At 43.9% G+C, this 71,382-nt stretch overlaps 4 protein-coding genes and 1 non-coding gene across 12 annotated transcripts; 3 read left to right on the top strand and 2 right to left on the bottom strand.

The window, feature by feature from the left end:
- Positions 1–5,964: 5,964 nt before the first annotated feature.
- On the bottom strand, positions 5,965–8,935 carry LOC139372594 (UPF0500 protein C1orf216 homolog). Of its 2 annotated transcripts, none has more exons than XM_071112342.1 (2): positions 8,841–8,935; positions 5,965–7,734 (listed from the first exon to the last, which is right to left on the bottom strand). In XM_071112342.1, the coding sequence occupies exon 2, from the start codon at positions 7,629–7,631 to the stop codon at positions 6,534–6,536; it is 1,098 nt and encodes a 365-aa protein (XP_070968443.1). In that variant the 5' UTR covers positions 7,632–7,734; positions 8,841–8,935; the 3' UTR covers positions 5,965–6,533. The 2 variants fall into 2 exon arrangements, with proteins under 2 accessions (XP_070968443.1, XP_070968442.1); XM_071112341.1 differs by lacking the exon at positions 8,841–8,935 and adding an exon at positions 8,689–8,834.
- A 4,110-nt stretch (positions 8,936–13,045) lies between these two features.
- Positions 13,046–29,854, bottom strand: LOC139373396 (claspin-like). The gene is made up of 23 exons (XM_071113850.1): positions 29,631–29,854; positions 28,849–28,963; positions 28,191–28,549; positions 27,933–28,079; positions 27,577–27,718; positions 27,308–27,410; positions 25,438–25,997; positions 24,986–25,162; positions 24,630–24,784; positions 24,157–24,362; positions 21,805–21,857; positions 21,398–21,588; positions 18,858–19,476; positions 18,706–18,766; positions 17,782–17,848; positions 17,611–17,702; positions 16,949–17,107; positions 16,560–16,681; positions 16,302–16,432; positions 15,019–15,145; positions 14,798–14,874; positions 14,471–14,632; positions 13,046–13,448 (listed from the first exon to the last, which is right to left on the bottom strand). Exons 1-23 carry the CDS (start codon positions 29,652–29,654, stop codon positions 13,326–13,328), a joined length of 3,972 nt encoding a protein of 1,323 aa, XP_070969951.1. The 5' UTR covers positions 29,655–29,854; the 3' UTR covers positions 13,046–13,325.
- A 791-nt stretch (positions 29,855–30,645) lies between these two features.
- Positions 30,646–67,308, top strand: LOC139373397 (protein argonaute-4). 7 transcript variants are annotated; one of them, XM_071113856.1, is made up of 17 exons: positions 30,646–30,824; positions 34,933–35,104; positions 35,530–35,650; positions 38,362–38,540; positions 44,884–45,020; positions 45,155–45,289; positions 46,366–46,453; positions 46,717–46,864; positions 47,239–47,358; positions 49,883–50,044; positions 56,878–57,026; positions 57,322–57,506; positions 57,837–57,996; positions 58,347–58,662; positions 62,393–62,527; positions 63,028–63,329; positions 63,639–67,308. In XM_071113856.1, exons 1-17 carry the CDS (start codon positions 30,806–30,808, stop codon positions 63,745–63,747), a joined length of 2,637 nt encoding a protein of 878 aa, XP_070969957.1. In that variant the 5' UTR covers positions 30,646–30,805; the 3' UTR covers positions 63,748–67,308. The 7 variants fall into 7 exon arrangements, with proteins under 7 accessions (XP_070969957.1, XP_070969954.1, XP_070969958.1 ...); XM_071113853.1 differs by having other exon boundaries at positions 45,155–45,307; XM_071113857.1 differs by having other exon boundaries at positions 34,921–35,104; positions 56,893–57,026.
- On the top strand, positions 46,953–47,031 carry LOC139373971 (small nucleolar RNA SNORD35). Its single transcript, XR_011627632.1, has one exon. It is a non-coding gene; the product is annotated as a small nucleolar RNA SNORD35 (small nucleolar RNA).
- A 2,523-nt stretch (positions 67,309–69,831) lies between the features above and the next one.
- On the top strand, positions 69,832–70,530 carry LOC139372593 (claudin-7-like). The gene has a single exon (XM_071112340.1). It carries the CDS (start codon positions 69,832–69,834, stop codon positions 70,528–70,530), a length of 699 nt encoding a protein of 232 aa, XP_070968441.1.
- The last annotated feature ends 852 nt before the right edge of the window (positions 70,531–71,382 follow it).

The raw sequence follows: 71,382 nt of genomic DNA, 5'->3' as shown, positions 1-71,382 counted from the left end.
TGGCGTGCACACGCACACTGTTTGTGGCACACATCACAATGCACACATCTTTCCACTATCCGCCTGGAAAATCTATACACCTCTCTGTCTGTCTATCCTTTATTTAGACAGCCATCAGCCAGCCTGTTCCATCTCTCAGTCTGGTTCCTGCCCAGCACATGAGAGATGGGTCAACTCCCCCATGACCACTCAGTAATGATGCTCTCACTGAACCCTTAAGCGAGATACACTCACCCTGACTGCTCTTGTTAAAGAAAAAAGATACAAGCTGTGTAATTGGCCTCTTGAATATTTAAGTTAGCCCGGGATGAAAGTTTAATGAAAAGATTATTATCTACCAGTTTATCACACTATTTCATATTTCATTTTATTCACTGGCTACTGCTACAGCACTGTCCATTTGGACAGCCGTGGAAACAGCAGAGAGACTCACGGGTTGAAGCCGCACGAGACAGCAAGTAGAATATGATGAATTGCATTAGTGAGCTGAGCAGATTTTTTCTCCTTCTATGTATCTTCACAAAACACTCAGTCAATACTTCTAACACACACACACACACACACACACACACACACACACACACACACACACACACACACACACACACACACACACACACACACACACACACACACACACACACACACTGTAAGGTTGCTGTTATTTAGTCTTATTGTTTGTATTTATAGGGGGAATTAATCCTTTTTGCCAGAAATGGTGTGAAAAGCAGACAATGTTGTGCTTTGACAGACATAGCACTTTAGCCAAACCCCAGTGGGATACGTGACAGAGTTTGGGAGGATTATGTATGGACCCAACTTGCCCTAAGGGGAGAGCTGCTGGAATGGGACATGGTTTGAACGACAGAGATTAGGGATCAAGGTGCACGGAGCAAACCATTTGAGGGAATAGCCTACACTGGTTAAAGCCCCCATTTCACCATACTAAAAAAAAACAATAAATATGCTTGTCTTTTTGTAAACACTGAAAGATAAAAACAGTCTGGAAGATGAGGCTGTGGCTGTGAGGCTCAAGCATTTTGACATGGTTGAATTTACTGAGATAAGATTCTTGATCTTCACACACAGATTTTTCTTTGTGAATTTAGACAACATTCGCATGGATTTGTGAGATAGCCTAATTGGCCGCGTAGGCTAGACTGTAACCTGTTTTATTTGATAAGTTACTGCAATATTGCAAGAACAATTTCACACTAACCAACAGACTGGCCTATGATGTGGTGGATCATGATTTAGAAATCTGGGGCTTGAATAGAAGTGTCGAGGGAATAGACAGAGTTATTGTGTTAAGACTTTGTTTAACCTTGCCTTCTTAGATTTTGGCATTCAATTATAGGTCCTGAAGAAATGCGAGGTCGGTATCAGTGGCACCGCTTATCGGTTTAATCCACAATTTCATGGCGCTGAGGCGGGATGGGTAGTGGCCCCCGCTTGCTTTTGTTGATGGGATGTCACCGTTTAGTGGTCCCTTTCGTATCTAAACCGGGAGAGGACGTCGAGGGAACCTGGGCACGAGAGACCACTTCATCTCAAGGGGGTGAAAGAGAGCAAGTTAAATGGAAGTGACAAGCTCTGAAAAAAATCCTGCCGGCAGCTGCGCGCATTCGACATAGCCAGCTCCCCTACCGTCGCCGGCCGCACGACCCCCGTGCCTGGCACACACACCTGCCGCTCCTAGAAGCGCTTTCACCGACAGCCACATAATCCATGGGCGTGTCGCGGAGGGGCTGCACTCAATGTGCTCTTGTGAAAACCCCTTATGCGTGAAAAAGCCCCCTTCCTCCATCTATTGTCCGACACAGTTTTATGGGACAACATTGGGCCTTATGAGGTTTCGGGATTTACATGGGACTTTATAGAAGGGTATAATCATTTCAATCAGAGAACGAATAAAGGTTTTAACACGCTGTTTTCATATTTATTAGCTGGTTAATGCAGCCGAGGCAGCTGAACCTTATACCCCGGACCCCACCAAAAATGCTCTCAGTCTCAGACCCCCACATTCAGAATGTCCCGGCGAACCCCCAGAGGACCCCTCAGACTTGGACACGCAGTCAGGGAAATTATCAGTGATACAGGACTTCAGAAGGCCTAATATTTCCACGGACATGTCAGCAAATTGAAATATAGGCCTATAGGCGCACTGTATCGGCCTAGGTTCATTTGTGGTCCCAATCAGGGTCATCCTTTTATGTCAGCCAACAGGTTTGTTAAATCTGATATGTTAAAATAGGCCTACAGTGACGTGCATTCAGATGATGATGCATTCGTCAGGATGAATGGTGACTTCGTTGAATTAGGCCATTTTATGTTCAACATAAAAACAAATACAGGCCTCGATGAATTATGCATTCATGAGGAAATCTGTCAATAAGGCCTCTTGTCTAAATGGCGGTTTACTTTATGGAGAATAACATTGTTATTATTATTATTATTAGGCATAGCCTACATTTCAATAGCAACTTTACAATATGCCTTTGGACTTCTGATACATTTGACCTTTATACATTTTCAACATCTTATTAAAATCAAATTAGAAATGTGTGGATTAATTCATTTTCATGTCATGCAAAGAGCACTTCCCATTCTCTACATGAGGACATATGTATCTTGTCCATCCCTGACTCTCCTTGGCATTTCTAAAGCACTCCATCAACATTTTTGTTAAGGCTCTCTGCACAATTTCTATCCTCACAGAACTGTAAAGGTTATGATGATATAGCCTAGTTGTGCTTTCTGTTGTAACGCCACAGCCCTCCAGTTGTACCGAAGGTAGTTTGAGCATTCGCTAAGCATTTCCAATTTAGGCAATTCAGGAAGTGGTTTGATATTCAGTTCATTAATTAAAATGTGCCTAGTATTTCTATGAGGATCTTTTCCAGTCATTCATTTATATATATATATGAATGACTGGAAAAGATCCTCATATATATATATATATATATATATATATATATATATATATATATATATATATATCAGTATCCACAACAGCGAATTAGAATTAAATGAATATATATATATATATATATATATATATAAACTTTGTATAATTGTACTTTATATATATCTATATATAAAGTAAAATTATACAAAGTCTGGCTGGAAATGAACCAATAATTTGTTTTATTTTCAATGGGAAACAAAGAAAAAGCCCAGCACTCAAACCACCCACACAATGTCATACTCAAGAAGGATGTATGGATCTATCTATCTATCTATCTATCTATCTATCTATCTATCTATCTATCTATCTATCTATCTATCTATCTATCTATCTATCTATCTATCTATCTATCTATCTATCTATCTATCTATCTATCTATCTATCTATCTATCTATCTATCTTCTGCTGTATGTTTGCTCTTTCTCTTTTGGCCACAGGTCTTTCTCTCCAGTTCATCATACACAGGCCGCGGGCCGCAGCCCTCTGCCCTCCCTCCCCCAATCCCCCACCACCCCCTTTCTGTCAAAGCTGATTGTTTCCACGCCAACAGAGTGCTGGGGGCTAGCACACTGTCACACTACATCAGGCAGAGGGAAGAAAGGGAGAGAAAGAAGAGAGGGACGAGAGAGTCTGCTCTATGGACTCATCCGACAGCACTGGGTAGTAGGAGCCTGTATGTCCAACTCACAAAACACAGGGGTTGAACTGAAGCTACTGTACTTCATTGGATCATACAGAAGAGTGCCCCCTTGTGTTCTTCACACGCTATTTAATTTTATTTAAAAAAGTGACCCGCTATGTGATGAATAGGCGCCCTCTGGTGGACTAAAACATATTTTCTTATTTCACTCGATTTTATAGGCCTACTCTAGGATACCAAAGATTTGTACAACTATCACTCATTGTTCTATCTGTGAGGATACTGTGTCATGGTGGGTTAAGCTTGTTGTCATTGTCATGTGAAAAAGACATGACGGAGTGATGGGGGAAAAAACACTTCAACAAAAGGCAAATCATTGAAAATCACCATCGTTATGGCACTATTACGCATAGGATGGACTAGCCTGATCTGGACGGTGATCGATCAATGCATGATTTACACAATTACAGGTGGTAGGCTAAATCAAGGCAATATCATTGATACAAAATATAATTCATGACAATGGTAAGCGTTTTAGGCAGAACTCCACTGCTATTGAAATCCACGTTACCCACGAATGCGCGCACGGAGTGGCAAAGTTGCCAGATGTCTACACAATATCCCCAAAAGTCTAAACTGTAAATTCCATACAGTCCATTTTTTTTAGTTTAATGAGCAGGTGAATTGTTGTTTCGCAAATATCTCAGAGAAACACTTGAAACCGAATTGGGTGACAGGAGCCACAGCTGTGTGCACCCCTCTCTCTCGCCCGCGATAATTTGGGAGAAAACGCCTCAAACAGCGTTGCTAACGTTATCTTCGCTCGTTTTAACCGACAAAATTAGCAGTTCTGCTCGAGGAGAGAGACGGTGCGGCATCCCGCAGCCCCCCCCGTGCGTCTGCTTCTCCCCGGGCGGGGTGCTCTTTCACCGGTGTCGCTGTTCGCGCCCAGCAGGGCCCCCGTCACACATGCCTCGTGTCCCGCCGTGCGGCGAACCTATTATACAGTGTCGCTAAAACGAAGAGATGTGTTCAGGGTGAGGGCACGGTGTTTAACGTGAGACACTACGCAGAATACCGATTTGAGTTAGAATGTGCATCCAATAAAACTTTGTTCCTTACAGAGAGAGACACAATATAAACATTTGCTTGAATTGGCCCTTTGTGGAGTTGAGGCCAATTAATGTGAAGATACTGCTCTTTTGCTTGGTAGGGCAGAATATGTAACAAGCCCGAATAAAATGACAATCGCATCTCATTTCATAGGCTATAGGAAAATGGGTAACGTTTCCCTTCGCATTTTAACTTCACTGTAAATACATAGCCTAATTACATAATGGTGATTGTATATCCTCAAAATGGGGTTTTGTTCTCCCCGTGTACTGTTTCTCTGCGCTTTTTGGAAACGGTGTTTGTACACAGGACAATAACAGAACAAACAAACGTGTTGGCTGGTTATCCCAGACGCTTCCCCGTTTGATGCCCTACATACATCCCGCTTAAAAGCCAATAAACAACAGATAAATATGTTAATTCTCTCACACTTTCACTGTCATGCCTGCGTCCAGGAGAGGCGATAAGCTTTAGAACATAAGCCTGAGCGCCCGGAGTTCGGAGGCATAAACGAGGATTATCACAAACTTGCCCCGGGGTTTGGCTCATACTGCGTGACTGGACCGGAGGCTGCTCACCGGGCCGGATAGGACCACCGGGCCCTGGGGCGCAAACTGACAGATTCCCCGGGGGACTGGACTCTGCAGGACCAGCTCAACTCAGACTGCAGATTAGGTGGCGAAGGCTGGTATCTCTGGGAGCACACACACAGACACACACAGTACGGCTAGACGTTCCCTGCCCGCGGCGACGAGAGACGCAGTAACCATGCCTATAAAGATTGATGCATGTTCCTCACAGGGCTATCACACCCCCAACAGAACACACTCATGATGAGGCGATACAAACGAACTTTGTGCTGTTGATAAAGAGACGATTGTAGTAAAATTATCATGGACCAGAGGCTGCAATTTATATATTTAAACAACGAATACAAAGAGGCTTTAACGGTTATATTAGTGCTTTATGAAAAGGATCAATTCCTTCATCTCAAATTGAAGATCAACATAATTCGCAAATAATTATCTCAAACGAAGGCCTATATCTTAGGTTTAGCATGTCTTCGATATAAACAATCTGACATTGCCTACTTGTTCTCATATTCTGCTAATCCACACCTTTCTGTGTACACCGACCTAACGTTGATGTTGGCTTTATACTGTGCGATGAGTGCAAATAGACTAGTAAAATCCCAACATCTTCTTCATAACTTTATACATTATTAACTCACAATACACGAATATCTCTAAAACAATTTTATTATGTCACTGGAGAAGACAAACATGATATACATATAATAAAAATAAAAAAAACAATTCGCCTCATATGTTGTATTTGGAATATTTTGGGATTATACCACAGTTACAGAGACAAATAAAACAGTACATTCTACACTTAGATAGAACATTTGAAGATACAGGCATATATTAAACTTCATATAATATGTTATATATTTCCATAGTTTGGCAGGGTTAGGGTGACAAAAGTCATCCTGGCTCTCAAGAAGAAAGGTGCCTTGGATATATTTGGATCTCAACACAGGGTAGGACCCCAACAAATCAAAAACAAACTGCATTACCAACGTATTAAAACACCACATTAGAGTAAAATCTCAGAGGATGCTTGGAGATTGTCTAGTTTCGGGAAAAGTAAAGTCTAGGACACAATAAGCACAATAACCATGGCCAAGGCAACAATGCCTTTGTATTCCCCTTCAGCGACTGGCCGGTCTCTGCTGGTGACCACTTCCTGGTGACCACTTCCTCTGCTGGTGACCACTTCCTGTTGGGGCCTCTGCGCTTCCTTCCTGCTCTACGATTGGCTGGCTGTGGCAGTTGCAGTGGTGGCAGCGCCCATGCGCAGCAGCTCCTTCCTGTGGTCGAGGATGACGTCAAAGCTGGACTGGAGGCGGTTCTGCTGCTCCTGGACACGGCCCTGCAGGCTGCGGACCCAGCGGATCAGAGCCAGCCTGCGGTACATGGTGAGCTGGGCCTGGTGCTTCTCCATCTCCTGGGCCTTGAAACGCTCGCGGTCCCTCAGGGTCCACACGGCGTCCTCCAGCTCAGGCAGCTCGCCGCAGTCCGTGTCCGAATCCGACAACGCTTCTCCGTCAAGCAGACTGTTCCCTGTTCTCAGAGGCTTGCTGCTCCTTTTCCTCTCCATTTTGTCATCCCACTTCCTGGTCAAAGAGGGGGTAAGGGGGCCTGCTGGGGCGGCAGGGGTCTCCTGGTTGCCCCCCTGGTGGTGATCAGGCTTGGGCTCCCCCACACCGATGCGGTCCCACCCTCCCATGCCAGCCCCTTCGCCTCCACTCTCCATGTTGAGAGAGGACAGGCTACCACCGGACCTGTAGCTGAACTCAAAGTCTGAGTCGCTGTTGCCCCATTCCTCTGGGTCCTCCACTTCCACCTCCTCCTCCTCCTCCGCCTCCTCTTCCACCACCACTCCCTGTTTCATGACACCTCCCCCCAGGCCTTGTTTCTCCTTCTCGTCATCGCTCATCCTCCCCATCTCCTCCTCCATCTTGCCCTCCTCCGCACCATCCGGGGGCACTCTTCCGTACCCATCGTCCCCACTCTCAATCTCAGGCAGGGACTCCAGGGGGCTCCAGCAGGGCAGGCGGGAGAGCGGGGACAGGGGCCCCGGACCGTAGTGGTTGGAGGAGGAGGGAAGGTGGGGCTGGTCGCGGCCCAATGGGCCCAGGTTACGAGGACGCACCTGGTTGCGATTCTCGTCTCCCCCCGTCATGACGTCATCGTCTTGACCCAGGAAGTTGAAGTTGCCGTCCTTCTCGCCTTGCTTCCTTTTGCCCCCCTGCTGCTGGCTGTTGTTGCTGAGGATCCTCAGTGGGGAGGAGGTGCCTCCCTGGCCTCGGTACTGGGGGTTTATGGGTCTGTCCTGGTGGAGCATTCTTCTTGCTGGGGATTCAATTCTCCGTGAATGAGATTCAAGTCTTCTTGACCGAGACTCAATTCTTGTTGAAGATTCACTTCTTGATCTTGACTGAGAGTCACTGTTTAGAAAAGCAGAGAGAGAAAAGGGAATAAGATATGGAAGTTAATTAAGGCAATTGTTTCAAGGTTAATCCTTCACTATATATCAGATAAATCTAGACTCATTTCTCTGATACAGTCCAGTACGGTGCTGCATAACTCACAAGTTTGATATTAGCCTACAAACAGTTAATCTTCTAGCCATCGCTGCCATTCCGTCTCGTTCTAATATATTAAATCGTAGCTGCTCCGTGCATCCAATTGCACTCCACTTAGGCCTATATTACCATCAAATATTTACATGTCTCCTCAGAATGGAAATTTCACTAATCCTTACTTCGGGGTACTGCCACTCATTCTCCGCTCTGTCTCATGATGCGCAGGCACGTGGTGCTGAAGGACAGCGACTAACGTTCCGGGGTTGCGACTGGCACTGACGTAAATATGGCACTGGCACTGACGTAAATATTGGCGCTCGATTGGTGAGGATCAAGTTATCAAGTAAGGTCGACATTGGGTGATGTGATATAACATATCAATATTGTGCTTTATATTCGTTTGAGGTTCGTGCAATAGCCCAACAATAAAACTCCCATCCTTCTTGTAGCCTATGTTTCGGCTAGGCTATAAAAGCTGTCAACTACAGGATGTTCTTTATGCACCATTAATTACGTCTTCTTAGACTTGTAACAGTCAGAAGTGAAATACCATAAAATTCCTTTAAATTATTTAAGCAGATACAAAATGAAGATGTGCGATTTGACAGGAACGAACGACGACGCCCGATGAAAGCATATGCTTATAGCTTATCATAACACAAATCATTAGAATAGCCTACCTACACAATGCTGTTTGAGAAAAATAGATGACAAAAAAGAAACGGTTTTATTAAATTAATATAAAAGATGAATTAATCTCCATTGTGCGTCACGTAATAGCCCAGACCTAGTTCATCAGCAGCGCTATCAGCTCACCCCATATCCTTGTTCTCCTCGCTCGTCCGCAGCGATAGCCTCGCTTCCACTTATACAAAACAACCTTTACAATTCCTTATTTCATTCGCTGATTACACAATCATTCGGATTGACAAATGTGTGAATCGATACATAAGAGGGCCTTGTCTTACCGTATGCTAGTAAAGTGCTTCGTAGAGGAAGTAGATTGGGAGCCCTCCCTATTTCCCCCTCCTCTGGTCGACCCTCCTATGTGATGTTTATCTGCGACTACCCCCCCCCCCCCTCCTCTCTCGCTCTCTCGTCCACTCTTTCTAGCACTCTGATAGAACGGACTACCCAATGACTCACTTCCGAAACTGGGCAAGGACGGTAGAACGGGAAAATGCAGAGAGGTGAGCAGAAAGTAGAGTGCAGCAGAAATTACATTGAAATGTCTCACCATATCCTTGTTTTTTTAAAGGGAAAGTACGACCAGAAAAGTATATACCACAAACGAATATTTGTTTAGGCTACTCAAATGTAACTAACCTATAACACGTTCTCATAATTTTGCCAAGGGAGACAGACTGCCATTTGTTGCATTAAACTGGTGACTGTATCTGTCGGTATTAGATTAGAGAGAACGCCTGTGTTGAGTGCGAGTGTGTTTTCGGGTAGGAGGTGTGGCACATCAGACAGACTTTGCAAGTATACTCCCTCCCCATCTCCTGTCGCTTGCGGCAGAAGAGCAGAAGAGCCCCCCCCCCCCCCCCCCCCCCCTCCCCCAACCCCCCCTTAACCCCTTTCCACTTCAACAACATCCCCATTCAAGTGCTGCACCTCCAGGCTGTCCCCTCCTCCCCATCGTTCAATAGTAGCCTAAGCACATGAAAAATACATCAAACACAGCGGCCGCCCGCGGCCTCATCACATGCAAAATCATCTCCATCTTCCAAAACCGAACACAGAACCGTGGAGCAGGACACCGATATAGAGAAACAGATAGCAACAGGGCCAGAAAATAGAAACATTGAGAGACAGAGAGAGAGAAACAGAGCATGCTTTTGCGGTGCATGTGGACCAAATGTTCACACGAAGGGTCATCCGCGAGGTCCCTCGGGGCGCTAAATAAATATTGTGCGTCGGTTATTGCGCAACCGAGGCAACTCATAAGCACCCATCTCACAACACAGGCATTGAATAAAAAGAGCATGACTTACCTAGTGAATAAGACCTTGTTATTTAAAAAATGTTTTCTTTACACAGCCCCGAGTAATGACCCACTTCCCTCAGTTCTGCTTCATCTCCAGCAACACCAGTCCTTACTGTGACAGTGGCCAAGGGGAATGACCCATGGCTATACCGTCAGCTCACAACACCACAATGCATAGCGGCAGATACAGTACAGAAAACCAGAGTAGAGTAGACCTACAGTTCTCTCTTCTCGAACAGAGATCGTTCAATTAGCCAAGACAAAGTAAATCAAATAACCCCCCCCCCCCCCCACACATTTAGATTTTCCACCCCTTGGGAAGCATCACGGAGAGTGAAAGATCTCATGTTTCTGGTGAATTATTCTAGCCTCCTATAGTTGGGAGTAAAATAAAAACTTTTCCTTTAGATTTTGCGGTTGGTCAGGCCCCACATTTTTAAAAAATATAGATAATATTTCCCCATCTTTCAAACGAGGGGGACTTGGTTTGGGAGTTGGGATAATGTTATGACTGAATAAATAAAACCCAGGATTACATCTCCGCCTAAAGCTAAGAGGGTATACATGGGGTTCATTCCAGCCCCTATGCCTGCTCCTAATGTTGTGTAATGAGCCTTCCTGCAGCCCCTAACCCCGAGACCTGCTGCTAAATCACCATGGACTAATGAGATGGAGAGATAAAAGCGGTCATTAAAAGTACTCCTAACGAGTTCCTATTATTAGCCACTTATCATAATCATTAGATTATAAACTGCAATTATCTTTACTGGACCAAGAGTGGTCCTATCTGAGCCCAGAGGTCAACAGAGAATGGGTGGGAGTAATAAGGGGCAGTCATGATTCCGTCAAAGTCAATTTACATTCTATTGTTTGAATTCTGAAGCCAAGGTAAGACTGAGCAAAATTAAGGTGCAGAGAGCGAGAGTGACATTAGGGACACATTTAAGTATGCGATAAGTATGTTACTTATACTTTCGCACAATTCTACTGACATCGATGCAAAATTTGCACAAAACTTAGTCTGGTGGTGGGAGGGGCATTTCTCCAACTAGGGTTTCATCCGAAGCAAAGTCAGATACAGGTGCCTTCAGAATGCATTCACACCGCTTGACTTCAACATTTAGTTGTGTTAGAGCCTGACTTTAAAATGGATTAAATTGAGATTTTGTCCTCACTGGCCTACACACAACACCCAATCAGTGGTGTAAAGTACTTAAGTAAAAAAAATAATAATACAAATACAACTTCAATCGTTTTCATGGGGGATATCTGAGCTTCACCATTTATACTTTTGACTACTTTTCCTTTACTACATTCCTAAAGAAAATAATGTACTTTTTACTCCGTACATTTTCCCTGACACCCAAAAGTGCTCGTAACATTTTGAATGCTTAACAAGACAGGAAAATGGTCAAATTTACACGCTTATCAAGAGAACATCCCTGTTCTTCCCTACATCCTCTGATCCGGCGGACACACAGGTGTGGTTAACACCTTTGCTTCGTTTGTAAATGACGTCCGAGCGTTGGAGTGTGTTCCTGGATAATGATAAATATATAAAAAATTGTGCCGTCTGGTTTGCTTTAATAAATAATTTAAAAGTATTTATACCTTTACCTTTGATACTTAAGAATATTTACTAGTGTTTAGTAGTGTTTTACTGGGTGACTTTCACTTTTACTTGAGTAATTTTCTATTTTTCCTTCCTTTTTGTTATTACTTTTTTTCCTTTTTTGTAAGTAAGATTTTTATTGACGTAAGGTCTGTAAGGTCCCTCAGTCGAGCAGTGAATTTCAAACACCGATTCAACCACAAAAACCAGGGAATTTTTCCAATGACTCGCAAAGGCTATTGGTAGATGGGTAAATAAAGAAAAAAGCAGACATCGAATATCCCTTTGAGCATTGTGAAGTTATTAAGAACACTGTGGATTGTGTATCAATACACCCAGTCACTACACCCAGTATTAACTGTTTCCGGAGAGGAAGGAAACCACTCATGGATTTCACCATGAGGCAAATGGTGACTTTAAAAACATTTTGAGCTTAAATGGCTGTGATACGAGAACTGAAGATGGATCAACATTTTAGTTACTCCTCAATACTAACTGAATTGACAGTGAAAAGGAAGCCTTTTTACATCCTGTTTGCAACAAGGCACTAAAGTAATACTGCAAAATATTTTGCAAAGCAATTCAGTGTTTTATTGGATTTGCCACAAAAATATTACCAAGCACAGTAGTGGCTGCATCATGTTATGGGTATGCTTGTAATTAATCGTTAAGGACTGGGGAGTTTTTCAAGATAAAAAATAAACAGAATGGAGCTAAGCACAGGGACAATCCTAGATGAAAACCTAGTTCAGTCTGCTTTTCAGACAGAGATGGTCGCCTCGCTTCGAGTCCTAAGGAAACTATGCAGTCGTTTTGTTTTAGTCACTTTAAATAATGCCACTTTAAATTGTTTACATATCTTACATTACTCATACGTATATACTGTATTTAATATCTATTGCACCTTGCCTATGCCGCTCGGCCATCGCTCATCCATATATACATTTTCTCATTCACCCCTTTAGATTTGTGTGCATTAGGTAGTTGTTGGGGAATTGTTAGATGACTTGTTTGATATTACAGCACTGTCGGAACTAGAAGCAAAAGCATTTCGCTACACCCGCATTAACATCCACTAACCATGTGCATGTGACCAATAAAATGGGATCTTTCAGCAGGACAATAACCTAAAAGACAAGTGAATATTCCAGAGGCCAATCTACAGTTTTACTTAAATGATCAACAACCAATTTGACAGAGATCGAAAGAAATATTTGACAATCTAGGTGTGCAAATCTTAGACGTACCCCAAAAGACATCACTGTAATCGCTGCCAAATGGGATTTTAACATGTATTGACTCAGGGGTGTGAATAATTATGTAAAATTAGACTTCTGCATTTCATTTTCAATACAATTTGCAAACATTTCTAAAAACATGTTTGCACTTTGTCATTATGGGATCGTGTGTAAATGGAAGAGAGAAAATGTTATTGAATCCATTTTGAAAATAGGCTGCAGCAACAAAATGGGGAATAAGTCAAGGGGTAGGAATACTTTGAAGGCGCTGTACCTCTACCTACAAGCAACCTGCATATGAGTAGAATAGAACACACCAGGATAAAACAGATATTAGAGCATGTGGTAAAATCCGCTTTAATTTACAAACTTAAAACAAGTACATTTAAAAATCCGAAAAAAATTATAAAATCAAACCCATTCTATTTACATGATAATGTAAAAAAATGAAAAATTCAGGACACAAATTAAGTAGGACACAATCAAGTGTTGTCCAAAAGAGTCAATGGGGTCCCGGGAGAAAGTGTGAATGTTGTTGACACCAGATTTTACAAGGTAGTGCACACTCTGGATGGGTGTATGATTGGCACATCAGGCACAATTGTCAGGCACCTCAGTTCTCAAGGTAACAGAAAATACTTCTTTGGGGTCCTTTGGCTGCTGGTGCGTTGTTTTCTCGACATGGCCGCTTAGCAGCCGGGGCCAAAACCTTGATTTGTCCCCTCTTCTTCATCATCTGCGAAATAAAGAGATATTCAGAGTTAAATATCGGAAATGACTCCTGTTGCTAAAATAATGGACCAGAACTTGTCAGAGATATACAGAGCTTGTCAACAAACTCTCCACCACGTTAGAAGCAAACACCCCATGACGATAATATTCAGATTTCGGGATTCTTCATTTCTTACTGGAATGTAATTATTTGGGAGATTTTGGCGCCAGCGTGGAGTCCCATTAAAAATTATACATGTCCAGCTGTGTTTGTGGACGTCTGTATGACTCGGAGCAGTACTACAGCTATTTAAAAACATCAATTACGCCTCAGTTTAAAACAGAACTCCCCAAAAGTCTTAACCTGGTTAGCATGACCCGGCATCATTTTATTGTAATTAAAATGTCATCATGACGAATACAAATTTGAGCCAATTTTAAAAAGACAATGTCAATGCCCTGAGATAAAATACAATTTCACGTTGACGCTGCGTCTTCCCTGATCGGTTTAGAGATTATACATGCAATAATATAGATATTCCACACAGATCCAGTTTGGATTATGTCATGTTGTACACATTTTCAGCTAAAAACCCAGTTGCAGTATATGTAAACATAGTAAAAAAATAAAAAAAAAGGTATGGATAAGAGCGAGCAATGGTTCAAGTCAAACAAAGACTGCACTAACACAGTTTTTACCAGGGAAACATTGACAGCTTGGGCTTTTGGCACCACCCTATGGTCAGACATCGCTACTACACTACATTTCTATGTCCCATGATTAGAATTACAAGTACAGTAATGACCAAACCGTCACAAGTTCTAGAGAAGAAACTCTTAAAATGTGTAATGGATGTTTTTATTCTACAGAAGGAAAAAAAAACTGTTGGGAATGGAGTGAGGCTTTCAAGAAAAACAAAACATGTTTACTGAAACACTACACACGGTTGTAGCCACAATACTGACCAACTATCATCCAACTGTGTGCATTAGGCCCACAGGGTTACATATACCACCATTATATTTTCTCTCTATGGTTGGACCTGCCTGTTTTTTGGGGGCTTCTGCAGCCGAGGCCTCTTTCTCTGGCGATAGGCTTTGGAAGACGAACCCTCGGGTGTTGCGGGGGGCTAGCGGGTTCCCCTCGGAGATACAGGCCAGCTTCTGCAGGACCGAGCGGGGCTGGCTGAGCAACGAGCCCCTCTTCACCTGAGGTGGGGTTCAAAGGTTAAATGGAGGTGAAACGGTCATAGAGGCAGTCATCTAGTAAAGATTCTTAGAAGGCTCTGATTACACAACAGTGAAAATCATAAGTGTCAGACTAGAGGAGAGAGGGTGACTACAAGTCCAGACTAGTATGAGGAAGGTACTGACCATGGTGGGTTGAGAAGGTCTCTGGAAGGGGTTCTGAGCTGGGAATTCTCTGTCCGCCTGGGGTGCAACAGGCAGCTCTGGAAAACAAAACAGAGAGACGGAGGGATTGAGATAAGGGGAGGGTTAAAAAAAAGTAACTTGAGGAATTCGCAGTCATCTTTCATATATATATATATATATATATATATATATTATCTCATATCTCGTGTACATCAGCTCACCTTTCTTCTGTAGTTTCTTGGCGGTCAGTTTCTTGGCCAGCTTCATGAACTGGCTGTCCTCCTCTCCAATCTTCTCCTCCTCCTCGTCCATGTCAAAGTCCTCCCCTTTCTTGGCCTTAGCATCCGACTACAACGTCAAAGGGTGTTAGACAAACATGAGACACCACACACACACACTACATAGGATACAAACCAGGGGAGTAATCATTAGTCCAAACCGTAGGAAAACGGTTCGCAACGAATATGAGTTTATTGGAGAAATTCAAGTAGGTGCCTCCCGGTTTCATTCCATTTGGTTCCTAGTGAGTTTCCCCTGACAGAATAGAATGACACACACCAAGTGTTCGACACACTATATGCTATACATACACTACATGACCAAGTTTCGGTTGGGCGATTAAGCATGGCTCGCACGGGGGCATTGTCATGCTGAAACAGGAAAGGGCATTCGCCAAACCGTTGCCACAAAGTAGGAAGCACAGAATCATCTAGAATGTCATTGTGTGCTGTAGCGTTCAGATTTTCCTTCACTGGAACTATTGGGCTTAGCCCGAAACATGAAAAACAGCCACAGACTATTATTCCTCCGCCACCAAACTGGTTGGCACTATGCATTGGGGCATAATCACGTTCTCCTGGAATCCTCCAAACCCAGATTAGTCCTGACTGCCAGATGGTGACACGTGATTCATTACTCCAGAGAAAGCGGTTCCACTGATCCAGAGTCCAATGGCGGCGAGCTTTACACCATTTTAGGCAACTCTTGACATTGCACATGGTGATATTAGGCTTGTGTGCAGCTGCTCGGCCACGGAAACCCATTTCATGAAGCTCCTGACGAACAGTTCTTGTACTGACGTTGCTTCCAGAGACAGTTTGGAACTCTGTAGTGAGTGTTAAAACTGAGGACAGACAATTTTTATGCGCTTCAGCACTCGGAGGATCCGTTCTGTGAGCTTGTGCAGCCTACCACTTCACGGCTGAGCCGTTGTTGGTCCTAGACATTTCCACTTCACAATAACAGCACTTACAGTTGACCATGGTAGCTCTAGCAGGGCAGAAATTTGACAAACTGACTTGTTGGAAAGGTGGCATCCTATGACGGTGCCTCGTTGAAAGTCACTGTACTCTTCAGTAAGGTCATTCTAATGCCAATGTTTGTCTGTGGAGATTGCATGGCGGTGTGCTCGATTTTATAGCCCGGTCAGCAACGGGTGTGGCTTTAATAGCCCGAAGCCACTAATTTGAAGGGGTGTCCACATACTTTTGTACATGAAGTGTACCTGTTCTCGTAGCCACTGCTCCCTCTCCAGCCTCTCTTTCCTCCTCTGCAGCTCTGCCTGGTCCAGCTCTTCCTCCTCCTCCTCATCTTCCTCCCCCTCTGCCCCCATTCCGTCCATGTCAAAGCCATCGTCTAAAGAGAGAAAAGCACCACAAAAACAGAGACAGCATTGGGTTAAAACACGACTGTTGAATAAAGCTTGTGGAACAGAAAAGCAGGAGATCTGTCGAAGGAGGACGCCAACTCAGGACACACCCACCTATGTTCTTCCAGCGGAAGCGGCGAGCTCGGCCCGGGCCGTCTGAGTGCAGGTCCCCGTCGGCTAGGTAACGCTCTTGGTACAGCCGCAGTCGCCGCTTGTCGTCGTCAAGGACCTGTTTCCTGGAGACGAGCGGGTTACACTAAGCTTTAGGGTAACATTTTTTTCCCACATAGACGCCATATGATCGGTTGCTTTTTCCCATAAAAATGAACAAATTAAACTTCTCTACTACCAAACATTACCTATGAAGATAAAGCACATTGTGCTTTGTTAAGGTAACCCAATAGTTATAGTATTGAGTATAGAAGTTCTTAAGATTATTTTTTTGTTCCGAGGTATTTAGAATGCTATTTTTTGAGGGTGGGGGTATTTGCGTCAGTACTTACATGTGGATCTTGTTGACCTGGTCCTGCAGCTCTTCATCAGACGGCAGCTCGTCCAGCAGCTCCTCATCCTCATATTCATTCTCACCGTCATCCTCATCCTCACTGCCCACATCACTACCTGAGAGCTCAGCCTCAGAGTCCACAAACTCTGCCATGCGCCTGCAGAGAGCGGAAAACACAACCAGACGACGTGAATACAAAGTGGGCTTGAACTATCCTTCTGTGTGGAAACCGCACAGAAGGAAACTGATACATAAAAAGGGGTTTACAGTTTGTGGAATTGAGTTCCTTTTCAAAAACAGGACATTCGACAGACACTCATCCTAAGACCTAAAGTTAGATTGACAGACTAAGGTATAGGTGAATGTAGAGGCACTATGTTGTCTTAAATACTAGAAAAATAATCAATCCCATATCCTCTTTGCCGAAGCAAAACATGCCTTCTGTGCTATGCTGTCTTTGAGCTCATCTTTTAATAGGCTCTACCGTCAAGGAAACCCAACAGACGTCTTAACTTAAACCTCTATCTTTATAGTGCTACTGATATTTATTATAACGGCATTGTCAGGAAAAAGCCAGCACCAAACGCATTTCACTGTACTTGTGCATGTGACAAACTTGAGCTGTGTAAGTTCATCTTTCAGGAACAGTTCTCTACGTACATTTTCCTCCTTCCTTGCCGGGGTGCAAACACAGCCTCCCTCTCCTCCTCCTCTACCTCGTTCTCTTCATCCTCGTCGCCATCATGGTCTTCCTGGAAGGAAAGGAGGAAGGAGTTAAACTGATTGGGGTATACGTCATCAATGCAAAAGGTGCGATCGCGTGTGCCTTACCTGCTCACTCTGGCTCTCCACGTCTGACAAAAGTCGAAACTCACAATCCTCTTCCGCCAGTCTCGTTCTACCGAAACAGCACAGAACAGCATTTAGCCTTACAGGGACACATTTTTCAATTTCTTTGAATGTATAGCCTGAGTATATCATAGTGGTAAGTACAAGAAGTATAAAATAGTACCCCCGTTACAGAATTGAATAAACTTTGATACCGAGAAGGTAAATTAGTCATCAGATACAATATCAAATCAGTTTATTTTTTTGCCTGATTTTGTTATTTTCTCTCTCCAAAATAATTTTTTCCCCCAGGTTTTCACCCTCAAAATCCCTTTTAAAAAATAGAAAAACAAGAATGGGATGTTCTAAGTCCACAACGATGTTTAAACTACATCAGGAGAAAACTTGAGGTCTGGTAAAATCTAAGAAATGTTGAATTGTAGGTGTAGTGCACAGTTTTTAATGCATGTGCACACCAGCCAGAAAGCGTTGTTCGGTTGGCAGTGTTTATGTAGCAAAATAAATGATGGTTGGTTTAATGCAAATAATCATGATATCATTCTGCCAGGTGTATAGGCTACTTTGTAGTTAACATTTAATTGAGAAGGATTTTGGAAAAGCCTTTGAATCTACCAGTAGAGTAGAAGGTTATCATTAGCATTATCGCTAACGGCTGCACAGAGCATAGACTAGACATACGAGCACCACACAACACACAGACAGTGGCATATTCCTGTGCAGGAAAATACAAATTACTACATTTTGTCTTATTAACTTGGACAAATAAATGAACTTTCTAATAAATGACAATACATTTAGTTTATTTCCTAATAAGTTCACTACATTCAATATTGTTGAATTCCATTTTAAATGTCTGGAGTCAGTGATTGTCTGCGTTTAAAAAAATATTAGGCTAGCTGTTTTTACCGGTCTTCCGCAGTTGAAGAGTGTGGGGCGTAGCTAGAGTTGGATCGCAAGGGGGAGACACCTATACGGAGAGAGATTGAGAGGAATGGAACCAAAACATTATTACACCCAATCACCCAGACATACACCCAGTACTTGGGAGACACGCTTACCTTGAGTAGTAAACTTCCCAGAGCATAGGCCGAGCAGCTGATCCATGTCATCGTCTCGGTCCATTTCCAACTCCATCTTGGCTTCCTCCCTCTTCCTCCCTTCCGCTCCCTCCTTCTCCCTTTCTGCCTGTGCGGTGGGGAACACTCCCGAACACAGCCCCAGCAGCTCATCCTCCTGGGTCGCCCCCAGCCCTCTAACTCCTCCCTCGCTCTTCCTCTCCATCACTCCCTCCGTCTGTGTGGTAGGGAAAATTCCAGAACACAGCCCTAACAATTCATCCTCCTGCGAGGCCCCAAGCCCCCCCACTCCGCCCTCTCTGGCAGTCCCGAACCCCCCAGAGCACATTCCTAACAGCTCCCCCATGTTAGCGTCCATAGCGTTCTCATCCAGGCTGGCCAGTAGGAGCTGCCTCTTGTGGGAGCGCGGGGGGCCAGTGCGGGGCCCCACGTTGAGGAAGCCGTCGGCATCCAGGAGCTGGGAGTCCTCCTCCAGAGAGAAGCGACCCTGGGACGGGGCCCCCAGGGGGCCAGAAGACTCGCCGGGGGAGGGGGGAGCGTACAGGTCCTGAGAGTCCTCCACGGGCAGCGAAAGGGAGGGCTCGGAGAGTTTCCCTGAGCTCTGTGGGATGGAGAGAGAGAGAGGGATGAGATACTGGGGATGAGTCTCAAAGGAGTCCGTCTCAACATTTATAGAAACTGCCTTTCTGAATCCTAACTTAACAATAAACATGTCTGTATGGGTTTGCGGGGGGTGCTGCTGCTGCTCATCTGAACTAAAAAATACACATTTGGACACAGAAGTTTTAGCCTAAACGTAGCCTGAAATATAGACACTGACTGTAGGGCTATTACTCTCACATGTTGCCTAATATAATGGTATTTCTTGAAGTAAAATGATACACCAAATGTTAATTAATTTAGTCTTGGGAATAGGAGCGGAGAAATATGACTTTCTTTCAGCATCTTGAGAGAACGAGAATGCACAGTTAGCACGGTCCCAGTCTTTGTCAGTGACAAAAGCTGACAGTAGGCTATTCCAACTACATAAACATATGCATCCAGGACAAACTGAAATCGAAATCAGATTCATGTTGGATCGTTTTCACAGCTTTTCGTTTCCTTGAAACCGGTGGAACCTACTTCATTTAGACATTTTGAAGGGAAACTCGTTCACCTATTTAATATTTTTTTTTTTTTAGAGTTAGGCTATTGCAGGCTTGCCCCGGTCGCTACACGTCCTTGCTCTCTGAGTAGAAATGGAAGACAAAACTTTACCCATGTCAACTGGATTAGGTTTAGGACTATTACTGATACAGCCATTCTATTCATTTATTACATTGTTCTGGTGAGCTCTGATTTTTTTGTCTCCTAAGGCAACAAGTAATGAGAGAATAGTAGCTGCAGGCCTAAGTCGGTCAACAAATAGCCTACAAAATGCTGGAAATTATATGCAGAATTCCACCCCCCCCTCGCTAAAACAGGGGTGAAAGTAGACTGAGACGACTGTCTGGGACAGTGACGCATGCTGCGAACAGCAGTGGAGGCATCAATGAATTCAGGCTACACGTGTGCCTAGTCGCTGAATGTCATTACACGTTCGGGGTTAAAAAATAAAACATATTTAAAAAAAAACAGGGGAAAAAGAAGTTCAATGTCTTTCCATTGCACTTTCAACTAGACCGATAGTTTTGTCCCAAAAACCATGGTGTTACATAGTCAAATGTGCTTACTGTGGACTTTGCACGTGCGCTCTAGCCAACAGCTCGCAGACACAGTGTGGGTAGGCTAGGTCACACGATGAGACTAGCTTATTATGGATAATGATTTCTAGATTGTCAAATGGCAGTCAAGCGTCGATCACCATGTCACCAGAATAAGACCCTCGGTATTTATTTGAAAGGGGGCATCGAGCTCGTCACCATCCACCTTCCCCACCCTGTGAGATTCGTCGTAACTTATTTCATCAGTAGCCTAATAAACTTAGTTGTAGTGGGAGGACCACACATACACACCATAGTTTACTTCCATATGATGGTTATTATATCAATACTGGCTCAAAGGCGTTTCCACCACCATTTCTCGCGTAATGAATTTTACCGACAAAGATCACATGTTGAACAAACAAATGATCTGTCAGCGGTTTAAAAAAAAAAAAACGGTCCCGAAACTTCCTGTTTCCATCACAGCGGACGTGATGGGAAGGTGGTTTATCAGATGAAACATCATGCCTGGTTGTGTTCATGACACATTAAAATGCAATACATTTTTTTACAGTTAAATTAGTATTTACTATGATGCCCAATGAAGACAAATTGGCAAGCACACATAAGAGGTCACTGCACCCCCCCCCCCCCCCCCGGTCAAAATCGTTCCGCGGTCCCTGATTGAATTCACATAACGTATTCATTACTGGGAGACATGCATACTTGGGTCTGTGTGGTTCCGATTGGCTCTCTTCTGACACTGTCATACAGTGGTAAGGAAAACACTGTGCCCTAGACATACAGGATATAAACCCCCCTGAACGGTCAGCGTCTCACCTTGGAGGCAGATCCCAGGAAGCTGGGTCTGAAGAAGCAGGGTGAGGGGGAGCGAAAGGTTCTGGCTGACAGGCCCCTGCCCCCTGTGGTGCTGCGGTTGACAGGCTGGTAGGACGGCAGCATGGAGCCCAGCAGCTCAAAACTACTGTTGTGACTGTTGTCCTTGGCCAGGGACAGAGAATCTTCTTCCTCTGTAGTAGAAAAGAGACATAAAGTTGTATTGCAAGTACTACCAGTGAAACTTCCCTTTTTCATAACCATAAGCCCCCCCCCCCCCCCCCCCTATTTAAAAAAAAAAACCTAGAATGGAAAAGAGACACCTGATTGCATCAAGGATTTGAGAGTATTTTATGAAGTAGCATAGTTATGATAAGTTACTATGAAAGTGAGATGTTCAGTCTACTCACCCATCTTTGTGTAACTGTCTTGACCACCGGGCCCTGTCCTCTTTACACCATCCCTGTAAGAAAGACAAAATGTCACAACTTGGGAGGGAGAGATAACACACACATACTAACTCACTTAGTATATGCATTTAACGTACACCAGTGTTCATTTCGGTACTCTATTTTAGATGTAGTCTAGTCTTAGTCATTTTGACTCAAATATCATTCAGTCCGTCACATTTGTGTCATTTGAATAATGGATGGTCTGGTATTGCCTCATTAACCTATAGTAAACATAAACCACTGACTTCTATGCGCACAAACATACATAGCCTTGTCCTACCAACTTTTTCGGGAAGAACATCCTATTCTCTCCCAATAGCAGAAATATGACAAACATAACAATACATAATTATTTGGCCATGTGATAATTATCTTGCTCTGCGAGAGCGAGCTGGTCACAGATCACCAGATGGTCCCCTAAAGTACTATGGGTTGCACCTCTGTCACGTCACTGCCATTGTTATGAACCGGTTCAGATGCCGCAGCCACATTGCTGTCCAAAAGTAGAATGGGAGCTAATGACTGTTTCGCCCAGTGATTTAGTCGAATCACAAAACCTTGAGTACGAATCGGGGCCCAAGTCCCTATGGCTTAAATCTGAGTCCCAGTGCGCGAGTCCTGGTCCAAGCACTCAAGTCGGGAGTCACTGAGTCCAAATGAACTCAAAATAAAAGTTATTTGCCCAGTCAGTGTAATGGCAAGAGGAATTTTGTCAATAACTTGTGTGCTATCCCATTTCCTTTCTGTGCGCCACTAAATGTTTCCATTATAGGCTACTGGTAATGTTACCTGGGAAACTGTTCTTGAATGTTGAAGATAGAAATTCCATGAATATATACTTTTTTAATATATTTTATTATGATTCAACACGTCAGAGGCATGTTTGTTCTCCATAGCATATTTCTAGCAGCGTTCCAAAACGTTGTGTCCTGCTGAGCGCGCCCCCAGGTTGTTAGCGATAGCTAGCTAATGAGGTATGTGTGTAGCCTAATGAAACGGTTAACGGTCCAGTCCGCCAGTAGCCTAGTTTTAGAACACATTTAAAAAAAATTTAAATGCAAAATGCACGATAGAAAAACAAATACGCTTGTATTATGGATCATATCTTCTGAACGGTAAGAGCTAGAATGAAGCCATTTTCTCTAAGGAAAAGAGAGACTTGGCTACAGAACCTGGCTAAGAAATGCAGTGGGGAAAGGTTGAGCGAGGCTACAAATTAAAATCCAAAAGATCATTAATTTCGTCAAAAATAACGGATAAAAAAAAAAATCATTAATTGTTTAAAAGTGTCTTAATCGCACAGACAGTGCATCTATTTTGGTACACCAGACGTACATTGATTTCCATTGGAACACTGCATGTGCCTTGTACCGCTGCGATGCAGAGGCAGTTGCAGTGCGTTCTGTGTGGTGCGTACGTTGGATTTATTGAACCTATGCATCAAACTGTATGTGTAGAGGGCTTGACAGAAAATGCTAGCAGAAGGTGAATGTCGAACTTTGGTTGCACACACGACCAGATGACGCCGCGTACCATTTTGCGCAATGACGCGGTCGGTGTGATCGATGTCCGACTGTCTCGCTCTCTCCTTGAGCACCTGACCACTCGTCTTGCACACATGCAAGGTGATGCGCAAACACAGATGAGTTGAAGTGTCATTAGGATCCGATCCCGATTTTTATTTGACTGACAGATTGTGCCTAATGTAAATGACATTAACAGAAATGAAGTGTATAATTGGAAACGGAGCCCATCTGCCCACACGCATCACTTGCTACCCGGTAGCTCACCAGCTGGTGTGCCAGGTGAGGCATTATCTTCCCATTGCTGAAAAAGCCTGTGCCTATCTGCTGCTATTATTAATTGTGCTCATCATTGAAAAGCTCTGAATCTCGCCATAAACCCAGAGATAATTGTCTCGTTTTAGTCAACTGAAATTAAAAATTATTTAGTCCATTTGATGGCTATAGTCCCGTCAATATAGTCCCGTCAATTACCACAGAAATATTTGTGTTGGATGAATATTTGAGTCACTACTTTTGTTGACGAAATTAAACGCTGGCTTACACACTTTTTCAATACATTGCTTGAATCCAGTACAGTCGAGAAGGAGTCGAGGACACTGACATCTGGACACTTGAATATAGACAGCACTTCCTTCTCCACACAACAAGGCTGCCCATGACCAACGACATGGAGCATTACCTCGCATTCTACTTTGCCTTATGCAGGCCTGCAATCTAAAGGCCAAGTATTGTCAGCCTATGTACGTGGCCGAGACTCCCAAATATCAGCGCCACACACACGTACCCCGTGCGCGAGCAGGAGCTGCTCGCAAACAGCATGAGGGTTCCGTCTGTGTTGAGCATGTCTGGTGGGGGAGAGGGACCCTTTAATGTTAACAGGGAGGGGCTCCTCACACCCCTCTGTGCCTCGCTGCCCTCCTCCTGATCATCATCCTGGTCGTCATCCTCATCCTCGCCATCAGCATCACCGCCCAGTAGCTCATCTACACCCTGTGGAGAGAAACAGGTTTTTGACAAACTCCGAAAACACACCAACACAATTAATGGTTCCATTACCATTAATTGGACAAGACATTCCCTCTATTACCCTTATTCTAATTTTTCCACTTAAAAATGCTTTGGTCTTCAATGTGTAGGTTCCCATCGCAGAGCATCACTGCGGAAAGTGTACGGAAAGCACTGGCACGCAACCCAAGACTGCCTGAGGCAGGTGCGGTGGATGGGGGTAGAAGGTCAAAGCCGCCAATCCACTCTTACCTCTTCCCCCTCGGAATCTGTCATTTCCTCTTCCTCTTCCTCGCCACAGTCCTCGTTGTCTAGACGATGGAGGGCGGCCTTGCGTTCTCGATCCTCCCGTCTCTTTACGGCCATGGCCTGCTGCAGACGGGACTTCAGGTTGGTCAGCTTCTCACCTGAGGAAAGGGTGAAACCAGGCTGGTTAGGAAAGAATATTGCAGCCAGTGGACAGAGAAATTAAGACATTTGGAAATGTGTGTGTGGCGGTGGATTTCAGGAAATTGGCTTATTATGCATGGTATGGGATGCCTCTTTAGCGAATGTGCGTGTGTGGAGGTTTAGAGAGAACGTGTGTGTGTGTGAGATGGTGTTTGTACCAGGTGCTGTGTGTGCAGCCTCCTCCTCCCCTTCCCTGATGGTGGTGGTGACAGTGTCTTGGTGGAGTTCTTCGCTGCTGTCTTTACGGATGACGCTGAGCTGCACGGTGCGTTCCCCTCTGGGCCGGGCCACAGGCTGGACGTGACGTAGGAAACGCTCCTTCAACGCCTCCACGCCTGTGGGGGGAAACAAACAGGTTAACGACAAAAGACCATACATGACAACCTACTTGACTGGGTTTCTTCTCAACCCAATTCATTCAAGCTCACCCATTTCACCACAATACAGTGTGCTTGTGTTGTGACCCACCAAAATCCTTTTGTGTGCCACATGAAATGTACAAAAGCATGCATCTAAACACAAGGCTTTAAACCCAAACCCACCATTAGGAAAATAATGCGCTATAGAGCTCTGACCTTATGGAGCTGAACATTTGCTGTGGTGCTCTCACCTGGGTTAACTTGAAGGGGCTCCAGATCAAAGGACCCATCGTCAGCACACAGTTTGGGGACAGGCGGGGGCTCCACCCCCAGCTCCCTCAGTCTGGCCAGCCTGTCCTTCTTGAGTTTTCTGACTGGTGGTGCTATGGCGTCCACGCTGGCTCTAGCAGGTAGCGGCTGAGCTCCCTCCCAATCCCCTGCCTTTGCCTCCATCTCCTGGGCTTGGGAGTCAGAGGGATCTGCCTGGTTCTGCTCTGGGGGTCCAGCCTCCATATACTCTGGTGGTGGAATTTCAGCACCACCAAACACTGAAATATCAGCCCCCTGCATAATGGCGGCCAGTTCAGGTAGTGGGAATTCATTGTCGTCGAGCTCCTGGGTTGGAGAGGTCTCCCCTGCCCTGCGGTGGTTCTCCTGGTGTGGGGAGGAAGTGGCTGTTGGCTGGGAGAGAGCTTGGGTCTGGGTGGAGGGTGGGTCCAGGGAGGCTGAGGGCTGTTGGGACTCCTTGGCTGGGTTGGGGGGAGGTGGTGTTGGGGATGCTTCCTTTATCAAGTCCTGATACTTGGCAGACCTTAAAAAATAAATACAAATAAAAAGGGGTTTATATGCTTAAAAAGGGGCAATATGGAGTTCAAACAATAACAAAATGGAATCCCTGCCACTGTTTTGGTAAAAAGCTGAGGGAGAGGGCAGGAGAAATGTAACAATTCAAATTCATAGACAGAGATATGGATGCAAGGACTGACCACCTATTAGATCTGAGAATTACCCGGGACCTCACGACACCATATTATCACGATACTAAAAGGCAATGCATGGTCAATACGACGTCCGCATTGGCCGTGCAGCATTTACAGGGATACGGCCTCTGCAGAAGTCAGGGCATTCATACTTCTTCGCGGAGCAGTGCAGAGCTGTTAAGCAGAGCTGCTGTGAAGGAAGTTGTCAAGGAAGTGAGTGTGTGTTTATACCTCCTGTCCCCAACTACCATCAACCAATCATGTCAATGCGGAGCTATACGGAGCCTTGCGCATTGTTACAAAATTTGGCAGGCGCGATGCAGTATGGAGCTGGAGATGGTGTGATGGTGCTTTGCTGGTGACACTGTCTGTGATTTATTTTAGAAGTCAAGGCACAATCAACCTGCATGGCTACCAGAGCATTCTGCAGTTATACGCCATACCATCTGGATTGCGCTTAGTGGGACTGTCAACAGGACAATGACCAAACACACCTCCAGGCTGTGTAAGGGCTATTTGACCAAGAAGGAGAGCGATCGAGTGCTGCATCAGATGACCTGGCCACAATCACCCGACATCAACCCAATACTTATTTTCCACCATAATTTGCAAATAAATTCATTAAAAATCCTACAATGTGATTTTCTGGATTTTTTTTCTCATTTTGTCTGTAATAGTTGAAGTGTACCTATGACAAAAATTACAGGCCTCTCATCTTTTTAAGTGGGAGAACTTGCACAATTGGTTGCTGACTAAATACTTTTTTGCCCCACTGTATGTTGTTGTTATTGGAGTCAAACTATCGATATAATATCACCGGAAATAATATTGTAACTGTATTGATTCCCCCCCCCCCCATCTATATGCAATTATAGTTTTAACTATGTTTTGAGACTATACAGTGTTTGTTTACAATGATATTGTTCACAAAGGAGTTAAACAAGCTATTTTGGGTTCTGATAGGGTATGACAGCTGAACCAACCTCATGAGGCATTTATAAGTTATATTCTTAAAGAATCAATGGGTATATCAGATTGCCCCTTTAAATTATTTGGACAAAACTAGATGAGCATAGTTCAGTAATTGCAAAGACAAAGCAGGTAGAAGTAAAGAAATCCTGGTAGATAAATGTCTTCTCACTTCAGTAGTGCCATAGCAGAACCCTCAGGTCGGACTCTCCTCTTGAAGAACTGGTCGATGCTTTTGGGCTCAGGCATGTGGTAGGGCAGCCCGCATGTGGATTCTGCAAAGGAATTAAGAACATGCAACAAGAAGCACTGAGTTGGACAATAGAAGCTACACAGGAAAAGTGTGTAGCAAGCCATGTAGAAACAAAGCATACTGGAACACGGGCAATGCACTCCATATAGGGACACGCTATTGTAATATGCACGTAAGAACAAACTGACCTCGGACCAGCCTCTGGGTCTCACTGTGCAGCTGCTTCATGGCCTCCTTGCTAGCTCGAGCTGCCTTTCTCTCCTGGGGACGCTGTTTCGGTCCAGCCTCATCATCTCCCTCATCATCATCATCATCATCAAATAAAGGCTCCTGTAGAAAAGATACAGAGCCCAGTTCTGATACACATCGTCTGCCTGCACAGCACAATATACAGACACAGAGCTATGTAAGATTACACACACTCACAAACCACTTCACATTCAAAAAGTTATCCTGGGTGATTTATTTCAGGCATACGCTTGCTTTTTAGTGACCTCACACCTACTCCTGAACGACAGATAGGACTTTTAAATGTTGCTCTTACCTTGTGCTTCTTGGATTTCTGCTTTACTGCTGCTCTGATGGCGTCCAGAGACTCTTCCTCTTCATCATCATCCAGACCAGCATCATATAGGTCATTGTCACCAAGGAGACAGCCGCTGTCATTCAGAGCACGGGGCAAAGGGGACTCCTACAAAACAGAGAGTGACGGGAAAAGGAGTCTTTACTTCATTAGAAAAATAGTCTTTACTTTGTATCAAAACTCTGAATTTTACACTGTCACTATAACACAACCTCTCACCTCTTCAGGTCTCTCTTTGTTCTTCAGTCGCTCCACAGCTTTGCGGCACTTCTCTTTCTTCCCTCTGTGTCTCTGGCTCTTCTCCCTCTTCCCTTCCTTTGGTTTCGCATCCTTTTTGACCAGCTCTTCCTCCTCCTCTGGCGTGCTGCCATCACTGTCGATAGGGGCTATCCGGGATATCTTCTTGCTCTTTAATTCTGCCCTTTTGACCTCTTCCTCAGCTGTCTCCATCTCATCCCCGCTGGATGCTGACAGGACCAAAGCCTCTGCTATCTCAGGCACAACCTCCTCGCTATCACTGTCTCTCAGGGCCTTCCGACAACGGGACCGCCGGTTCACTGTGATGTCATCATCTGAATCTGGAAAAAAATATTACAAGCCATCTTAAAGACTAAATGCGGGAAAGGTAGCATTCCGTTTACGTCACAAAGCAAACTATTTCCTACTAAAGTAAGTAGGTTAGTTTGCATTGGTAGTTGAACAGCCAAGTACCGTAGTTTGCTTCAATGATTGGATTGTCTAAAGTCAAAGACTAGACAATCCATTGTTTCTTATCAAGAAGCAAATGGCCCAGTCCAGAGCAGTCTATTTACATTAACAGGGGGCTCTGGTCAGGTGGTCTGTTTAGGCACTGATCACCCATGTTGTGTCACTGTACCTTGCGAGTCGACAGTATTGGTAATCATTTTAGAAGCAATCTCCTCCACTGGTGAGCCCATCCCGCTGTCTGAATCACTCTCGGCTACTGGTTCCTCAGCAGGGAGCTCCAGTGCCTGGACAGGGGGGGGGGAAAATCAGAAATTCACCAAAAGTTTGTTGTTTGAGGGAACCATGAGGGTGACGATGCCCTTCTCTCTTTCCTACAAAATATTAATGGTCTGTCTTCTTTCTAGTGACAAGACATAAGTATAACTGACGTAAACATAGAAAAATTGAAATGTGAAGAAAAAAACTATTGTAAATTTAGGTGAATGATCTTGCTTGCTTAAATGTGATGCTTGTCTGTTGTTCAATGTTGGGTCGCCAAATGGCTGTTGTGGCGCCTTCTCTCTCAGCTGCCACAAAGAGCATACGGTTACCGTAGTTAGCCAGCTGGACATTCAACAGTGGCTAATGTTACACATAGCATAGAAAACTGGCTAGAATAGTTTTTTTAGTTCACACAATGTTCATTGGTTACACAGTCACATTGTTTCCCTATGCAAATGTCTAACAAACAGTCGATCAAACTAGCCAAAGGACGAGGATTGCTAGCTAGCTAATCCAACTCAATCAGTAACAAGTCAGGTGAAGTTAGCGAGCTAACTAGCATGGGGTTATGGCGGACTCAATCCCCACCTAATGTTAGTCAAAATTAACCAAGTTAACGTAATGTGTTGAACTATGTATTGTATGTAGCTAGCTAATGTAACTAACAATTTGAAAATATACATTTCTTACCTGTTGCGAGATCACCACACTCATCTTAAATTACTTTATCCTCCTTTTACTTGTGTAGTTGGAGTGAACCTGCATTAAAACCGTGAAATCAAGACTTCCGTACCGTGTTCAATTCTTTCCGACCACAAGACAGTACTATTGGTGTAAAAAAAAATAAAAAAATGTTGCCTAATAAAATTGAATGGTGTTATTGATCCGCCTTTAGCTAGCTTTCTCTCCCTCCCTTCCGTACCGTGTTCAATTCTTTCCGACCACAAGACAGTACTATTGGTGTAAAAAAAAATAAAAAAATGTTGCCTAATAAAATTGAATGGTGTTATTGATCCGCCTTTAGCTAGCTTTCTCTCCCTCCCGCTTATTCCTGTTCTGAATTAATCATTTTTGATCTTTCGCGCGCTGACAATGATAGTCTATCCTCACATCTGTCAGTCATTGTCGTTGTGCTTTTCTATTGGATGATACTCAAAATCGATGTCCACTCTCATCCAATCGTTGGATGGTGGTCATGCCAATGACAGAGCAGAAGCATTTGATTGGTAAATCTACAGCTGACCAGACATGTCCACCCCCCCACTCCAGGACAAAAACAGTATTTTATTTTCTAACACAGATAATGTACATTTTGTTTTCAATGCAATGTCAAGAAAACATTGCCAGCTGAGTTAGTAAAAATAAGTGGAATCAAAATAACAATGAGTGTTTAACTGGGTAAGGTAAACAAGAGTTTGGGGAAAATGTAGCAAGATGACCTGGAGATAGGGGATGAAATGATGTATAGTCTAATGACAAACAAGTCAGATACAGCTACTTTTAAGTGCAGTACTATGACTTAGTAACCTGTTGTATTATGAGTCACATTTACAGTAAAAATGTATGTTGTCTAATTGGGTGGAGTAGTGTACTAACCGTAACTGTACATGGGGTGGCGATCTTTTGATACTGCTACGCAAGCGCATAATGAATTTATAGCACCTCCTAGCGCATGCGCATTTCCAAATCTACAGGATCTGTTTTAAATCACTCAGAAGACAACGCATCCACAACACTGCTGGACATTTACGCATTATATTCCCTTTCTTAAATTAGCCCCCCTCAGCTTCGCGATACCGCCCCCAATTTCAGTGTCGGTACGGAGCCGCCAGGCCGGGACAGAGACGGAGAGAGAGCCCTCGGCCATGGAAGCGCTCGGACCCGGTAAGAATATGATATGAGAATCCGGTGTCGGGAGAGTGTGCCCCTATTCATTGCTCAACTGGGGACCGTGGTTGTAGGTAGGCCTCGACGAAAGAGAAAAAAACAAACGAGCATATCAGGCCCAACGCGTGTAAGATGAATACAACGGAGATCAGGTTCTTACCGTGACTACTACAGCTTGATGAACACATGTTATGCAAGACAAAACGAGATCTTGTTTTCGTCAATCTTGGCTGCTGGTTTTCTATCTGAAGCGCGCAGCTCGATACTAGGGCTAGACGGCATTGTGTGTGTGGGGGGGTTAACCAATGCCTTCCGTGTCGTGTGTTTTATCTAGCCTATCGTTTCATCATCAAACACGCTCTTTTTTCAGCTTTATGATACGTTTAAAACGATTCCAGTTGAAATACGTATGCCCTCAAGCCCACATAGCTTTAGAAAATGTTAATATGAAGCCTGGTAGTTAGCTAATTGTGCAATCGACACACTGTCTTCCTTTCTACCTATTGAACGCGACGAGAGACGCTAACTAACGTTACAATGCTGCAGCACTGTCTTTGTTCACGCTGAAATATTTAAATGCCATCGACTGTTAGTTGGCAGTACATTATTTTAAAAACGTGTTGATATGCTTTCTTGTATTTCTGTCAGTGGTTTGGTCGCCTGGGGGTAAATGATCATGCTCCCGTGCATGCATGGAGTGGAGCCTGGCTTTTGAATAGATCGTGTACTCCATACGTACTCTTAACAAAACCATTTTTACTGTGACGCAATGGCTACTAGTTGACTTAAAGGCTATATATCACGCACGAGATGCTGCACTGCCAATTGACAGTTTACCAATAAGTATGGTTCTTTCACACCTGATATACAAATAACTTTCATGCAGCTGGTGTGAATTCCTATCCTTATTAAAAGCGATTAACAAGTTATCAGCCTTTTTGTCGCCTGATCTTTACAGAAACAATTTTCCCCCAGCAATGAAACCTATGCCGTCGTTTACCACCACAAGCATATACATTCTTCTCTATTTCCTGTTTGCCACGCAAATGTTAAGTGTCACTTTAGGTGGAATTGATGGCCACAATGGCTATCCATACACAAGCTTGGGCATTTATGCGTAGGCATATATAATGGGCTAATTTGTATTTTATGGTATACTGGAAGGCTTCAATGATTGCTACAAAACGGAGGTTAACAATGTAACTTTGCTCCATGTTATAAAGAGCCTACTAGTTTAGTATGCAACCCCTTCACAGCTGCCATTCTGCTCACTATTTGTCTGTGCCAAATCGTCAAAAATGCCAAGTGATGGTCTTTCCAGAAATCATTGCAACACAGTACACCAAAATAACCTCCTCAGACATTATCAGCTGCATCTCCCTGAGCATCATCACATACAGTACAAGAAAGCTTGTTTATCATCACATACACACACGCATCACACGAAAGCTTGTTTAGGTAGAAAATGAAATTATCCTCCTGGGGGGAATTAGTTTTGCTGCAGAATGATCCATAAAAACCCACCATAAACAAAGGAATAAATGTTGGACATAAAATATGCATTTCACAAGGTTGCTGCTATAAGTACAGCAGGTGGGCGTGTTCAGTAGGCTAACCTTAGTTGCTCGACAATCTGGGCCGAGCTGGGTACGAGCTATCCCGTTGTGAACGGCTGATGTGCCCCAGCAGTCCCCGGGCCCCTCTTCTCCACTGTGTAATCCAGGTGATTTACAGGTGACTGCACGTCCCTCACGGTCAATGGGGCGGCAGGGTAGCCTAGTGGTTAGAGCGTTGGACTAGTAACCGCAAGTTCATATCCCGAGCTGACAAGTTAAAAATCTGTCGTTCTGCCCCTGAACAGGCAGTTAACCCACTGTTCCTAGGCCGTCATTGAAAGTAAGAATTTGTTCTTAACTGACTTGCCTAGTTAAATAAAGGTTTTTAAAAAATGTCATTACTGACTCATCAGCCCAGTGCATCATGTCTGCAGGTTTAAGCCCGTCCCCAGTCTCTCACCTGCACCAGACTAAAAGCATGGAGGCTTTATGGTCATTGGGCCTGTATGTTGACCATGACTGAAGGTGGTTTTGTATCTGTTACCACCACGAACCCTAACCTACTGCCGTTACCTGGAACTCCCAACTGTTAGGCCTAAGACTGTTGGCCACACTGTCACTCTTCAGACTTTTTTATGTCAATTTAGACAGTTAGTAGGTCAACAACCAGTGCTCCTTATTTTAAGCCGGGTATGCTCAGTAATTTACTCACCTTTATCAAATAACCAGACAGCAGTTTTGGCAGTGGTCCGCTTTCTCTGATGGAATTCTCCTTTGGTGCAGTGCAACCACGGTAACCAATTGGCTTTTTTATTTTTTAGATTGTCCCTGATTGGATTTGATCACCTAAGAATCACAGTGTAGCCGCATTCTCACATCGTGACCATGTACAATGCACTAATTTGTGTGGGCAGTGGGCTTGATCAGGGGCAATTTGCCTGAAGTGCATGTGACAGCCAGCCAAGCCCTGCAGGTTGTTGCTGCAGACTTGAATCCATATTTGAGGTACCAGTGTGAGACCCCCCATTCAGGGAGGGACCTGGTGTAGGTTTGAGGACAAGGAAGGGGTCCAGGCATATCACACAGTGACACACTGACAGCCCCTCTCAACCGCCTTGAGGCAGCAGCTGAGGGGGCTATATATAGATCCGGTGCTGTTTTTGGTGAAAGTGGGTGAGGTCGGGTTGACCCAACCTGACTGTTACACCTGCTGGGATCCCTCTCTCTGAACCTTACCTACAGCACATGCACACCTTTATACACACCGTGTATCCCTGTGGCTGTTGTGGTTGGTCCCGTCGCAGTTACTATTACAGGGACGTGGTGTGAGAAGACTGGTGCGAGTGGAGTGTTTTTAAGGAGGGGATGAGGACATGCATGGAGCGTGTTTTTAGGAAGCAGAGGACAAAAGCAGTAAGCGTTTCCCTCCCTCCCTTGCACCCAGCCTTAAATCATGATAAACTCAATTCTCCCCTTTCCCTCTCTATATGTTCTGAATCTTGAATGTCTAGGCCTAAGACAAACGTTTTTTAAGTGTCTACAGAGTAGGTAGGTTAAATTGGATCCCCCTATTTTTTAATAGAGTCTTTAACACCAAGGACAATTGAAATGTAAGAAAAGTATACAATAGTGGTGCATCTCACTTTCCAACATCCACCCAAGTAATTCTCATTTTCATTGGCTGTATAAATTGCTAACTACATGCCTGTGAGTCAGTATTGGGGCTTGGTACAATAGGACTACACAATAAGTTGTGGGATATACACTGAATGTATGAGCCACATCCTGTATAAGATGGGTGGTGAGGCAGTGTTTGTGTTGTGTCTAGTGGTAATCCCCGCTGTCTCTGCAGACCCTCATCTGGCCTTGCTGCCGTCTGTCTGACGTGCTGCTCTTTGTCTGGGGCGGGCCCTGTGCGTCAGTCTATGTTCTGGCTTGAGTGGGGTGGGGGCTGGGTAGGGACATTTGTTTTCTCCTCTGTTGACCTATCTGGGTCGGAGGCCAGGGAGATGGATCAATAGGTGTGTTTGTGGACGGGTAGCCGTGACCTGTTGACGAGAGTTCATGTGGGAAACCGTGGCAAGGAATGTGATTGGACTGATTTCAGAAATTGATTCCGCAAATAGACCAACAACTCTAATAATGCAAAAAAGAAATGGCAAACGCGTTCAACAATTTTTGTTGGTTAGCTTTGATGAATTTCTGAGCATCCTATCCATATAGCTTAGCTACCAATAATTGCACCCACCAGTGGTCACCGTGCTGCTTAGCCTCATTGCCAAAACAAACAAATTAGTCTGAGCCCTAAAGGCCTCTTAACTACTACTTACTTGTCCTTTCCTCTTAGTGCCATTTTAACAGGGTCTTATTTGTTAGAGCACACCGTAGCAGCAATTTTTTCTCCACAGACAAAACAAGCATTTCTTATTGAATAAGTTCAGGTAGCTCCTCACTGTTTGTCTGTTTTCTTCCATTTGGTACATAGTGAATACGAAATGAATGTATCAACCAACAAATGTGTGTGTTTCTGTGTTTGGACCCCCCTATAGGCCCGCCGGCCCCCACCTCCCTCTTCCAGCCCCCACGGAGGCCTGGCATGGGCACCGTGGGGAAGCCCATCCGCCTGCTGGCCAACCACTTCCAGGTGCAGATTCCCAAGATTGATGTCTATCACTACGATATTGACATCAAGCCTGAGAAACGGCCAAGGAGGGTTAACAGGTAAATACAACTGGGAAGGAGAGAAATGTCTCTTTTCGAGGAGAACTTGAAGGTGGAAATGGATTTTCAGAGAGAGGGGAGCTTAAGTTGATACTTTGAGGGTTTATTTTTTGGGGGGGGGTTGAGGGAATGGAAGTGTGTATTTGTCAGTGAAACAAGTCAAACTCAAGTAAGTTGTACGTGTGAAAATAAAAATGGGTCTTTAACAGAGCAGCTGGTGGGAAGTTTATTTTTTTTTAAACCTTTTTAACTAAGTCTGTTAAGAACAATTTCCTGTTTACGATGACGACCTACCCCGGGCCAAACCCTATTTGAACAATTGAATGTATAGGGAAGGACAGTCAAGACTGCTCTTTTTGTAAGCAGTGCTGTCTGTGTGAATGCATTATCTGGCCAGCTCATGATTTCTCCCCCCTCTCTCACAGGGAGGTGGTGGACACCATGGTTCGCCACTTCAAGATGCAGATCTTTGGTGATCGACAACCGGGCTACGACGGGAAGAGAAACATGTACACGGCCCATCCACTACCCATCGGGAGAGACAGGGTAAGCAATTGTCTTTTAAGGTCTTAACGACTCTGGCACCTCTGGTTTTTGTGACCATGTAATGGGGCTGTTTCTACTCCCAAGCACCCCTATCAGTTCCTGAAAGAGTTTTGAATAGCCTCTGTTTCGATAGAACCACAGGATTGATTTGCCCTAAACTCGATTGTCATCATTTGTGTTTTCCAGTCCTTGACAAGTTTGTTTAATGTGTACAAAACATGAGGAACGCCTTCCGAATATGAAGTTTTGCCCTCCGAACAGCCTCAATTCGTCAGGGCATGGACTCTATAAGGTCCATGCCCTTTCCACAGAGATGCTGGCCCATGTTGACTCCAATGCTTCCCACAGTTATCAAGTTGGCTGTATTTGTTTGGGTGGTGGAACCATTCTTGATACACACAGGAAACTATTGAGCTTGAAAAACCCAGCAGCGTTGCAGTTCTTGACACACTCAAACCGGATTGCCTGGCACCTACAACCATACCCCATTCAAAGGCACTAAAATCTTTTGTCTTGCCCATTCACCCTCTGAATGGCACACGTACAGTGTGTCCGGAAAGTATTCAGACCCCTTCACTTTTAAGCACGTTTTTGTTACTTTACAGCCTTTTAATCTGTTTTATAATGAGTTTTTCCCCCTCGTCAAGGGGGACACACACAATACCCCATAATGACAGAGCAACCTTATTTACATAAGTATGTACTCTTTACTCAGTACTTTGTTGAAGCGCCTGAAGCAGCGATTACAGCGTCTTGGGTGTGACACTACATGCTTGGCACACCTGTATTTGGGGAGTTTCTCCCATTCTTCTCTTCAGATCCTCTCAAGCTCTGTCAGGTTGGATGGGGAGCATCGCTGCACAGCTATTTTCAGGTCTCCAGAGATGTTTGTTTGGGTTCAAGTTCAGGCTCTGGCTGGGACATTCAGAGACTTGTACCGAAGCCACTCCTGCATTGTCTTGTCTGTGTGCTCCAATTTTATTTTTTATTTAACCTTTAACTAGGCAAGTCAGTTAAGAACAAATTCTTATTAACAATGACTGCCTAGGAACAGTGGGTTAACTACCTTGTTTAGGGGCAGAATGACAGATTTTTACCTTGTCAACTTGGGGATTCGATCTAGCAACCTTTCGGTTACTGGCCCAATGCACTAACCACTACGCTATCTGCTGCCTGTTGTAGAAATACTTAAAGAATGATCAATGGAAACAGCTCAATTTTGAGTCTCATAGCAAATGGTCTGAATTACGTAAAAATGTTTTTGTTGAATAAAAAAAAAAAAATGTTTTTACTTTGTCATTTTGGGACATTGTGTGTAGATTGATGAAGAAAAACAATTATTGTATCTATTCTATAATAAGGCCGTAACGTAACAAAATGCAGAAGAAGACAAGGGGTCTGAATAATTTCCGAATGCACTGTAAGGTTTTGACAGTGCATGTCAGAGCAAAAACAAGCCATGATGTCAAAGGATTTGTCTTTAGACCTCAGAGACAGGAATGTGTCGAGGCACAGATCTGAGGAAGGGTACCAAAAAATGTCTGCAGCATTGAAGGTCCCCAAGAACACAGTGGCCTCCATCATTCTTTAAATGGAAGATGTTTGGAACCACCAAGATTCTTCCTAGAGCTGGCAACCCAGCCAAACTGAGCAATCGGGAGAAGGGCCTTGATCAGGGAGGTGACCAAGAACTCGATGGTCACTCTGACAGCGCTGAAGAGTTCCTCTGTGTAGATGGTAAAACCTTCTGGAAGTACAACCATCTCTGCATCACTCCACCAATCAGGTATTTATGGTAGAGTGGCCAGACGGAAGCCACTCCTCAGCAAAAGGCACATGACAGCCCGCTTGGAGTTTGCCAAAAGGCACCTAAAGACTCTCAGACCATGAGAAACAAGATTTTCTGGTCTGATGAAACCAAGATTGAACTCTTTGGCCTGAATGCCAAGTGTCACGTCGGGAAGAAACCTGGCGGTGGCATCATGCTGTGGGGATGTTTTTCAGCGACTGGGAGACTAGTCAGGATCAAGGGAAAGATGAACGGAGCAAAGTACCGAGCAAAGTAATGAAAACCTGCTCCAAAGCGCTCAGGACCTCAGATTGGGGCGAAGGTTCACCTTCCAACAGGACAGCGACCCTAAGCACACAGTCAAGGCAACACGGGAGTGGCTTCGGCACAAGTATCAATGTTGTGGAGTGGCCCAGCCAGAGCCCGAACTTGAACCTACTCAAACATCTCTGGAGACCTGAAAATAGATATGCAGCAATACTCTCCATCCAACCTGACAGCTTTAGAGGATCTGCAAACATTTTTTGCTTTGTCATTATGAGGTATTGTGTAGATTAGGAAAGAAGAAAATGTAATCCCATTTTGGAATAAGGCGTTAACGTAACAATGTGGGGAAAGTCAAGGGGTCTGAATACTTTCCGAATGCACTGTAAATATACAATTCATAGGTAATTTCTTGCAAGGCTTAAAAATCCTTTAACCTGTCTCCTCTTCAGCTACACTGATTTTGAAGTGGATTTAACAAGTCAATAAGGGATCATAGCTTTCACCTGGATGCACCTGGTCAGTCTGTTATGGAAAGAGCAAGTGTTCTTCATGTTTTGTACACTCAGGGTGGTTCGAAGCGTATCACAAATGTGTTTATTTGTGGCTTTCCTTGCTTTTCAACCATTTCCTAACACCCTGCCCTCTCCCTGTCTAGGTGGATCTGGAAGTAACTCTGCCAGGGGAGGGTAAGGACCAGACGTTCAAGGTGTCTCTGCAGTGGGTGTCAGTGGTGAGCCTGCAGATGCTCCTGGAGGCCCTGTCAGGCCACAACGAGGTCCCCGAGGACTCTGTTCAGGCCCTGGATGTCATCACCCGCCACCTGCCTTCCATGAGGTAAACATGGCTTACACTATACATTTGCCAAGCTACAGAGTCAAAATTGGCTATAATGTGAGAAATATGAATACAATAATGTGTTTTGTCTTAATTTAAGGTTAGTCATTAGTAGGGCTGTTGCGGTGGCCGTGTTACTGGCAGTCATGGCTGTAGTAAAATTCAACGTGAGCGTTGAGTCACGCTATTCTCCTCTTATGCACTCTGGACATGCGTTGGTAGTACCCAACTCGCTAACGATCATCAGGTCGCTAATGGCCTGGTACTCCTTGTCCCTCTGACCACTGACATCAATGCAAATGAAATCGAAAATAACATCAACCACATCAAAACAGTATTGTGTTCACACACAAGCTCTAATATGTGTATGGGTGTTTTAAATTAATCACCACCTTAGAAAACACTGTCTGTGTGTGTGTATATATATACACACTCAGCATTAAAATAAACGTCCTCTCATTGTCAACTGTGTTTATTTTCAGCAAACTTAACGTGTAAATATTTGTATGAACATAACAAGATTCAACAACTGAGACATAAACTGAACAAGTTCCACAGACGTGACTAATTGAAATGGAATGATGTGTCCCTGAACAAAGGGGGGTGGTCAAAATCAAAATTAACACTCAGTATCTGGTGTGGACACCAGCTGCATTAAGTTCTGCAGCATCACCTCAAGGACTGCACCAGATTTGCCTGTTCTTGCTGTGAGATGTTACCCCACTCTTCCACCAAGGCACGTGCAAGTTCCCGGACATTTCGGGGGGGGGGGGAATGGCCCTAGCCCTCACCCTCCGATCCAACAGGTCCCAGACGTGCTCAATGGGATTGAGATCCGGTCTCTTCGCTGGCCATGGCACCGAACGAGCAGTACGGTTGGTGGCATTGTCATGCTGGAGGGTCATGTCAGAATGAGCCTGCAGGAAAGGTACCACATGAGGGGGAAGGATGTACAGTGTTGAGATTGCCTGCAATGACAACAAGCTCAGTCCGACGACGCTGTGACACACCACCCCAAACCATTACAGACCCTCCACATCGATCCCGTTCCAGAGGACAGGCCTCGGTGTAACGCTCCTTCCTTTGACGATAAACGTGAATCTGACCATCCCCCCCTGGTGAGACAAAACAGCGTCTCGTCAGTGAAGAGCACATTTTGACAGTCCTGTCTGGTCCAGCGACGGTGGGTTTGTGCCCATAGGCGATGTTGCCAGTGATGTCTGGTGAGGACCTGCCTTACAACTAGAGGTCGACCGTTTATGATTTTTCAACGCCGATACCGATTTATTGGAGGACCAAAAAAAGCCGATACCGATTATTGGAGGACCAAAAAAAGCCGATACCGATTATTGGAGGGCCAAAAAAAAGCCGATACCGATTATTAATGGGCCAAACAAAAAGCCGATACCGATTATTGGAGGACAAAAAAAAAGCCGATACCGATTATTGGAGGGCCAAAAAAAAAGCCGATACCGATTTATTGGAGGGCCAAAAAAAAAAGCCGATACCGATTTATTGGAGGGCCAAAAAAAAAAGCCGATACCGATTTATTGGAGGGCCAAAAAAAAAGCCGATACCGATTATTGGAGGGCCAAAAAAAAAGCCGATACCGATTATTGGAGGGCCAAAAAAAAAGCCGATACCGATTATTGGAGGGCCAAAAAAAAAGCCGATACCGATTATTGGAGGGCCAAAAAAAAAGCCGATACCGATTTAATCTGCCTTTTTTTAAAAATTGTAATTTTCTTTTGAATTGTTTCTTGTAATAATGACAATTACAACAATACTGAATGAACACTTATTTTAACTTAATATAATACACCAATAATCAATTTATCCTCAAATAAATAATGAAACATGTTCAATTTGGTTTAAATAATGCAAATACAAAGTGTTGGAGAAGAAAGTAAAAGTGCCATGTGCCATGTAAAAAAGTTGTAGTTATTATAGGAATTATAGGACTATTTCTCTCGATACCATTTGTATTTCATATACCTTTCACTATTGGATGTTGTAATAGGTATTTTAGTATTGCCAGCCTAATCTCAGGAGTTGATAGGCTTGAAGTCATAAACAGCGACGAGCTGCTGGCAAACGCAGTAAATTGCTGTTTGAATGACTGCTTACGAGCCTGCTGCTGCCTACCACTGCTCAGTCAGACTGCTCTATCAAATCATAGACTTAATTATAACATAATAACACGCAGAATTACGAGCCTTCGGTCATTAATATGGTCAAATCCGGAAACTATCATTTCGAAAACCAACCGTTTATTCTTTCAGTGAAATACGGAACCGTTCCATATTTTATTTAACTGGTGGCATCCCTAAGTTTAAATATTGCTGTTACTTTGCACAACCTTCAATGTTATGTCATAATTATGTACAATTCTGGCAAATTAATTACAGTCTTTGTTAGGAAGAAATGGTCATCACACAGTTCACAACGAGCCCGGCGGCCCAACTGCTGCATATACCCTGACTCTGCTTGCACAGAACGCAAGCGAAGTGACACAATTTCCCTAGTTAAAATAAATTCATGTTAGCAGGCTATATTAACTAAATATGGTTTAAAAATATATACTTGTTTATTGATTTTAAGAAAGGCATTGATTTTCATGGTTCGGTACACATTGGTGCAACGACAGGTTTTTTTTTTTCGCGAATGCGCTTGTTAAATCATCCGTTTGGAGAAGTAGGCTATGATTCAATGATAAATTAACAGGCATCGATTATATGCAACGCAGGACAAGCTTAGATAAACTGGTAATATCATCAACCATGTGTTGTTAACTAGTGATTTATATTATTAATGATTGTTTTTTATAAGATAAGTTTAATGCTAGCTAGCACCTTACCTTGGCTCCTTGCTGCACTCGCATAACAGGTAGTCAGCCCGCCACGTAGTCTCCTCCTGGAGTGCAATGTATTCGGCCAAAATACCGAATGTTATGAACACTTGAAAAATAGCCGTAATTAATCGTCCATTCTGGTTAATCAGTCGATCTCTACTTACAACAGGCAGTTGTTGTTGCCATCCTGTACCTGTCCCGCATGTGTGATGTTCAGATGTACTGTTCCTGTGCAGGTGTTGTTACACGTGGTCTGCCACTGCGAGGACGATCAGCTGTCCGTCCTGTCTCCCTGTAGTGCTGTCTTAGGCGTCTCACAGTACGGACATTGCAATTTATTGCCCTGGCCACATCTGTAGTCCTCATGCCTCCTTGCAGCAAGCCTAAGGCACGTTCACGCAGATGAGCAGTGACCCTGGGCATCTTTCTTTTGGTGTTTTTCAGAGTCAGTAGAAAGTCCTCTTTAGTGTCCTAAGTTTTCATAACTGTGACCTTAATTGCCTACCGTCTGAAAGCTGTTAGTGTCTTAACGACTATTCCACAGGTGCATGTTCATTAATTGATTATGGTTCATTGAACAAGCATGGGAAACCACTGTTTAAACCCTTTACAATGAAGATCTGTGAAGTTAATTTGTAAAAATCCAAATATCTTTGAAAGACAAGGTCTTGAAAACAGGACTTTTATGGTGTGTGTGTGTGTGAGTAAGTAAACACACACACCAATTAAAATGATTGTGCCTTTTAAACAACATACAGTGTCCCGCATATTACGCAGGGCAGGAAAACTTACAAAAATGTCTTGGGTACATAATTGGTCTAGCCTGTACGCCGAGTTAGCCTACAATTAGTGACTTTGTATTTTATTTTGAATAGCTTACTAATAGGGCATTTTTATATTTGCATAATTCATTGACTGACACATTCCCTTTAGCAACAGAATATCTCACCACTGTGCATTTCAATCTCCTCCCCTCTCTCCATTGCTTTCTCGAGCGCGCATCGAGAGGGGCTGTCAACCATTTAATGAAACCGGTTTCCATCTGTAAACATTCATTTTCCCGCAACAGATTTCACTTGGTTTCCCAAAGTATGCACTGGGTAGCTGCAGGAACAGGATTGGAGAGCCCATGGCACACAGAGTTTGGGTGGAATATCACCTTTGCAGTGAGAGAGTGAAATAACCGGAGTAGCCTACCCTCACCATGAGTGAAAAACAAACGGGTGGGGAAGTGGCCTCCGTTCTCGTGCATACGGATGACATGAAATCACATTTTATTGGTCACGTACACGTGTTTAGCAGATGTTATTGCGGGTGTTTCTAGCTCCATCAGTGCAGTAATATCTAACAAGCCATATCCAACACTTTCACATCCCACACAAACGTAAAGGAATGGAATTAAGAATGTATAAATATTTGGACGAGCAGTGTCGGAGCGGCGTAGACTAAAATACAGTAGAATAGAATACAAATTATTCATATGAGAGTAAAGTAAAACTTACTTAAGCATATCTTGTCTGCTAAATTAACAAGCCTACAGCCTATAGAAAGTATGGCGCATAGCCAGATAGCAACTCCTTCTGTTCATCTGAAATACATTTTTCTTCAAATCATGTTTCTTTTGACCTGCCTAAAATATACAGAACAAGAATATAAACGCAACATGCGATGTGTTTGTCCAATGTTTCATGAGCTGAAATAAGATCCCAGAAATGTTCCAGTCACATACAAAAGTTATTTCTCTAAGATGTTGTGCACATTTGTTTACATCCCTGTTTATGAGCATTTCTCCTTTGCCAAGATACTCTGTCCAACTGACAGGTGTGGCATATCAAGAAGCTGACTAAGCAGCAGGATCACCTTGTGCTGGGGAAAATAAAAGGCCCCTTTAACATGTGCAATTATGCCACACTACACAATGTCACAGATGTTTTGAGGGATACTGACTGTAGGAATGTCCACCAGTACTGTTGCAAGACAATTTAGTGTTCATTTCTCTCCCATAAGCAGTCTCCAATGTTGTTTTAGAGAATTTGGCATTTCATCAACCGGCCTCACAACAGCAGACCACTTGTAACCAAGCCAGTCCAGGACCTCTACATCCGGCTTCTTCACCTGCTGCGTCGTCTGAGACCAGCCACCCGGACAGCTGATGAAACTGTGGGTTTGCACAACTGAAGAATTTCTGCACAAATGGTCAGAAACCGTCTCAGGGAAACTCATCTGCAAGCTTGTAGTCCTCACCAGGATCTTGACTGTAGTTCAGCCTTGTAACCGTCTTCAGTGGGCAAATGCTCCCCTTCAATGGCCACTGGCACGCTGGAGAAGTGTGCTTTTCACAGATGAATCCCGGTTTCAACTGTACCGGGCAGATGGCATCGTGTGGGTGAGCAGTTTGCTCATGTCACAAACAGAATTGCATTTCATCAATGGCAATTTGAATGCACAGAGATACTGTGACCAGATCCTGAGGCCCATTGTCGTGCCATTCATCCGCCGCCATCACCTCATGTTCCAGCATGATAATGCACAGCCCCATGTCGCAAGGATATTTACAGAATTCCTGGAAGCTGAAAATGTCCCCGTTCTTCCATGTCTTGCATACTCACCAGACGTGTCACCCGTTGAGCATGTTCGGGATGCTCTGGATCGACGTGCTCAACAGCGTGGTCACGTTCCCGCCGATATCTAGCCATTGAAGAGGAGTGGGACAACCGTGCCACAATCAACAGCCTGATTAACTCTATGCGAAGGAGATGTCACACTGCATGAGGCAAATGGTGGTCACATCAGATATGGAATGCTTTTCTGATCCACGCCGACAGATTCATATCTGTATTCCCAGTCATGTGAAATCCATAGATTAGGGCCTAATTAATGTATTTCAACTGACTAATTTCCGTTATATGAACTGTAACGCTGTACAATCTTAAATTGTTGCATGCTTCATTTATATTTTTGTTCAGTGTAAATAAAGGGTTGTGATTGTGTGTTGTAAGGGATTTATTCAACTTAAAAAAAAATGTAGATGTTCCAAAGGCGGCACCTCAGCGGCTTGGAGATGTTAAACATGTCTGTTAATTAACCGGTCAATTACCGTGAGATCGACAGTCTTTTGTATGACTTAACCGGTTGACAAAATGTCATGACCGCCATGGCCCTAGGCATTAGGCACATGGCTTTTATAACATGGCCCTATAACATCTCTCTTATCATTCTATCAGTTGTTGTTCATGGCATTGTTACTGCTTGGTATCCTATATCAAATAGCTTTGCCTATATAGACAGTGAATAACTCTATGCCCTGTTACCATACAAAATGACCAAACAAGTAACTCTGCCTATTGAGTTATTCCATAAGAACAAAAGTGGGATGTTTTTTTTTCCCCCCAGAGGGAACTTACGTTGTGTCATAAAGATCTCTCGCAGAATAATCTTGTCTGGCATTTATTTATTTAGCTCCTAACGGACTGTCCATGTGGCTGTTTCCAGGTACACCCCAGTGGGGCGCTCCTTCTTCTCCCCTCCGGAGGGCTACTACCACCCCCTGGGCGGAGGGAGGGAGGTGTGGTTCGGCTTCCATCAGTCGGTCCGTCCTGCCATGTGGAACATGATGCTCAACATCGACGGTAAGAGCAGTAGTCAATACATTGACTAAAAAAAAATCCCAGGCTGTGTGCTTGTACATTTGTTTTGGGGTACTATAACATAGATTGATGGTTTCTTTGGTCATGAACCCTACATTTTCTTTGCCCCCCCACAGTCTCCGCCACTGCTTTCTACCGTGCCCAGCCCGTGATTGAGTTCATGTGCGAGGTGCTCGACATCCAGAACATCAACGAGCAGACCAAGCCACTCACCGACTCCCAACGCGTCAAGTTCACCAAGGAGATCCGAGGTGGGTGGGGACCTGCAGGTCAGACTAATGTTTTTACCATGTTTCTACACACCAAGTCTGCATCTGAAATGGCACCCTATAGACGTGTTAGCTGACAACGTCACGAAAACTATGCGCACGCTTCAATGGGGCAGAAGGCTCTCTGTTGTTGTGATTCTGGATGGCCAGATGGCTAGCAACAATGACAAGAAGCTGCCATGTAGGGTATCGTAGGTGTCTCGTTTCAGATAATTGTATATTTCTCATGATACAATGTCTTGTTTTGACGGATGTCACGTCTATGCAAATATGGCAAAAATTCGCTAGCTATTCAACAACTGTAACGATGTATTTGAGACGAGTGCTCATTGTGCAAATGTAAGTTTGTTTTCAATAAATATTGGGAGACTAAATCTAGTTTACATGTTGTCAACAGTCTAAGCCAACCCCGTCTGTTTTGCCCCATAGTTGTGCACGCATCAGTTTTGTTGCTAAGCAACCAAGCAGTCTATTCACTATATAATGCACTACTTATGGGTCCTGGTCAAAAGTAGTGCACTACATAGGGAAGGGTGACATTTCGGAGGTGAACCACACCTTATTAGACAGCATCCACCCACCCAGACAATTGTAGTGTACCTCAGGGTCGTGTGTCAAGTCCATTTCAATTCAGGAAGCTTAAGAATTGTGAAGAATCTTTACTGAAAATAAATTACCCTTTTTATAACTATTTTTATAACTTTCAATGGATATGAATTGAGATGGATTTGACACCCATCTGCGATGTACACCCATAATCTGCACTGTGGGCTGAATCCTAACGTGAGATATGCGTGCTTGACACTAACTTACTGTAACTTTTGTTGTAAACCATGCATTGCTGTGAATGGGTTTGAGTTATGCACAGCAATAGTAAGTTCGAGTTAGGCCATTTTGACAGTCAGATGGAGTGACTCGCCAACTGTCTACATTTTCAATGTCAATGATGCTTAAATGTCTCTTCAAACTCCACTCGTTATATCTCCCCCGTCTTCGTCTCTGGCCGTATTTTGATGTGCTCTTCTGGGTGTTTCTATGCGTATGTTTTTCGCTCCCAGGTCTGAAAGTTGAGGTCACCCACTGTGGTCAGATGAAGAGGAAGTATCGCGTGTGCAATGTCACTCGCCGCCCCGCCAGCCACCAAACGTAAGTGCTGCACTCGTCGCTACACATTCCAGTTAGCGGCTTTCACATGTCCCTGCGGCCCTAGCTGTCCTACGTGACTTTTCATTATTATTATTATTATTATTTTTCTTTCTATCAGCCCATGCTAAAATACAAACCGTCTCTATCTCTTGACGCAGAAAACCCATGACGAGATGCTTTGCTCTTTCCTTTTTATTTTTCTGTTTTGGTTTATTAATACGATCTGTTGGTATGTATTATGCCCTTGTCTGCCTGTTGCTCAGGTTCCCCTTACAGCTGGAGAATGGCCAGGCCATGGAGTGTACCGTGGCTCAGTACTTCAAGCAGAAGTACAGCCTACAGCTGAAATACCCCCACCTGCCCTGCCTACAAGTGGGGCAGGAACAGAAGCACACCTACCTACCCCTGGAGGTAAGAGAGTGGCTCTAAAAGACACACACACACACACACTCTACAAATTAACTCCTACTGTATGTATAGAGTGCACTCAAGATATCGCTGCAAGTTTCTCTCACGGTGGTCTTCCAAGCGTTCGTGGCTTTGACGAAATTGCCTGAAGGCATCACTGATGCACTCTGTGCACCTATGCATTGTTGAAAAAAAAAAAGGAAGGGTTTGGGACGTAGGCATGGTCAGACTTTAGTTTCCAGTTTACTGCAGTTCATTAGGCACCAAATGGACGGAAACGAGAGTACCTGTCCCATAAGAAACAATCCTTTTTCATGTTTCTCCATTACTTGAATACGGCGTTATTCAGTAACTAACTATTCTCTGTCCGCATACAGGTTTGTAACATTGTGGCCGGGCAGCGCTGCATCAAGAAGCTGACAGACAACCAGACCTCCACCATGATCAAAGCTACAGCACGTTCTGCACCCGACAGGCAGGAAGAGATCAGCCGACTGGTGAGTCATTACTACTCCCTCAGTGGCGCACGTGTGAACTGCAACACAGGAAGTGGAGAGCCATATTCTGAGGCAGCCGGGAGGTTTTTTTGCAAGGAAAATGCCCTGTTGGGTCTTTTGAGTGTTTTTCCATGTCAGTGTTACTGTTTTCTAAAAGTGTGTGGTTGTCCAGAAATGGTCCCCAGTCTTGAAACGCCAACCTCGGTACACATATCTCTTGCCTGGCATCATATGGTTTCTCTACTCTGAATATTAAATTTCCCCCCAAATCATCGAGGCTGGGTTAGTGTAAAGTAACTGTTTGTGTAAAAAGGGCTTTATGAATTGATTGAGCCATTACTGGTATTTGTGACAGTCGATTTGAGGTAGAACTCTAAATGATTGAGTCACAACAAAAAATGTGACCAACCATCTTGATTCGGTCCTTTTGTAGCAACTTTTTAAATTATTTTTTACATTGGATAAAAGTAGAGACTCTTGAGCTAGAAAATGGTAATCAACTGTTGATAAACTTGTAACCCCAAAATGGCCTGTGAATGTTTTGGTAAACCTACTGGAGAGCTCTTCTTTGTCTACACCCATTCAGCATCCTTCACACCCTCTTAAGCCTTAGCCCCGCCCATCTCTTTCAGGATTCACGTGTTAGGCCGTGTGCTAAACAGAGTAAGTTAGTGTAGTAAACAACCAAAGATAAAGACTTAAAGGGGTGAAATTAGTAGTAGAAATACACTATCTAGTCCTTGGCCTACATCCTAATCGGTCTTTGGTGCAGGTCATGTTAACCGTACCGTCTCTGGTAAACACACTATATCAAATAAAGTCCAAATTGATTTGTCACATGCACAGGATACAGAAGGTGTAAAAGGTAGTGAAATCGTTACCTGCGTAGTGGCGTCTTTTGTTTAGACCAGGGTTTCTTAAACTTGTTCAGCCTGGGACCCAAATTTGAAATTCTGTGTTTTTCCTGGGACCCAAGCTTATGAAAAAAACATGCAACGATACATAAATATCCCTACATGTAATTGCCCTTATCCCTAAAACAAATGCAACATAGACAAACAAATAACAATGAAATAAATAGCAATTCATGTTTATCTGTCTAGGTTGAAACTGTTGCTGCTCAGTTTTTGATAGTGCAACCCTAAGTAACAGTACAGATAACAAATGACTGTAGAAAGTATTGTTAAAAAAAAGTCTAGGTTGGAACTGTTGCTGGTAAAATACAATAAATGTTTTATTTTGAACTGGAATAAACTGATTGATCACATCACACAGAAAAAACACACCGTTCTAATGAGAGGTGTGTGTGTGTGTGTGTGTGTGTGTGTGTGTGTGTGTGTGTGTGTGTGTGTGGCTGGTTGAAGTTTTCAACAAAGTATGTTTATTCTGGGCTAAATTCTGGACAGTGCAACCCTGAGGTCATCCTCGGCATTGAGCGTTTCTGTACTTGTTTTACAAATTTGCCCCAATTTTTTATTTTAAGTACACCAGAGTTGAGGACCAGAACATCTACTGCTTTCTCAGTCAGGCAGGGAACTGCTTCCTGCTGTAGATGAGCAACCCAACTGCTGTAGACGCTTTTTGCCTCCAAAAAGCGTCTTGCTTTAATCAGTTGATTCCAGAATAAAAATGATTAGTTCCAACCTAGACTTGTTTTCAACAGGAAGTAGGCCAGAGTTTTTCCATCTTCAGCTGTACAGTTACTTAGGGTTTTACTTAGCCAAAACAAGTTAGTTAGCTACTGTACTAACGTTAGCTAGCTATTAGCTGTGTACAAGGGGATTGTTTTGAAAGAAACTCACATCTAATACTGAGCGATAGTACTCCCTTAATTCTGCTTATCATTTTTTCCCCCCACTGTCGGAGCATTGTGCACTGTTCTGAAAGAACTCCCTGGGTTTACTGTCATGCTGTGGATGTTTGGTCAGGACGTGTTGTTTTGAGACTCGTTACGAAGCGCTTCCACGCACAAAACACATTGTGTGCGCTCTATATTGATTAGCACCTGTTAAATTCAGGGCAGCAATGTTAAGAGCAGTAGCAACACTTTTATTTTTTAAATTTAAAAAAAAAAAAAAATTTTGCAGTTCATGATTTCTTAAATGCCGCGGTAGAAAGGATTATCTACACATAATGAGCAGCTCCTGTTATAGAACGGATGGGCCGAGAGATTCGTCTATCAGCCAATCATGGCTAGTGGGAAGGTTCTTGTCTTTTTCCAGGGCTACACAAATTAGACTTGTCATTTATTTTAAACATGTTTTGTTCGTATTTACAGATGGTACAAGTTTGTTATTAAGGCACATGAAAGTTCACATTGTCCAGAAGGAATTCTTGCCCCCAAAAATGTTAACTTTTTTTTGTTTTTCAAATGCGTTTCCTGTGACGTGCGACATACGCCTAGCTTCCTGGAACGGGTCGCAAATGTTCTAGACACTAGCAGGAAATCCATGTGTTCTCTGCTTGCCTCTAACCCCTTTTCCTCCTTTTCACACCAACCTCTCTCTCTCTTCGTCCCCCCCAGGTCAAAAGCAACAGCATGGTGGGCGGTCCCGACCCTTACCTGAAGGAGTTCGGAATCGTGGTGCACAACGACATGACCGAGGTGACGGGCCGAGTCCTCCCAGCACCCATGCTGCAGTATGGGGGACGGGTTAGTACCGACACTGGGCGGGACTGTGGCAGGGTGAGTACTAGGGCACTGGGCTGGGCCAATCACGGGAGAGAGGGGCTGTTGGTGTCCGTGTGTGTGAATGAAAAGGGTGAGTGGATTAACCAAGGGGAGGAGGATGAGACTTCATGCCACACAACACATTTGAATTAAATTAAATAACTCTTACCAAAAAAACAGGCTTCTAGCAAACAGTTGTGGCAAACGTTTGGCAAATTTGCCTCATGTGCTCCAAGCTCCTATTTTCACATGCAAATTAGTTTCGTGGCAAACTGTTGCGGCAACGTGTGAAATTCTGGCAAATAATTCTGGTAAATTTGTGGCGAACATTCTACTGTTTGCTGCATATTTTTGCTGAAAATGCTGTCTGAATATGTAAATTAGATCAGGTTTTTGGTTACTGTATGTTAACATTGTTTATGTAGATCAATCACAAAGGCCTAACTTTAAATGAACTTGCTTCACACAGAGAACTAAACTAAACATACTAAATATACATGTATTCAGTGTCTTAACAGATTATAATAGATAGATTAGATAGATTTCAACCAATTGAATTTTCAAAGATAATTAATGTAATTTTAATAATTAAAACCACAAACTAAATCAAACCATGTTCAGAATTATTGCCTTGCGTGTACTTTGGAGATGACGGCCCTGTGGAAGTCCTTCATCCAAAGCTTGTTGAATGCATTCACTGAAACGATCAGAAAACATAATTAGGGTACTGAAAACATTTTTATATTTTGGCATCTTAAAAGGTTGGCTCAGTGGCTGATGGGTTTGGCTTTGGAAAAACGGGGTCAGCTAATACAAAGCTGCCTTGATCATGTAGTAACCAAAAGTGTTAAACAAATCAAAATATATTTGATATTCTTTTTAAAGTAGCCACCCTTTACCTTGACAGCTTTGTGGCACACTATTTAGTTGGCAGCAAATTTGCCACAAACTTGCGGGAAGTTTGCCGCAACAAATTATTTTTTTAGAAGGGAACCTTCATCCCTGAAGGACAGTTTTATTATTGCATATTATAAACTCAGCAAAAAAACAAGTCCCTTTTTTCATGACCCTCTTTCAAAGATAATTTTCATTGTAAAGGGTTTAAACACTGTTTCCCATACGTGTTCAATGAACCATAATCAATTAATGAACATGCACCTGTGGAATAGTTGTTAAGACACTAACAGCTTACAGACGGTAGGCAATTAAAGTCACAGTTATGAAAACTTAGGACACTAAAGAGGACTTTCTACTGACTCTGAAAAACACCAAAAGAAAGATGCCCAGGGTCACTGCTCATCTGCGTGAACGTGCCTTAGGCTTGCTGCAAGGAGGCATGAGTACTGCAGATGTGGTCAGGGCAATAAATTGCAATGTCCTTACTGTGAGACGCCTAAGACAGAGCTACAGGACGGACAGCTGATCGTCCTCGCAGTGGCAGACCACGTGTAACAACACCTGCACAGGAACAGTACATCTGAACATCACACCTGCGGGACAGGTACAGGATGGCAACAACAACTGCCCGAGTCACACCAGGAACCCTCAATCCCTCCATCGACATTTATCGTCAAAGGAATGAGTTACACCAAGGCCTGTACTCTGGAGCGGGATAGATTTGGAGGTGGAGGGTCCGTCATGGTCTGGGGTGGTGTGTCACAGCATCATCGGACTGAGCTTGTTGTAATTGCAGGCAATCTCAACGCTGTGAGTTGCAGGGAAGACATCCTCTTCCCTCATGTGGTACCAGATCCAGCAGGCTCATCCTGACATGACAATGCCACCAGCCATACTGCTCGTTCGGTGCGTGATTTCCTGCAAAACAGCAATGTCAGTGTTCTGCCATGGCCAGCGTGCTCAATCCAATTGAGCACGTCTGGGACCTGTTGGATCGGAGGGTGAGGGCTAGGGCCATTTTCCCCCCTGAAATGTCTGGGAACTTGCAGGTGCTTTGGTGGAAGAGTAGGGTAACATCTCACAGCAAGAACTGGCAAATCTGGTGCAGTCCATGATGGGGAGATACCAGATTCTGACTGTTACTTTTGATTTTGACCCCCCCACCCCTTTGTTCAAGGACACATTATTCAATTTCTGTTATTCCATATCTGTTAGTCACGTCTGTGGCATTTGTTCAGTTTATGTCTCAGTTGTTGAATCTTGTTATGTTCATACAAATATTTACACGTGAAGTTTGCTGAAAATAAATGCAGTTGACAGTGAGGACGTTTTCTTTTTTGCTGAGTTTATGTAGACTATATACACGGTCTCTACATAGTGGGGCAAAAAAGTATTTAGTCAACCACCAATTGTGCAAGTTCTCCCACTTAAAAAGATGAGAGGCCTGTAATTTTCATCATAGGTACACTTCAACTATGACAGACAAAATGAGAAAAAAAAAATCCAGAAAATCACATTGTAGGATTTTTTATGAATTTATTTGTAAATTATGGTGGAAAATAAGTATTTGGTCAATAACAAACAAGCAAGATTTCTGGCTCTCACAGACCTGTAACTTCTTCTTCTTTAAGAGGTTCCTCTGTCCTCCACTCGACGATACCTGTATTAATGGCACCTGTTTGAACTTGTTATCAGTATAAAAGACACCTGTCCACAACCTCAAACAGTCACACTCCACTATGGCCAAGACCAAAGAGTTGTCAAAGGACACCAGAAACAAAATTGTAGACCTGCACCAGGCTGGGAAGACTGAATCTGCAATAGGTAAGCAGCTTGGTTGTGGGAGAAATTATTAGGAAATGGAAGACATACAAGACCACTGATAATCTCCCTCGATCTGGGGCTCCACGCAGATCTCACCCTGTGGGGTCAAAATGATCACAAGAACGGTGAGCAAAAATCCCAGAACCACACGGGGGGACCTAGTGAATGACCTGCAGAGAGCTGGGACCAAAGTAACAAAGCCTACCATCAGTAACACACTACGCCGCCAGGGACTCAAACCCTGCAGTGCCAGAAGTGTCCCCCTGCTTAAGCCAGTACATGTCCAGGCCCGTCTGACGTTTGCTAGAGAGCATTTGGATGATCCAGAAGAAGATTGGGAGAATGTCATATGGTCAGATGAAACCAAAATATAACTTTTTGGTAAAAACTCAACTCGTTGTGTTTGGAGGACAAAGAATGCTGAGTTGCATCCAAAGAACACCATACCTACTGTGAAGCATGGGGGTGGAAACCTCATGCGTTGGGGCTGTTTTTCTGCAAAGGGACCAGGATGACTGAACCGTGTAAAGGAAAGAATGGGGCCATGTATCGTGAGATTTTGAGTGAAAACCTCCTTCCATCAGCAAGGGCATTGAAGATGAAACGTGGCTGGGTCTTTCAGCATGACAATGATCCCAAACACACCGCCCGGGCAACGAAGGAGTGGCATCGTAAGAAGCATTTCAAGGTCCTGGAGTGGCCTAGCCAGTCTCCAGATCTCAACCCCATAGAACATCTTTGGAGGGAGTTGAAAGTCCGTGTTGCCCAGCAACAACCCCAAAACATCACTGCTCTAGAGAAGCTCAACATGGAGGAATGGGTCAAAATACCAGCAACAGTGTGAAAACCTTGTGAAGACTTACAGAAAACGTTTGACCTCTGTCAATGCCAACAAAGGGTATATAACAAAGTATTGAGAAACTTTTTTTGTTATTTGCAAATAAATTCATTAAAAATCCTACAATGTGATTTTCTGGATTTTTTTTCTTCTCATTTTGTCTGTCATAGTTGAAGTGTACCTATGATGAAAATTACAGGCCTCATCTTTTTAAGTGGGAGAACTTGCACAATTGGTGGCTGACTAAATACTTTTTTGCCCCACTGTAAGTTCCGTACAGTCTTTATATAATGTAATTGTGTTCGGTTTGGGTAGATGTCTTCCACAGACATCGTTATAGGTCCAATGTGGACTGTAAAAACCATGTGTTGCATATGGATAATTGATCTGAACTTGGCTTGAAATTGCACGTTAGAAAAACATTTGGTCACAGAAATAGCTATAATAGAGATGTACTAACAGTTTTGGCACAGTTTTGCTGGGTTATACGCCTTTTATTGGGCCAATTTTTACAGACTCTTCTTGAGTGGTTTGGACTGCTGCCTGCTGGGTAATGGGGTTTTATCATCCTCTGAAATGTGGACTGATTGCTTTTGTCGTCGCAGTTAGTTATTAATTTGTTTGACTGGCACGTCTTTCAGACCTTTTCAACTGTCATGGTTATATTGTTGTAGCCGTAATAGGTTTGTGATGGGAAAAGCGACTCTCCTTGTGTTTGTCACTCCATCACTGTGTTATCATCCTGGTGTTTATAAAATGTTGCTGTAATTACAGTGGAGAGCTTTGCTAATCATCGCTTAATTATTCACTGATAACCTTTCTCTAGCATCACTTGCTGTTAATTTGAAGTGATGTGCACGACTGTATTAGTATTCAGTGTAATCACAATCTAATGTATATGTGATTCCATGCTGGATCAGCACCCCAGTATTCAGGGCTTTTTCTTTCTTGAATTGCATATTTTAGTACATGTGTAGCTTGCTGGAGAATACAATATGGTTGCCCAATTGTTACAAGAGAGGGTAGCTAACTCGACACAATGCAAAATGTATGTAGACGCTATGGGCTCTGAACACTGAAGGTACTTCTATTCATAGCTAGAATGATCTGATAATATCTGGGCCTGTATCCACAAAGCATCTCGGATTAGGAGTGCTGATCTAGGATCTGTCCATACAATCTTATTATTCATTATGAACTGAAATGAAAAACTGGTCCTAGATTAGCAGTGGCACTCATACTCTTTGTGGACGCTTTGTGGATACAGATCCTGATATACAGTACCAGTCAAAAGTTTGGACACCTACTCATTCCAAGGTTTTTCTTTTATTTGTGTTATTTTCTACATTGTAAAATAATAGTGAATACATCAAAACTCTAAAACAACACACATGGAATCATGTTTTAAACAAATCAAAATCTATTTTATATTTGTTTCTTCAAAGTAACCGCCTTTGACAGCTTTTCACACTCTTGGCATTCTCTCAACCAGCTTTGAGGTAGTCATCTGGAATGCATTTCAATTAACAGGTGTGCCTTGTTAATTTGTGGAATTTCTTTCCTTAATGCGTTTGAGCCAATCAGGTTTGTTGTGACAAGGTAGGGGGGTATACAGAAGATAGCTCTATTTGGTAAAAGACCAAGTCCATATTATGGCAAGAACATTTAAAATAAGCAAAGGGGAACAACAGTCCATCATTACTTTAAGACATGAAGGTCCGTCAATACGGAACATTTCAAGAACTTTTCTTCAAGTGCAGTCGCAAAAACCATCTTGCGCTATGATGAAACTGGCTCTCATGAGGACCGCCACAGGAAAGGAAGACCCAGAGTTACCTCTGCTGAAGAGGATAAGTTCATTAGTTACCAGCCCAAATAAATGCTTCACCGAGTTCAAGTAACAGACACATCTCAACATCAACTGTTCAGAGGAGACTGCGTGAATCAGGCCTTCATGGTCAAATTGCTGCAAAGAAACCACTACTTGCTTGGGCCAAGAAACACGAGCAAGGGACATTAGACCGGTGGAAATCTGTCCTTTTCATCTGAGTCCTAATTTTAGATTTTTGGTTCCAAACGCCATGTTTTTGTGAGACACAGAGTAGATGAGCAGATGAACTCTGCATTTGGTTCCCACTGGGACTGTCAACAGGACAATGAAGCAACACACCTTCAGGCTGTGTGAGGGCTATTTGACCAAGAAGGAGAGCGATCGAGTGCTGCATCAGATGACCTGGCCTCCACAATCACCCGACATCAACCCAATTGAGATGGTTTGGGATGAGTTGGACTGCAGAGTGAAGGAAAAGCAGCCAACAAAGTGCTCAGCATGTGGGAACTCCTTCAAGACTGTTGGAAAAGCATTCCTTATGAAGCTGGTTGAGAGAATGCCAAGAGTGTGCAAAGCTGTCAAGGAAATGGGTGGCTACAAATGTAAAATATATTTTAATTTAACACTTTTGGTTACTTCATGATTCCATGTGTTATTTCATAGTTTTGATGTCTTCACTATAATTCTACAATGTAGAAAATAGTAAAAGTTATGAAACCCTTGAATGAGTAGGTGTCAACTTTTGACCTGTACCCTATGTTCTTTTATTATAAACTGGGTGGTTCAGGCCCTGAGTGCTGATTGGCTGACAGCTGTGGTATACCATGGGTATGACAACATATTTTTACGGTTGTAATTACTTTGGTAACCAGTTTATGATAGCAATAAGGCACCCCTGGGGTTTGTGGTGTATATGGCCAATCTACCACGGCTAAGGGCTGTATCCAGGCACTCCGCGATGTGCCGTGCATAAGAACAGCCCTTAGCCGTGGTATATTGGCTATATTGGCTATACACCCCCTGGCTATAACTGGAAGGGTGGAAGCCTGCATTGTCAAGTATTTGCTCACCTGTAGATTGGACAATTCTGAGCATATCTTGTATTGTACAATCGTAACTATGACGGTCATGTCTATTCTATACATGAATGTTCTGCCCCGTTGAATAAGCTTCTGGTGCTGTCTAGCCCGTGGAGGTTTTACCTGTAAGCTACTTGCTATGGGATAGTGTGTAATAGGAGCATACAGTAGTTTCCTTCTGAACACAGATCTAGGGTCAGATTCTCCTACCCTCCCAATCCTAATCACCCCCATTAAGACACGCATGTAAAATGATCTGTCGCTGTATCAGTGGTAAGAGTCATCTTCTACCCCAAACGTGTATGTGTGTGTGGTGCGGGCTGGGGAGTTGTATCTGCTGTGTCGGCTGGTTAAACCGGGGGGTTCACTAAGAGCGTAGGGACTCTCTCCGCAGAACAAGACCGTGGCCACGCCCAACCAGGGCGTGTGGGACATGCGGGGGAAGCAGTTCTACGCCGGGATGGAGATCAAGGTGTGGGCCGTGGCCTGCTTCGCCCCACAGAAACAGTGCAGAGAGGACCTGCTCAAGTGAGTCATCTGCCCGTCCACCTTGGTAGACGCACCACTCCACCCAAAAATCCCCATAGCCCTCCTTAGTCTGTGTGGTGACCACTACTCATTTTTAGGGCCAAATCCAAACTTGAGATCTGTGGGCTTACCTCAAAAATGATTCACATCTCTCAATGATGTACGCAAACTAAGTTGAGCAAATGTATTAAGTTAGGATTCGGACCACAAAACTTGAACTTATTGTTCAACAGTTTGAATGCACTTTTCTTTCTCTAGACTACAGTCCCTAAAGGTTTGTTCATGGGTTTTCTAGGAGCTTCACAGACCAACTGAGAAAGATCTCGAAGGATGCCGGTATGCCCATCCAGGGCCAGCCGTGTTTCTGTAAATACGCCCAGGGAGCGGACAGCGTGGAACCCATGTTCAAACACCTCAAGCTGTCTTATGTGGGACTGCAGCTTATCGTGGTCATCCTGCCCGGCAAAACCCCTGTCTACGGTAAGAATAACTTTCATACCTCTTTGTTTGGGAAATCGATTTTGTAGAAAGGGCAAACTAACTTCAATTAGTCTGTTTTGTCTTTTGATGCATTTCCTATGTCTTATGGTTTTACATGACTTTGCCTAAAATATTTGATAAATATAATTGGAAGAATTGAAAATGGCGGTAGGGGAAAGAACACCCTCAAGTCACTAGTGGAAATCGAGGGAACACCAGTTCACTCCTCCTGCTCAGTATGTTAAGAGAACCAATCTGCTAGCTACTGTTTTCACTTTGCATTTGAGATTATTAGCGCTACATTATTATTCTGTGGTCCTGGTGCCACAGCGGAGGTGAAGCGGGTAGGAGACACTCTCCTGGGCATGGCCACTCAGTGTGTCCAGGTGAAGAACGTGGTGAAGACATCCCCCCAGACTCTCTCCAACCTCTGCCTCAAGATCAACGCCAAGCTGGGGGGCATCAACAACGTCCTGGTGCCCCATCAGAGGTGACGACACACACACTCACTCGCTCATTAACTCAGGTTGACCCTCACTGTTGACCCTCACGGATGTTCTCACGATGGTCTTCCAAGCCTTCGTTGCTTTGACGAAATTGCCTGCAGGCAACAAAATGCAGTAAAACTGGGAATAATGCACCCACTGCTTAGTCATCAGCGAAGGCACTATACACCCACACAACATACAATTACCTCATGACATGTCAATCAAATGTGTTCTGTATTGTCAGACCTATACCAATTCTCTGAGAGCAAAGCAACACGCAACATAAACTCTGTTTTATTTGCCATATCTGCCTTTTAAAAAAAAAAAAAAAATTGAAACCTCTTCTCCCCAGACCCTCTGTGTTCCAGCAACCCGTCATCTTCCTGGGGGCAGACGTCACTCACCCTCCAGCCGGCGACGGCAAGAAGCCCTCCATTGCGGCGGTGGTGGGCAGCATGGACGGCCACCCCAGCCGCTACTGTGCCACGGTGCGCGTGCAGACGTCGCGCCAGGACCTGTCCCAGGAGCAGTTGTACAGCCAGGAGGTCATCCAAGACCTGACCAACATGGTGCGCGAGCTGCTGATCCAATTCTACAAGTCCACGCGCTTCAAGCCCACCCGCATCATCTACTACCGCGGCGGCGTGTCCGAGGGCCAAATGAAACAGGTAACTGGGAGGGTGATTCGCGTCTGTGGTGTGTAATTTCAGTTCATTAGGTTCAGTTCTCTCTCCTTGGACTGAATTGGCCATTGAATTACATGATCAAAATGGCGTGTTATATTGAGTCGGTGGCTGGTTAACCCTTCGAGTAGTTATTCTTTGTTGAAATTTCAGATGAAATAAGGCTTTAATTCGCAGCCCTTTTGCAATACCTTAATTAAGTGGTGTAAAGGGTAGCATATGCTATCAGTACTCAGAGGGTTTAGAAGGTGCCAGTGTTCATTTTGGCACTGCTTTTTTATTTTATGTAGTCAAGTTTTTGTTATTTTGACTAAAATATAATTAAGTCACATTTTTGACATTTGAACAATGATTTCGTCTAGTTTTATTTATATATATAACAAGACGAAATAATTGTTCAAATGCCAAAAATGTGACTTAATTATATTTTATATATATTAGTCATAAACAATGGGCCATTTTAGTCACCTAAATCACTGACTTCCATGTGCACAAACATACATGTCCTTGTCCTACCAACAGATTTTTCTGCATAGCATTGGCAGAAGAACGCATTACTCAGCAGCAGATTTTTAAAAATCACACCCCTTGACTTTTTTTCAGTTGGTGGCACCATTTTTTTCCCCCAGCAGCGTCACACAATGGATTATACTTTTTTTTGTTATCACCTGAAGTCATTAGATTGTGTCGTAGATTTCTGCGATGGTAGGCTAGTCAAGAAGTAAGTTGTTTCATCGAACACATCCAAGCAGAAATGCATGATTCAAGATCAGTTGATGTGCAACCTAATCCAGTGATTGCCATGTATTGTGACCAATGGGGTATTGTTATATTTTTCTTTTGAAATAGGGCTTCTCAATTTTGTGGTGCAATAGAGATGAATTTGCCTAAATATTTGTGCACTAATGTCATAGGGGTCAGAAACTCAGAACACACGAGGTAGATCAATGACACTACATATAATACTCACGGCTATGTATTCCTCTATTAAACAGTCAATTGAGTGTCCTAAAAAAAATGTTGTAGCCTGTTACCCTTTGCACTCAGTGGCGGATGTGCATTTCACGCGCTTCCCCATCAAATCTGTCTGTTTAATCTAGAGAGAACATTTAAAACAATAAAATACTTTCGTTGACTGTATCTCAATCCACCAATGTCGCCCTTCCGCATCTGTGGTGAAAGGCGGCAGAGCAACAGCGGAGTTTGTCAGACCAATGAGACATCCCGAAAAATCAGTCTTAGAACAAATGTCTGTAGCGCCCGAACGGTTTGTCCTTCCAAATATGACGGTGTTCGATAGTGTGTTCCGTTTTGCTCTACGACCCACACCATCGTCACGGTACTCGATTTGACTGCTTTTACAGCGTCTGTCTGTAGCGTTCCAACAGTTTGGGCTTCACCATTTTATGGAAAGGTGAGTCGCTCACGAGCACGTACGTGATGAGCACGTACGTATGTTTGTTTTGGTCTAGCACGAACACAAAACTAATGGAAAAAATTAATGGAAATAGTTTAGTGCCGAAAATAAAGGGTTCGGAACATATTCTTATTTACAATGACGGCCTACCAAAAGGCCTACTGCGGGGACAGGGGCCTGGGATTAAAATAAATAAATGAATATAATATAGGACAAAACACACATCACGACGAGAGACAACACTACATAAAGAGAGACCTAAGACAACATAGCAAGGCAGCAACACATAACAACACAGCATGGTAGCAACACATGGTAGCAACACAGCATGGTAGCAGCACAGAACATGGTACAAACATTATTGGGCACAGACAACAGCACAAAGGGCAAGAAGGTTAGAGACAACAATACATCACACAAAGCTGCCACAACTGTCAGTAAGAGTGTCAATGATTAAGTCTTTGAATGAAGAGATTGAGAAAACTGTCCAGTTTGAGTGTTTGTTGCAGTTCGTAGTTACAGTTCATATAAGTAAATCTGTCAATTGAAATAAATAAATTAGGGCCTAATCGATAGATTTCACGACTGGGCAGGGGCACAGCCATGGCTGGGCCTGGGAGGGCATAGGCCCCACCCACTTGGGAGCCAGAGACACCCACTGGGGAGCCAGACAGAACATTTTCATCAGCTGTCTGGGTGGCTGGTCTCCGATGATCCTGCAGGTGAATAAGCTGGATGTGGAGATACTGGGCTGGCGTGGTTACACGTGATCTGCTGTTGATGCCGGGTTGGACGTAATGCCAAATTCTCGAAAACAACTTTGGAGGTGGTTTTTGGTAGAGAAATGAACAATCAATTATTTGGCAACAGCTCTGGTGGACATTCCTACAAGTCAGCGTACCAATTGCACACTCCCTCAACTATAGACATCTGTGGCATTGTTGTGAAAAAACTGAACATTTTAGAGTGGCCTTTTATTGTCCCCAGCACAAGGTGCCTTACTTGGTTAAATAAAGGAGAAAATAATACAATGTGAGAAGCAAATTGACCCCAGCCCTTACATTCATTATATAGTCTTCCATTATGTAAAGGCATTTCTCCTTGTCTACCAGGACAGTAGCACCATCTTACAGTATATTTGTGCTTACTATACTGGATAATAGCGTCTGGTAAATAAATGTCAGTATTATATAGTCTTCCATTATGTAAAGGCATTTCTCCTTGTCCAACTACATCATCCCCATACTGTTATTTAGTTTTTTTGCCCCTTTGCAACCCAGTATCTCTACTTGCACATTCATCTTCTGCACATTTATCACTCCAGTGTTGTTTAATTGCCAAATTGTAATTATTTTGCCACTAGGGACAATTTATTGCCTTACCTCATTTGCACACACCGTATATAGACTTTTTCTATTGTGTTATTGACTGTATGTTTGTTATTCCATGTGTAACTCTGTGTTTGTCACATTGCTTTGCTTTATCTTGGCCAGGTCGCAGTTGTAAATGAGAACTTGTTCTCAACTATCCTACCTGGTTAAATAAAGGTGAAATAAATAAAACTGTTTGACCAAATCATGGTTTTAGCCAGCAAACGTTTTAGGTTTTACGTTTTAGAGTTAGGTGACCAATCCATTTTTCTTTACTCGCACAGCCAAGTCAAAGGGTCACGAAATGTGACTAAATGGTCGCAGTCTGGAGCCCTGCCCCTTGACATACTGGGAGCTATATTGTAATCATTTTGTTGATGAAATACTTTCACCCCAGCCGAAACCCTGTCAGGGGCATTGACGGTGCAATAGTGACTCAAAAGTATATTCAGACGGACCTCCCTCTCCAATTGGAGCCTGTTTCTACAACTTTGAGACCAAAGAAATTTGTGTATATATATATATAGATGGATAGATATTTGAATTTGTCATAGTGCCCTGGATATAGGATCTGGCTGCGTTTACACAGGCAGCCCAATTCTGATTTTAAATTTGAGTCATTTAGCAGACTCTTATCCAGAGCGACTTACAATTAGTGCATTCATCTTCAGATAGCTAGCTGAGACAACCACATATCACAGTCATAGTAAGTACATTTTCCCTCAAAGTAGTTATTTTGCAATGATTTTGTTTTTCTTTTGACCAATCCGATCTTTTGCCAATAATTGGGCAATACACAGGCAGCCCAATTCTGATGTTAACGCCGCCGACTTCGCTTCAACCAGAGAGTCATAGCAATGCATTTTTCCATTCAATGTGAAGCTCACTTTTTTTAATCTCTTCCCCATTTGTGTGTGACTGTGTGTAGGTGGCGTGGCCAGAGCTGATTGCCATCAGGAAGGCCTGTATCAGCCTAGAGGAGGACTACCGACCGGGCATCACCTACATCGTGGTTCAGAAACGCCACCACACCCGCCTCTTCTGCTCAGACAAGACGGAGAGAGTGAGCGGAGACCCGTGTAGAGCAGGGCTGTCAAACTCCATTCCTGGAGGGCTGTGTCTGGTTTTTGATGGGAGTTCCTAAGCAATTTAACTTAAAAAAAATAAAAATAAGATCTTTCAAGTACATGGGAGGAGCGAAGACACGCAGCCCTCCAGGAATTGAGTTTGACACCCCTGATGTAGAGGTTTAAATTATCCGCAGGTATAGGATCAGATTGCCCAACTGTATCAGGGGGATGAAACCTCTGACCCTGTATCTGTGGTTAGGGGCAACTTCTACGAACAGTATTTCATGAGGGAGGGCATCGAGGGCTGTGGCAGTGTTCCAATACTTTTTAAATGCACCTCTCCAACCACATATCCTTGGAGTAACCTCTGAGCTGGCATTTCACTGGATTGATGATTTAGACACAGCTGAAGTTAGAGGGGTTGCAACAATGGCCCCTTTTTCGACGAGCACTCAGCATGTCTGTCTGTAATCACAACTGTCTCCCCCTACAGGTTGGAAAGAGTGGCAACGTCCCAGCCGGAACCACGGTGGACAGCACAATCACCCACCCCTCAGAGTTTGACTTCTACCTGTGCAGCCATGCTGGGATCCAGGGCACCAGCCGGCCCTCCCACTACCACGTCCTGTGGGACGACAACTGCTTCACAGCCGACGAGCTCCAGCTGCTCACCTACCAGCTGTGCCACACCTACGTCCGCTGCACCCGCTCAGTCTCCATCCCCGCGCCAGCCTACTACGCCCGGCTGGTGGCCTTCCGCGCCCGCTACCACCTGGTGGACAAAGATCACGACAGGTAATGATGAAAGTGGCAAGGCACAAGGCGAGAATACTGAGGGGTATCACGGATAAACAGGAAATGTTATGTTAGTCAGAACAGACACGAATGGACTCTGTTAGCTGCCCTATATGTTCGATTTATATCTGCAACATTGTGTATCTAGCTTTACTGAATATAGCGTTTTTGTTTGGCATGTTGACACAAATACATTACGGTACATGTTGTTCAATATGACTACAGTTGGTGGAGCCCAACAGTAGTGGATTTGTTTTCTTTTTCTCTTTTGTCATGTATCTGGCCCATCTCTCTCGTCCTGTCCTGCAGTGCGGAGGGCAGCCACGTGTCGGGCCAGAGTAACGGTCGGGACCCCCTTGCCCTGGCCAAGGCAGTCCAGATCCACTATGACACTCAGCACACTATGTATTTCGCCTGAGCCACGTGAGCAATGTGTGCAGTTCTGTCCTCCATCTATCCTCTCTCTCTTTTTGCCAGTCTTTCTCTACCTTTGTCTTGCGTCTTGATGTGCACCAAAGCGGTTTGAAGCCAGTGAAGTGTGCCAGTGAAGTATTTTCCTTTTTGGGAAAAACGACATCCGGCGTTCCCGATCGAAGCCGCCCTCTACCAGCAGTCTGGCACCGAGAGACCGTTGGGGTTTCCGATGCACAGAGAAAACAAACAAAAAACACAAGTTGAGCCATTTTTTTTTTTGGAGGGGGTGGGGGTTGTTTGTTTTTTGAATGTCTCTTGTTTTTGAAAGATACACTGAGCAATGGAGCGGACTGACGCCAATTGTCAGTGGCAGCTCTTAGCTCTCCCAGCTAAGCAGGACTACTTTTTACCTCAAAGCCCTTTCGGGGCGAAAATCTGTCAAGTTCTTGGGTTGGGGGGGTCATGGGGGGTTTGCATGGAAACATGTGTGGAGAGGATCTTTTGAGAATGATATATATATATTTTTTTCTTTTATGATCGTGTTTTAACTTTCTCTTCTTCAGTCTTTTACAAGCGAGGTCACCTGGGTATCCATACCCATTAGTCTTCTCCCATTTAGCGAAGAATTAAGTGCTTGAGTGTGTGCGTGTGTGTTTGTGTGTGTGCGTGTGTGTTTGTGTATATACGTGTGTGTGTGTGTGTTTCATGGCAGGCCACTGAATTGTAAAGGGAAAATCAAGAACTGCTGTAAATGCCTCAGATTTTATGTTTTTTTTTTTTTATATATTCACACATGACATATATATATAAATATTTACATCTATAGAACAGATTGAACTATACAGGCTTCACAGAGGCCGGTGGGTGTATGTGTAGCAGTAGCAACCGTGGTTTAGCCGATGTGATTGACTCGGCATTGGGACCTATTGAATGGTTGAGAGCTTTTGCGGGGTTACGGCATTGGGCTAAGCCGCCTTATTTGGTGCCCCATGTGAGGAAGGGGATTAATCCCATAAACCTGTTTGTCTGAATGGTTATGACATTGTTAGGGCGGCGCACGTTTTTTTAGCAAGGCGCTAGTCGTCTGAATTTTTCGGAGGCGGAAAACCCATTCGCTTAACTTTTGGTGTCTCCTTTGCTACCGGCCAATTCATTGCACTGACCCGGGACGCTAGGCAAGCAACAGAGGGCACTCTCTCTTACCTTTTTTATGCATTTATACATCAGAATCAAAAAGCAGAATTTGTAAGAGTTTAATATAAAACTGTTTTGTGGCTAATCTTAACTGTTGTTCAGACTTAGTAGTTATATTTGATGTTGTTGTTATCTACGATTATGATAATTATCAGACTGGCAGCAATCGGATGTGTAGTTATGAGATCAGGGTAAGAGTGGCTGGGTTTAGATTTGCACACTTTGGTAGCATTCTGGCCTACGGTGGAGGGAGGCCCAAGGTGTATCGGTTTATGCTCCCTTCTGCTCCTCAGTGATGTAGTAGGGAAGGGTTTGGCTGTGTTCTCCAGTAGGAAAGATCTCTGTTGAGCTATCACCGTTACCCCTGACTGGTAAAACAGGAGGCAAAAGAGTACTGTTGGCAGCAGGGGATTTCGGTTCGAAATGGCAGAAAGGTGACAATCAGAGCTGGCATTAGGAAGAAACTGGGACCGAGCGAGTGGTAAAAAGAAGTATGCAATAGGCAATGAGTAGAATTTTTAGAACTTCATAATGTGTATCTATGACTGTTTGTGTGTATTTGAACAAGTATATCTAAGTCTAAACTTTTGGTGTTTTTATTTTTTAAATTAAATAAGGTTTTGAACAGCGGATATGAATTGACATAAAGCATAAACACTGCCCATGGACCTAAGAACACCTGACCAGTCACGACCATGGTTAAAGATCCTATTTAACCAGTCGTGGTTAAGGTTATTGCCGTGCAAGACTGCGGTGAGGATGGGGGGGGGGTCAAGTCGACTGCGGTGCACCCACCTCGCCAGGGGGGTCGGCTCAGTGAAAAACCCTTTTGTAATAAACCATCCGTAAAGCAGCAGGTTTGCTATGAATGAGTTTGAGCCCCTACCTGTCGAGGGCTTGGGCGCCGGCCTGTCGAGGGCTTGGGCGCCGGCCTGTCGAGGGCTTGGGCGCCGGCCTGTCGAGGGCTTGGGCGCCGGCCTGTCGAGGGCTTGGGCGCCGGCCTGTCGAGGGCTTGGGCGCCGGCCTGTCGAGGGCTTGGGCGCCGGCCCGTGGGAGCGAAGCATGGTGGGGTTCCAGGCATTGCATGCAATAAGTTTTGAGGGGCGGGGCTGAGCTGTTGAAGACGTGCACTAGTATTCCTACGGGGAAAGGGGGCTGCAGAGAGCCTGGTGTTGTAGTCTGTGGCCCTCTGTGGGTGTGACCAGACTGGAGGAGTGTGCAGGATGTGGGTGTGGTCTCCTAGCAGGGGATCCAAAAGGCGGTGATGACTCCTCAGTTTTGAACATATTATCATTGCAAAGCAATATTAACTCTAAATCCAGTTTTCGAATGTGGAAAAATGTATAATTCCTCTTGTCGACGTGGCTGTTGGTCTGCTCTCTGTCGCCGTTTCTGTAACTCGTTTTTTTTGTTGCCTGTATCAATCAGTGGGAATGTGCATTCGGTGGACTAGCTCTTTAGGCACTGAGAAAAAAGGTCAAAACATTTAGACTTTTCTCACCTGCATGCCAGAGTATTGTCCCTAAAAAAATAAAAAATAAAAATAAACTCTTTAGAATCAAGCGAGACAGAAGGAGAATAAATATTGGGTAAATGTATATGAATTTAGTGAGACTGTTTTAGGCTAGCAATATTGTCCAGTCTCTTCAAGATGTTTTTGAAAGATTCCTACACAAATGTCAGTTTAAAAAAAAAACGGAGGCACAGGCCACTGGAGGTTGAGCGTTCGAGCCTTTGCATCGTGACCCGAAGACAAACGAGGTACTTTCTTCAAACGTGGGCCGGTAAAGACTTGACCCCTCGCCCCCTCACAGGCCCCAGTGTAGCGTCCATTTAGGCCTCCACTTCCTGGTTTGTGCCCCTGCCACGCCTCTCGGGGCTCCCTAGTCTCGTGGCGCCACCCTGCTGGCCACCCACACAAGCGCACTTCCTCTCTGTGGGGGGCCTCGCCCAAGGCGTCCACGGCCACAGGAATACCTCTTTTTAACATTTTTAACGATCCATTCTTTCTGTGCCCCGTTTGAAAGAGAGCATGATTTATTTTTTAATTCCTCTTTGATATAATATCTACAGATTTGTTATTTGACATTGTAAGTGTAAGTACATTTTTTTGTTTGTTCTTTATTCTCGTGTGTAGCTCTGCTGTTTTCTGCTAGTGGTCTGAGCTATGTGACTGTCCAACAGCAATAGAACAGTACCCTGTCTGACCTGCTGGGGAGGGGTGGGGCTTCCTCAGGCCCCTCCCACAAGGGTGCCCAATCACTTGCTGTATTGCTATGTGACATGTTTTAAACTTTTTTTTTTTTAGCCTGCAGGGAATATTTGTGTTATTGTGTAAAGTAATAAATTGGTATTTTATGCCTATATCATACGCTGGTTTTTCCTCTTTATTCCTTATTTTTATCCCAACACCACACATGACACAAAGGGAAAACGCTAGTCTTCTATTCCATTTTATAATATATTCTTACTAATACATTTATTAATAAATTTGTTGAGTGATTACATGCATAGGCCAGTAGATGGCATTGTTTTCTCTGTGGGCAGGGCAGGTCTGTTATTGGCTAATTGGCTGACAAATATCAGTCTGAGGAGATGGGACTCCTGGGGGAAAAAACCCTCCTTACTCACAGTTTAAGGTAACCAAAGATAAGAAGCTGTCACTTTATGACAATGCCACTGTATCATGTTCCAAAGATAAAAATCGAAGTCTCTAGGGTACTTGTTGACAGCATTTGTTGACTTGGGACAATAAATAATGTGGTCAGCTGATAGTTCTATCTCAGAGATGAATACACTCGGGGATGTCCATCTTAAATGTACTACTTATGTGTGTTCGGGTGTATGCGCACACATCCTGTTCTGTAAAACTTTGTGTGTACAGCCTTTTGAAGCACCGACTAGACAAATCAATGGAAACCTGGCAATATATTTGTCAATCATTTCTTTTGACTTTCGTGTGTGTGCGCTAATGATTCCAGTGGATTTCTTATGCTGTGGTATTCATCAAATGTAGTACCACAGGTAAACATGTCTCATTCATAATAGACGGCTATCCTTTGCCTCTGCTTCTCTTTCCCCCGCTCCTGTGCTGTTGTCATGACCACCGTTGTCAAGGAGAGGTCCTACTCACACAAGAAAGGAAACTCAAACCGCGGATCTTGTTGCCATATTTAATTCATCAACATAGGCACACCAAGGATCAATGATGTCGTGAGCAGAAATAAAAATTTAATTTGTTCTCCATCATAGTTGGGCTATTTGCCAGTGTACACAGTTGCACTTGAAGGCAGCAGTAAAGTGTAAATCCATTGATTATAATCCATAAAGTGGGATATCCGCCATTTTATTTGTGACCATATTTTCATCCAAGAGTGAAAGAATCAAACTACCTCAATTTATACATTCTATAAATGAAATGTTTGAGTACATTTTAATAGCACTTTAATAGCACTTGTTTAGGTAACACCACCTTTGATGGAAAGTGAATGCTTACACCTGACCTGTATTTCTCATGAGGGTGTTCAGCTTTGTAGTCCGGTTCATTCTGCTCACACACATCATCCACTCCACCTAGCCCCCTTTTTAGCCATCTCTTCCTTTTGCTGCAACCCCCAGACATAAAACAGATGTAAAATGCTCCTTTAGAGATGAGTAGAGAAATGCAGAGCATTTAAGACCCATTGTATGGGCCCCCTGGATTGGCTTTGTTTATTGATCGACCTACAGATACCACTCTCTCTCCCTCCCCCTGTACTGTCTCGTTCCCTCTCTCTCTCTCCACGCACACAGTGTTGCTCTCACAGGTTGACAGTAAACTGAAGCTGTTCTGAAGATGGGACGGACTGACTATTCCACTTACCTGGCAGTCTGACTAAGTAGTCTTACCTACTATCAACCCTAACACCCGGGTTGGACTGACCCAATTGGGTGTGAGGTGTTGGGGGGGAACCTGCGTTGAGGCTGAAGTGGCCTCGGCAGGCTGAGCCCTTTGTGACGAAGACACTTCAGCAGGCGCCAGCTGAGGTCTGCCACTTCATTTTCCCGGGCTTTGTTCTCCAAGACACCGTAACTCCATTTTTAAGCTGTAGCGGTGAAACTTGTTTTGCATCAACCATCAAGCTTTGGTGCATTTGGAGGCATAGTTTGGATGCACTTGGACAAAGGCCAGAATTGGACCAAGCCTTTATTTGCGCTTTATCAAGACATCGGTCTTTTTGTTTTGTTTACCTTCTGTGGAACCTCTTTGCTCGTGGGACTGTATCAGTTGTTTTTGCCTTCCAGCGATGGCGTACATCTTCAGCGATGTCCCTTGATCGAGTATCAGGTTCTATTGGCATGACCCATCTAGGTAAGGCCACACCAAACCTGTGGGGTAATAGACACTTTTCATGTAATCAGCTCCGCGCTTGGGTTAGTGTGAGGTTACAGGGCCAGAACTGTTGACATCCAATTGTACCCTACGCACAAACCCACTGGGTCTGATGGTGACGTCTCTGAAGCTCAATCAATCCAAAATAGGGGAGCTGCCACAAGTGGCTGCACAGTCATTGGTTCTTAAATAATGAATCATTTCAATAGATAGAGGGAGGAAAGCAATGGAGTCTTCTCTCCCTCTGCCACCACCTGTCACTCCGATCACTGGGGGGAAAAACCTTGAGTTAAAAAACAAAAGCTACATTGAAGACATCTGACCAGATGTTGAAAAGAAACGGAGACATAAGAAGCTTGAGAAAGGAAAGTAATTTCAGGAAAAGGACTGTGAGTGACTCAAATTCAGGCCCAGACAGAGCAGGCAGGTATAGCAAAGGAGTGGGCCTTGAAGTGAGAAAGAAGACATAGTCAAGGGTAAAGGTCAGTTTCAGGTGGTCAGAAGACATCAAGAGCAGCCATCATGGTCAACACAGGCATGCAATTGATCAGCTTCACCTGTGCGGTAACAGGTTGGGTCATGGCCATCGCTGTGACGGCCTTGCCTCAGTGGAAGGTGTCCGCCTTCATCGGCAGCAACATCCTCACCTCCGAGATCAAGTGGGAGGGCATCTGGATGAACTGCATCTACCAGGCCACGGGCCACATGCAGTGCAAGACCTACGACTCCATTCTGGCTCTGCCCCCGGACCTCCAGGCAGCTCGTGCCCTCATGTGTGTGGCAATTTTCCTGGGCTGGCTGTCCTGCACCGTGTCCTGCTGTGGAATGAAATGCACCACGTGCGCTGGTGACGACCGCCGCGCCAAGGCAGGCATCGCCCTCTCCGGCGGCGTGCTATTCATCCTGACGGGCCTGTGCGTGCTGGTGCCCGTCTCCTGGACCGCCAACACGGTGGTCCAGGACTTCTACAACCCCAAAGTGCCTGTCATGTACAAGCGAGAGCTGGGCCAGGCGATCTACCTGGGCTGGGCATCTGCGGTTATTCTGATGATCAGCGGGGCCGTGCTGAGCAGCACCTGCCCCCATATCGAGAGCGGAGGAGGGGAGTACCGCCGGGGGTACATGGGCCGGAGCTTTCCTAACACGCGCCCCTCCCCCCTCGCACCTGATCCTCCGAAACCCATCACCTCCAACAGCGTGCCCCTAAAGGAATATGTGTAGTCCAGAGAAAAGATGTGAAGAAGAATGTCAACAGGGTTGGAGTATGGGAAGGCGCAAGGTTGAGAAGGAGAAGTGGAAGTAGAAGGCTGGAAAAGGAAAAACTGTGATTGACTGTAGTGGAGGTGAGGTGTTGTGACTTGGAAGGTTTTTGAAGATGTGACGCATTAGATTTGAAACTCTGCCGTTCTCTCGCGTTCTTCTACCGTGATGCATTTTGATGTACTGTAAATATTTATTTCAAATGTATTTTGTCACGGCCTCAATTTTGTTTATTTATATATATAATTGAGGCTGTTTCCATAATGCCTATCATTATCCGCCTCATGTATTCCCTTATTGACTACATTACACATTTATTACACTGTGATATTTGGTATTCGTGCGTGGACAGATCACAATATTCTGCCTGGAAGATACATCAATCACCATAAACACCTTTAAGATATTATGATTTTGTGACTTGTGGTGTGAAGGTTGGAGTGATTTCTTTCACAATTCTTCACAGATGACTATTAAATCTGTGAAATAATTCAGTCTCGGCACTACTTCATTGAGTTTGAATAAGTCAATTGTAACAGAATAAAACTGTTTATTCCAATGGTATTTTAGTAAGTTTGAACTTTTTCCTTCCATATGTTTTAGTTCATGACAAACTGATGGTGTTTTGAAGTTTGCCCAGAATATTGAAGGTGTCATGTGCTCAATGTTCAGCTGTGCACAACTCCAAACAGAAAGTGTTCCCTTTGCACATAGTGATGGATCAATCTAGCCCTCTTACAGGCTGTTTGGAATTCCTGTCAAATGAATTGTATCTTTCAGGGCAGCAATGGCAAACCATGTGAGGTGAGGGAA

This window comes from Oncorhynchus clarkii, chromosome 18, assembly GCF_045791955.1.
Source record: "Oncorhynchus clarkii lewisi isolate Uvic-CL-2024 chromosome 18, UVic_Ocla_1.0, whole genome shotgun sequence".
NCBI lineage: Eukaryota > Metazoa > Chordata > Actinopteri > Salmoniformes > Salmonidae > Oncorhynchus > Oncorhynchus clarkii.
This window is presented reverse-complemented; position numbering and strand designations above follow the sequence as displayed.

Coding starts and splice junctions, on each gene's coding strand:
- LOC139373396 (XM_071113850.1), bottom strand. CDS start 29,654: ATGAGTGTGGTGATCTCGCAACAG. Junction 28,080..28,190: donor ACAAAGAGAGACCTGAAGAG/GTGAGAGGTTGT, acceptor TCTGTTTTGTAG/GAGTCCCCTTTGCCCCGTGC. Junction 17,703..17,781: donor TGGAGAGCCAGAGTGAGCAG/GTAAGGCACACG, acceptor CTTTCCTTCCAG/GAAGACCATGATGGCGACGA.
- LOC139373397 (XM_071113851.1), top strand. CDS start 34,899: ATGTGTGTGTTTCTGTGTTTGGACCCCCCTATAGGCCCGCCGGCCCCC. Junction 35,651..38,361: donor TACCCATCGGGAGAGACAGG/GTAAGCAATTGT, acceptor CTCCCTGTCTAG/GTGGATCTGGAAGTAACTCT. Junction 58,663..62,392: donor CCGAGGGCCAAATGAAACAG/GTAACTGGGAGG, acceptor GACTGTGTGTAG/GTGGCGTGGCCAGAGCTGAT.
- LOC139372593 (XM_071112340.1), top strand. CDS start 69,832: ATGGTCAACACAGGCATGCAATTGATCAGCTTCACCTGTGCGGTAACA.